General features: G+C 45.1%; 1 long non-coding RNA gene across 1 annotated transcript; it reads right to left on the reverse strand.

Moving 5' to 3' along the window:
- Window positions 1-25,730: 25,730 nt before the first annotated feature.
- On the reverse strand, window positions 25,731-38,604 carry LOC130358088 (uncharacterized). The gene is made up of 3 exons (XR_008889410.1): window positions 38,535-38,604; window positions 33,449-33,503; window positions 25,731-25,748 (listed from the first exon to the last, which is right to left on the reverse strand). It is a non-coding gene; the product is annotated as an uncharacterized LOC130358088 (long non-coding RNA).
- Window positions 38,605-72,089: the final 33,485 nt, after the last annotated feature.

Genomic DNA, 72,089 nt, shown 5'->3' on the forward strand with positions numbered 1-72,089 from the left:
CAGGGGTATGCTGATTCACCAGTTGTGTTCAGCATTGTCCTCCAAGCCTTTTTACAATCATGGCACACCCCCCAGGGTTCTGTTCTCCTCCAAAATGTTGATGATTTGTTAATGTGTAGTTTCTCTGAGGAGGCCTGCCTTAAGGATGGTGTTGTGAACAGGTTGAATATCTGGGTTTTGTTCTGCCAAAAGGGAAAAGGGAGTTGAGCACGTCTAGAGTCCAGTCTGTAGCGGGCCTGGTCACCCCGCACGCCCAGAAGGAAATGCAATCTTTCTTGGGTATGATAAACTACTGCAGACAGTGGATTCCCGACTGCTCATAGAGATGCAACCCTATCAGGCAAACCAGATCTAATCAAATGGTCCTCATAAATGTACAAATCTTTTAATAACGAGTCCAGGGCTAGGTCTCCCAGATTACAATTTGCCTTTCCACATGTATGCACGAGACAATTGTAAAACCATGGCGGGTGTGCTGACACAATTTCACGGAGGCAAACTGCATCCTTGTGCTTTTTTCTCAAAGGTGATGCCCGTCTCCGTACAGGGGATGCCGGCATGTCTGCGAGCTCTTTCTGCCTGTGCTATGATTGTTGAACAAGCTACCACCCTTACTTTAGGACATGACACTACCTTGTACACTTCTCATGATGTTATCTCTCTCCTTAAAGGCCTACATACACAACACATGTAAACACAACGGCTCTCTGGATATGAGGCAATTCTCCTCAGTAATCCATCCTTGAAAATGGTGTATGCCTCCCCTACATCTGGCCCTGCGCACTAGTTGGCCTGAAAATTCATGATGATGTGATGCCGGACATACATGACTGCTTGCAAGTCATCCACACTGACGCCTCACACAGACCCGACCTCTCTTCAGTGCCCATACCTGATGCTCCAGAAGTCTTTGTAGATGGGTCATGTACACGCCCCAATGACAATGTTTACCATGCCAGTTATGCTATTGTCCAATTACCTGACATTGTCCTCAAGGCCCAGTCCATCCCCTATAAGTCCGCACAAGCTACAGAACTCATCGCCCTCACAAGAGCCTGTACACTTTTTGCTAAGAAACCTGTCACCATTTACATGCACTTACCCTACCATCACAATCAGTCATCATTCACTGCAGGACACACACACGTGGGACTGATCACATTTCAAAGGGCAATGCTCTAGCAGACCACACCGCCAAACTGGCTGCTACACAACAACCTGTCTCACTGATGTTACCAGTTCTTACACCTCCTTCACTCGTAGACACACAACTTCTTCTCTCTCTTCAGTCCTCTGTTCCCAAACAAGAGGAATATGATTGGTGTTATCCAGTATTGCAGAAAAATCCTGTAACAGGATTGATCTACAAAGAGGGGAAACCATGCATACCCCAACACAGTGCCACAGTTTTATTGCTCATTTCCACGGAGTAGGCCACAGGGAGCACCTTTGAGAAGTGGAAACAAGTCCTTCCCATCATACTCTCAGAAATTAGAATGACCCCCCCATAAGACTTTAAAACTCTCCCCTTTTTTAGATTCTCATGGGTAGGCCTTTCCCGACTCCATGGGCCCAACGACCACTTATAACAGAAGAAGGGGACCTCGACCAGATAAGGGAACAATATGTCACAGACCTCATCCAAACCCTTGATAAAGTAGAACAAAATGTTGTCTGTAATTCTCCTTCTCTCCCACAGGAACCAACACACCAGTTCCAGGAAGGCGACACTGTCCTGGTTAAGACTCTGTCGAAAGGAAAGAAGCCCGGAGACTTCACCTTTGGACCCCCAACCACAGTTGTTGCCGTGACAAGGACGGCGGTTCTCACGGAAGACAGCCCTTCTTGGATCCACGCCTCTCGGATCAAACTCGTTCAACATCACCCAAAGGAGGTAATAACGGGGGCAGACAGCCCTGACCTTGAAAGCCTACCGAAAGATGTACCCGCTGATGCCCTGGCCTTGTTATGGCAGATGGTTGAAGAAACTAAATCTCCTGATGTTTGCATTAATGACTTTATTGACTTTGATTCACCCCACGGTGACTCTACAGAATGAATTAGAGAGACACCCAAACGATAAGTTCCTGAAACACCATATAATGTTAGCACAAAACCTCACTGCGAAGGATTGTTGGATATGCACCCATGCCCCTGTGTCTGCCCAAAGCATGCCCTACTTTGCTATCCCTGTGCCCTCATATGTATTATTTCAGGGAGACTGTTTTGACATGCTTGCTGACAAGGAGACACCATATGCAAAGAACTGAAACACCTCAGTGGGTATTCCTATAGTAGGATGGGTGGGGCAGCCATGGTGGCAGGGAAACTTAAGCAGCCCAGGCCCAGGACCACACCAAATGTTGGTCTTCAAAGGGGGTTCCTGGGTAACTCGAGTAGTCACACATATATTAGACCTAGGAGAGATCCCCACGGAAGGGATAAAAGTTAGTTTTCACAGGACATCCGCAAGTACTGATCTTCTTAAGCCCAGCCAGATAGAAAGGTACTTACATGACCCAAAATGGCCAAATAACACCCTCTTTACTCAGGCTACTCAAGACGTAGACTGCTATAATATAACAGGACACCAACCATGCAATGACACGTCAGAATACCAACTTACTGATCCAATATGTAATAACCCAGATGTGGGCTACTGCGGTAGATTAGGGCAGATACCTTCCTGGTGTTACTTAACAAATGCCTCTAGACTCATTGACATAGTTAATAAACTTATCAATCAACATTCCTCTTTCTGGGAGCTCCCACGAGACATCTATTGGGTATGTGGTAGGGAAGCCTACAAGTGGTTGCCGGTAGGGGTCAAAGGCACATGCACCCTAGCTAGACTTACCCCCTCCACCTTTGTCATATCCAACGACGACATTGACATGAGAGCAGCTCCTAAACATATGTTATACCGAAGAGCAGCAGATAACAAAGAAAGGGAAAACGGTAGGCCACATGTTGTACAAATGGGAATAACCAACAAGCTTTTTAGCACCATTTTTATATATCCAATGGTGATGCAAATATGGGATAAGTTAGTCGAAGCCACTAACTACCTCGACGACCAAATATATGACATTTTAGAAATTACTAATACCTCTGTGTCCGTGCAAAATCAACTGATGATAGTGACTAACCAACACGCAATAGTCTTGGACTATCTCACAGCAGCTCAAGGAGGGATGTGTCAAATCATAGGTCCTACTTGTTGCCATTACATAGACACTTCAGGAACAATTCAGATGCACCACCAGCTTGAGAACATACAAAAATTGAGGGACAAATATGCCAAAGACAATGAAATCAACAGGGATAAGTGGTGGGGGGATACCTTTTCAATATTGAATCCCGCTACCTGGCTCAAGGGCGTAGGAGGATGGATAGGGGGCGTTCTGCAGCTCATAATACACATTACTGTCATTGCCCTTATAGTATATGTATCAATAAAACTTATTTTCTTATGTATGAAACGCTGCAAGCCAAGACCTGCTGCAGATACTAAAATCCTCCTCTCCACCTCATCAGACACCCAAGTCCCTCTACTTCACCGTCACTCAGCAGAAGGCTATACTGCCTACATAAAGACTTTTCAAAAGAAAATAGAAAACAAGAAAAACCAAGTTGTCTAAAGTGACAACTGGTTTTAAGAGGGGATTGAAGGGTACAAGAGTCTTGATAGAATAATACAGATCTGTAATGTTGTATGATGTATATCTTAATTCTGTAATCTTGTATGATATATCTTGATTCTGCCGTTTGTAACCGCAAGGCTCGTATCGTACTTCTCGTTTTCTCAACTGCTGATTCCTAATTGTTGTGCACGTACATCCTGTTCTTGTGTTCTGCTGACTTGTAACTATTAAGCAACATGGTATATATATATGAACGTTGGCAAATAGTAAAACAGAGCGTACTTAGACGGTATCCTGTGTGCATGTATTTTGTTCCACACCTGACAAGACGCTCTCCTGGCCAGTACAAGCCTTAAGCCAAATTGGACCTAGTACCAGGGGTACAGAAAAGACAGAGAACCAGTACCAGGGGTACTGAGTAGATTATTCAGCAATACCTTTCAACCCCCATTATGGAACAGGGTCTGTTCCATGTTGAGGGTAGTAGTACAGGAGCTGAGGGATTGATCGCACCGGGTCTCACTTCTGATCATCAGATGTTATTAAGCAGGGGAGCGGGCGGCATGTTCGGATCCCCTGCAATGTACTGTAAACTTTCATTTTTAAATTCCCCACCAGAAGCCCTGAATGGCCGGGGCCGAGGAGCCAATCAGGGCTCCTGGCAGGGTTTTAATATAGAAGCGCTGTAGTGGGCAAAGATGTATAGAATCGCTGGGGGGGGTATATATCTGGCCCCTCCAGCGTTTCTATATATATTTCCCCCTGCTCCGCTTTATTAAACTTAGTGGCCGCTGCGCTTGAATAAATGTACTGCCCCACCAGCGCTATTATATATATTATACTGACCCCCGCTGCGCATATACTGACCCCCGCTGCGCATATATATATATATATATATATATACTGCCCCCCCAAGCTGCGCATATTAATCTTCATCTTCTCCCTCCCCTGGCTGCCAATGAATGAAAACTCTATTAACGGGGGAGCGGAGGGCTGCTGCCCGCTCTCCCTGCTAAGAGTTTTTCATTCATAGCGGGTAGCAGCTGCATATCATGCTGTGGGGGTCAGACATATGGATATATGTCTGACCCTCACAGCATACATATACAAATGCCGGCTCAACGCTATGAATGACAAGTAAGCTATTGGCAGCAGCAGCGCGAGCCTCCGCTCCCTGCACTGCTTTACTTGTCATTCATAGCGGTGAGCCGGCATTTGTATATGTATGATGTACTGTGCAGGGATTTCCGACCTGGAAGCTGCGATCCGACGGGTGCGAGAGGAGCTCCGGCGGCGAGGCCCGGGATGGCTGGACCAGCAGTTGCGAGGTGATGCAGCTGGGACTTCGGCAGCTGCCCCGGCGCCTCCGAGGACGAGCAGGAGGAGGTCCAGGGCACCGTCGAGGTTGAGCCCCGAAGCGATACCACGCTCCCGGCGCCGGCATGAGAGCCCCGCCAGGGACCCTCCGGTTAGGCCTACTGCTGCTTTCTCCTCTGCCAGCGGTGGGTCTGCCGGGAGGAATCTCGGGCTGGGGGAGAGAGCGGTGGAGCCGGCACGTGCAGAGCAGGGACGCTCTGCAGGAAGACGAAGCAGGAGGAGAGAGGCGGAGCTGTTGACGGCCGATCCTAGTGCTGAGGTTCCGAGCACTGGGAGGGCCCGGCAGTCGGGAAGAGACAGAAGCCTGTCACCAGCGGCCCGGCGGGGTGCGCCTATGGAGTCTGCTGCGGCCGGGAAATCCAGCGGCCAGAACTCTGCATACACTGCGGCTGCTGCGGAGGAGCGGCGCCGGCAGCCTCCGTCACCCAGGAGAACTGCTGCTTCAGGCCGGGATACACGGGGGGAGCTGGAGGATAGCCCGCCCCCGGGGAGCTATCTGAGGATGAGAGGAATGGAGGAGGCGCCTCTCCTGTCTCGCCTGATGAGGAGGTCGCCGGTGATGAACGTGATGACCTGCGGCCTGCGGTGGCCAGTGTGGTGGTGCCGCCAGCGGCCGCTCGGGCGGGTGGTGCGTCGGGTCAAGAGGTGTCCGTTGAGAGATCTGGAGGAGAAGCGTCACGTCGTGGTCAGAGAGGAGCTGCAACCGCTGGGCAGTCCGCCCCAGAGAGGTTGGGTGAGTGGACCACCGCTTCTGGGTCAAGGGGTGGGGAGGGTTTGTGGGAGGGTCTATCTTCTTTGCTGCGGGATGTGCGGGTTCTTTTGCAGGATAGGGCTGCTCCTATGGCGGGGTCTCCAGCGGCGGTCTGGGCGAGTGGCAGTTCGGGGGGTTCTGTGGGGGGGGGGCTGGTCCGGTTGCGGTAGTGAGTGGGGACAGTGGGCTGTCGGCCCCTGTGGTAGCGGCTGGGAAGGCGGGGGAGAAGGTAGTTGATGAAGTGCGTTTGGCGGATTCGGCGAAAGGGGAGGTGTACGTATGTTTTGAAGGTCCCTTAGGTGCGCATTTGAAGGCGAAGGTTAGGGAGCGCATCTGGAAGGGGGAGTACGTAGAGATTTTTTCTTTGCTGCCGCTGGAGAAGTTCAATTTAGACAGAGTGAAACCCACCGAGTCCAAGAAGGAGGAGGAAGAACGTCGGCGGTATCGGCTGATACCGCGGACGTTTAATAATTGGTTACAGGCGTTTGCCATCTTGGCGAGCGTTATTGGGGAAAAAGCTACGGACCACTGTTCTGGGCTTTTTTGTTATCTTGATTCGGTAGGGGAAGCTTACAGGACATATGGGGGCACTGCTTGGTTGCGGTACGACGAGCAGTTCCAGCAGCGCAAGGCGGTGCGTCCCTCGCTGCGGTGGGACCACAAGGACATCAGCTTGTGGATGAAGCTCATGGCAGTCCTTTCGGGATGGCGCCGGCGGGTCAGGGGCCGGGTCCGGACGACCGGCCGGCGCAGCAAAGGGTTGTTGCTGGCAATATAATGAGGGCCAGTGTAAGTTCGGGGAGGCATGCAGATTCCGTCATGAGTGCTCCAGTTGCGGAGGCACCCATAGTTTGGTGCGATGCTTTAGAAAGGGGAAGGGCTGAGATGCTGAGTCAAAAGGGGGTCACGTTGGTGAAGGTGGAAAGGATGCTTCCTTTCCTAGAGGGGTACCCAAATAGGCGGGTCGCGGAGTTGTTGAGGGAGGGGTTCTCGGCTGGGTTTCGTAATCCGTGTTCGTCGGTTAGGGACTGGGGGGTAGTGCGCAACTTGACGTCGGCATTGGCTCACCCTGATGTGGTGACGGCCAAGTTGTTTAAGGAAGTCGAGCTGGGCAGGATGGCGGGGCCATTTGCGGCCCCGCCGCTGCCGAATTTAAGGATTTCTCCGCTTGGGGTAGTTCCTAAGAAGGAGCCGAACAAGTTTAGGCTCATTCACCACCTCTCCTATCCTGAAGGGGAGTCGGTGAATGACGGTATCGACCCGGCACTGTGTGCAGTGTCGTATACGTCGTTTGATGCGGCAGTGGAGGGGGTGAGGCGGTACGGCGACGGTGCGCTGTTAGCAAATACGGATATAGAGACTGCGTTTCTGCATCTTCCGGTCCTTCCGGACAGTTTTGAGTTGTTGGGAGGGTCAGTTTTTTTGTGGATCGTTGCCTGCCTATGGGCTGTTCCATTTCCTGTTCGTTTTTCAAGTTTTTCAGCACATTTTTGGAGTGGGTAGTGCGGTCGGAGGCTCAGGTGCCTTCGATCTTGCATTACCTCGATGATTTTTTGTTTTTGGGTCAGGCAGGGAAGGCGACATGTGCAATTTTACTGCAGAAGACGGAGGGGGTCGTCAACGGCGCTCAAATTCCTGGGCATTGTCATTGACACGGTAGCCTTCGAGTGTAGGTTGCCGGAGGACAAGCTTCGGGAATTGAGGGGGGCGATAGAGGGGGCATTGCGGGCTAGGAAGATTAAGTTGAGGGATTTGCAGTTGCTGTTAGGCCACCTCAACTTTGCGTGCCGTATCATGCCCATGGGTAGGGTTTTCTGTAGGCGTTTGGCGGGTGCTACGGCAGGAGTGCGGCGGCCGAATCCCTTCGTGCAGTTGTCTGCTGAGTTGCGCACGGACTTGGGAATTTGGCTGGAATTTTTGGACAGGTATAACGGGCGATTGATCATCATGGAACGGCAGGTGTCCAACTGGGACATGGAGCTGTTCATGGATGCGTCGGCAGCCTGGGTTTTGGTGCTTACTTCCAAGGGCAGTGGTGCGCTGGGGAGTGGCCGGTAGCATGGAGGGCGGAAGGCTTGGTGCGCAACTTGGCGCTCCTGGAACTTTTTCCCATCGTGGTGGCGGTGGAGATTTGGGGGGAGCGGTTGCGCAATCGGAAGATCTGTTTTCGGTGTGACAACCTGGGAGTGGTGCAGGCTGTGAACGCGCAGACGGCGAAATCACCTCCGGTGGTGAGGCTGTTGCGACGTTTAGTTTTAAGTTGCTTATTATTGAACGCGCAGTTTGTGGCTTTGCATGTCCCGGGAATCCGTAATGAGATTGCTGACTCTCTCGTTTTCAGTGGGACAGGTTCTCGGGGGAAGGACAATCTCGGTGGAAGGACGGCCAGGGCCTTGATGAGGGACATAAAGTTGGACATGCTTCGCATTTGGTCATCCTTCCCCGGGATCATGGTTGTCTGGTCTGATATTGTGGTGCAGTTCAAATGGAGGCGAGGTCAGTCGTGCGCCTGAATAAAGCTAGGGCCAAGGTCAACCGGGTAGTGAGTCGTTTCATGGCACGGAACGGGGGCCTGGTAGTGCGCCACCAGGAGTTAGAGACTCCTTCATGGGATTTTATGGACGCTGACGGAATCCATCTGAACCCCCTGGGAATTGATTTGTGGGCGCTTGAGATTAAAGAGGCGGTGGTGAGAGCAGTCGGGCTGTGAGTGGCCGGCCGTGTGTGAGAAGTCACACAAGGCCGTCGTGGCAGGTAGTGGGGGGGACCTGGAGGCACTTGATGGAGAATTAGAGTGGAGGTGTGAACAGAATGGTGTGGTAAGGCTGGTGGCGGTGCCCCAGTCACTGGTGATACCTCAGCGGTTGAGGTGGAAAATGGGGGCTCTGAAGGGGGTGTCCTTGGGTTAGGTGATTTACGACCAAGGGCAAAGTAGGAGCCCGGGGAATAACTCAGGTTGCCTTCAGGTCCCCTTACCTTTGGGTTAGGATAAGGAAACTGTTTGCACTGTTATGCACTATGGTATTTAAAATGTTATAATGTTAATGGGTAATGTTTACCCAACTGTGTTGTGATATTGTAAAGTTAAAGGATATTTATTTTATTATGGTTATTTAATAAATGTGGCCGGTGTGGCCTTTTCCACCAAAAAATTGTAATGTGGTTATTAAATGGGGTGGCAGGGTGGTACGGGTCTCAGCGCAGGTAGCAGATCCCCTAGTCATGAAAGTTAACAGTACATTGCAGGGGATTGGAACATGCCGCCCGCTCCCCTGCTTAATAACTTTTGATCGGATCTGGTCTCGGAAGTGAGACACGGTGCTATCCGTCCCTCAGCCCCTGTACTACTACCCCCAACATGGAGCAGACCCTGTTCCATGCTGGGGGTAGCAGGATTCACTCAGTTTTGAGGAATTTCCCAACAGCTCTGAGCTGTCGGGTTTCTGTGAAGCAAAACTCACAGGTTTTCCTGTGAGTTTTCTTCACACTCGGAGGGTTTTTTCTCTTTTTGTCGAGAACACGCCCCTTTTTTGTCGGGAAAAAGCCCCTTTTGTAGTTTTTTTTTTCACTCTGAGTGATTTTGATTTTGTCGGGTTGTGCGCCAGATTCTGGCGCAAATTCTGGCACAGACAGAATTCTGGCGCAAAACCCGACAAAAAGTGTCGGGATCCTGTTAGTAAATGAGGGCCATGATGTACCAGATGTGCAACGTGGCGTTGGTGGATGGAGCAAGACATGATGTCCCAGATGTGCTCAATCGGATTCAGGTTTGGGGAATGGGCGGGCCAGTCCATAGCATCAATGCCTTCCTCTTGCAGGAACTGCTGACACACTCCAGCCACATTAGGTCTAGCATTGTCTTGCATTAGGAGGAACCCAGGGCCAACTGCACCAGCATATGGTCTCACAAGGGGTCTGAGGATCTCATCTCGGTACCTAATGGCAGTCAGGCTACCTCTGGCAAGCGCATGGGGGGCTGTGCGGCCCCCCTAAGAAATGCCACCCCACACCATTACTGACCCACTGCCAAACCAGTCATGCTGGAGGATGTTGCAGGCAGCAGAACGTTTTCCACGGTGTCTTCAGACTCTGTCACGTCTGTCACATGTGCTCAGTGTGAACCTGCTTTCATCTGTGAAGAGCACAGGGCGCCAGTGGCGAATTTGCCAATCTTCGTATTCTCTGGCAAATGCCAAACTTCCTGCATGGTGTTGGGCTGTAAGCACAACCCCCACCTGTGGACGTTGGGCCCTCATACCACCCTCATGGAGTCTGTTTCTGACCGTTTGAGTGGACACATGCACATTTGTGGCCTGCTGGAGGTAATTTTTTGTCATTTTTATTGGGGAGGGGGGCTGTGTAGGGGTATGTGTATATGTAGTGCTTTTTACTTTTTATTTTGTGTTAGTGTAGTGTAGTGTAGTGTTTTTAGGGTACAGTCACACGGGCGGGGGTTCACAGTAGTTTCTCGCTGGCAGTTTGAGCTGCAGCAGAAAATTTGCCGCAGCTCAAACTTGCAGCCGGATACTTACTGTAAACCTCCGCCCATGTGAGTGTACCCTGTACGTTCACATTGGGGGGGGGGGGGGGGGGGAACATCCAGCTGTTGCAAAACTACAACTCCCAGCATGCGCTGACAGACTGTACATGCTGAGAGTTTTAGTTTTGCAACAGCTGTAGGCACACTGGTTATGTATATGTATCACTGAGTTTGTGACCTAACTCAGTGTTTCACAACCAGTGTGCCTCCAGCTGTTGCAAAACTACAACTCCCAGAATATATGGTGCATGCTGGGAGTTGTAGTTTGCAACAGCTGGAGGCACACCGGTCTTGAAACACTGAGTTAGGTAAAAAAAACTCTGAGTTTCACAACCAGTGTGCCTTCAGCTGTTGCAAAACTACAACTCTCAGCAGTCACCGACAGCCAACGGGCATGCTGGGAGTTGTAGTTATGCAACCAGCAGATGCACCACTACAACTCCCAGCATGCACTTTAGCTGTTTGTGCAAGCTGGGAATTGTAGTTAAACAACAGCTGAAGGTACACTTTTCCATAGAAAAAATGTGCCTCCAGCTGTTGCAAAACTATAAGTCCCAGCATGCCCATAAGGGAATGCTGGGAGTTGTGGTGGTCTGCCTCCTGCTTTTGCATAACTACAGCTCCCAGCATGCCCTTTTTGCATGCTGGGAGCTGTTGCTAAGCAACAGCAGGAGGCTGTCAATCACCTCCAACTGCTGCTCCCCAGGTCTGTCCCTCGCCGCCGCCGCTGCTCCTGGGGCCCCGATCCCAACAGGGACGCCGGGGATCGGGGTCCCCAGCTCCCGGGGTCTTCTTCCCGCTCACGTCCTCCGGAAGAGGGGCGGAGCGGGTTGCGGGAGTGACACCCGCAGCAGGTGCCCTGATTGGTCGGCCGGTAAACCGGCCGATGAATCAGGGCGATCGTGAGGTGGCACCAGTGCCACCTCACCCCTGCTGGCTATGGCTGTTCTGGGCCATCAGAGACGGCCCCGATCAGTCAGTAATTCCGGGTCACCGGGTCACTGGAGACCCGATTGACCCGGAATCCGCCGCAGATCGCTGGACTGAATTGTACAGCGATCTGCGGCCATCGCCGACATGGGGGGCGATATGCCGCGATGCCTACTGAACGATTTCAGCAGGCATCCGGCTCCGGTCCCCAACCGGCTAGCGGTGGTGACCTGAATTCCCAATGGCCTATGGGTACGCCCTGCTTCCTTAAGGACTCGGAATGCAGGGCGTATCCATACGCCCTGCATCCTGAAGAGGTTAAAATCAGTACTTGCTTTACTGAAGTGTCAATAGTGCCGGACATCTTTCTTCATACGCCTGTGTAGAGAAGCCGTGGGTGGTAGCGGCGGGTCCGTGGCACAGGTCAATTGGCGATTAGCAGCAGGAGGCGAGCGGATACAATTATTGCAAATATAATTATAGATTTGTTTTTGGGATTAACTAGTTCTATAGTGTTGGAGGCTGGTAAAGGACAAATAGGTATTTATACATATGCCTTAAAGGGGTACTCCGCTGCTCAGCGTTTGGAACAAACTGTTCCGAACGCTGGAGCCGGAGCCAGGAGCTTGTGACATCATAGCCCTGCCCCCTCATGATCTCATGCCCCGCCCCCTCAATGCAAGTCTATGGGAGGGGGCGTGACAGCAGTCACGCCCCCTCCCATAGACTTGCATTGAGGGGGTGGGTGTGACGTCATGAGGGGGCGGGGCTATGACGTCATAAGCTCCTGGCGCCGGCTCCAGCGTTCAGAACAGTTTGTTCCAAACGCTGAGCAGCGGAGTACCCCTTTAAGGGTATTTTCACACTGAGGAATTCAAGAGGAATAATTTCAGTCAGGAAATTGTTGCCTTCTGTCATTTTATCCATCAAGCGGAATTTCCAAGCAGGAAATGAAGAGGAATGAAGGAGGAGGCTATTTAACCCCTTAAGGACGCAGCCCTTTTTCACCTTAAAGGGGTACTCCACCCCTAGACATCTTATCCCCTATCCAAAGGATAGGGTATAAGATGTCAGATCGCCACAGTCCCGCTGCTGGGGAACCCCGCTATCATGACGGGCAGTACAGGGGCCGGAGCATTGTTACGTCACAGCTCCGCCCCTCGTGACATCATGGCCCACCCCCTTCAATACAAGTCTATGGGAGGGGGCATGGCGGTCGTCACGCCCCTGCCATAGTATTAAGGGGGCGGCCCGTGATGTCACGAGGGGCGGAGCCATGACGTCACGCTGCTCCGTCCCCTGTATCGCCCATCATTATGCACAGAGCGAACTTGCTCTGTGCAGTAATGACAGCAGGGTGCCGCAGCGGCAATCCTGGGGGTCCCCAGCAGCGGGACCGCGGCGATCTGACATCTTATCCCCTATCCTTTTGATAGGGGATAAGATGTCTAGGGGCGGAGTACCCCTTTAAGGACTGAGCCCTTTTTCACAATTCTGACCACCATCACTTTACGCATTAATAACTCTAAAACACTTTTACCGAATATTCTGATTCTGAGATTGTTTTTTCGTGACATATTCTACTTTATATCAGTGGTAAATTTTCGTCGTTATTTGCATCCTTTTTTGGTGAAAAATCCCAAAATTTCATGAAAATTTTGAAAATTTTGCATTTTTCTAACTTTGAAGCTCTCTGCTTGTAAGGATGGATAAGTATGGATATTCCAATTAAATTTTATTTTTATTCACAAATACAATATGTCCACTTTATGTTGGCATCATAAAATGGACATATTTTTACTTTTTCAAAAAATTAGAGGAGCAATTTTCAAAAATGTCATGAAAATTGCCAAATCTGAAGGGACAGATGTTACAGAACTACAACTCCCAGCATGCCTGGGCAGTCTAGGCATGCTGAGAGTTGTAGTTTGGCAACAATGGGAAGGCTACCGTTTGGGCACCACTGCAACAGTGGTCTCCAAATTGTGACCCTCCAGATGTTGCAAAACTACAAATCCCAGCATGCCCAGACAGCCTTTGGTTGTCTGGGCATGCTGGGAGTTGCAGTTTGGCACCCACTAGGAAGGGCAGCAGTAAATATCGCTTACTGCCCCCTTCCTTCCCCCCCCACCGTCGCTTCCCTACCTCTCCAGCGACGATCGGCGGTCCCCACGCATCTTCTCCTCCAGGTACCTACCTCCATCTTCTCCCATGGCAACCCACTGTCCTGCGCTGCCATTGGTCAGAATCAGTTCTGACCAATGGCAGGGAATAGGAGGAGATCGCAGCACTGCGAGCTTGCTCCTATCCCTCAGGATGATCAGGGCTGTCACTGACAGCTCCGATCATCCCTATTTTCTGGGTGATCGGGTCACCAGAGACCCGATCAGCCCGGAATAGCAGAAAATCGCATGTCTGAATTGACATGCGATTTTCTGCGATCGCCGACATGGGGGGGTCTCAGGACCCCCCTCAGCGATGTGCCGGGATGCCAGCTAAATGATTCCAGCAGGCATCCCGGTCCGGTCCCCAACTGGCTAGCGGCGGGGATCGTAATTCCCACCGGCACATGCATACGCCCTACGTCCTTAAGGACTCGGGATGTAGGGCGTATGCATATGCTCCACATCCTGAAGAGGTTAAAAGGGTATTGCAGGAAAAAAATTATGTTTATATATCAACTGGCTCCAGAAAGTTAAACAGATTTGTAAATTACTTCTATTAAAAAATCTTAATCCTTTCAATAATTATCAGCTGCTGAAGTTGAGCTGTTGTTTTCTGTCTGGCAACAGTGCTCTCTGCTGACATCTCTGCTTGTCTCGGGAACTGCACAGAATAGAAGAGGTTTGCTATGGGGATTTGCTTCTAAACTGGGCGGTTCCCGAGACACGTGTCATCAGAGAGCACTTAAGACAGAAAAGAACAACCTCAACTTCAGCAGCTCATAAGTACTGAAAGGATTAAGAGTTTTTTTTCTAGAAGTATTTAACAAATCTGTTTAACTTTCTGGAGCCAGTAGATATATATATATATATATATATATATATATATATAAAAAGTTTTTTCCTGGATAACCCCTTTAATTCTACTTTTCTGAATTCTGCTTGAATTCCGCTCGAAAACGATGTTGGGTGGAAACATTTTGTTACCATTGACTTCTATTGGATTCTGCTCGCTGATTACGCTTGAAGAATGAACATGGTCTTTCTTCAAGGGGAAAGGAATTCAGCGTCGGAATTCCGCTAGCGGAATTTCCGCAGTGTGAACAGGACAGCAGAAATAACATTAAAGTCAATGGGCAGAGGAGATGAGCATTAATTTGGAGAGGAGAATTCAAGAGGAATTACTGGAGTAAATTCTTCTTGAATTACTCAGCGTGAACGCGCCCTTATACAGAACACGAGGAACGCAGCCTCACCTACCACCAAGACAACACTCGTCTAGGCTGAAAAGTCATTTTAATCTGTTCTGCATATTACAACATTCCCGAAAAATATAAAGTATGTCAGACTCATGTGATTGTGTTTATGTTATCTTTGTATTTATTTTTTTTTGTTTATTTATTTTTTTATTATATTAATGACAGTACAAAAAAAAACTCAATCAACACTATCATCAACATACAAAATGATCCCCTCTTAATATCCCACCCCCACGCATATGCGCCTGCGTGAAGAAAAAAACAACAAAAAAAAAAACAACAACCACATACAACAGTTTCCTACCACAATCCCCAAGTGGTCTCGAACTCTTTCCTTCTTTTCTTAGAACCTTCGATTCTCCCCTTTTCAAACTTTTTAATATTTTTATTAAAGGGGTACTCCGGTGCTAAGACATCTAATCCCCTATCCAAAGGATAGGAGATAAGATGCCTGATCACGGGGGGGGTCCCGCCGCTGGGGACCCCCGTGATCTTGCACGCAGCACATCGTTACAATCAGTCCCCGGAGCGTGTTCGCTTCAGGTCTGATGACTGGCGATCACCCCGTGTGACGTCACGGCCCCGCCCCCGTGTGACGTCAAGCTCCGCCTCCTCAATGCAAGCCTATGGGAAGGGGCATGACAGCTGTCACGCCCCCTCCCATAGGCTTGCATCGAGGAGGCAGAGCGTGATGTCACACGGGGGCGGGGCCGTGACGTCACAATGCTACGGCCCCGTGATCGCCAGTCATCAGAGCCGGAGCGAACACGCTCCGGGGACTGATTGTAACGGGGTGCTGCGTGCAAGATCACGGGGGTCCCCCGCGATCAAGCGTCTTATCCCCTATCCTTTAGATAGGGGATAAGATATCTAAGCGCCGGAGTACCCCTTTAACTAACTCTATCCACTCGCTGATGTAAGTTGCCCTCAACGCAAACCCTGTACAAGTAATAAGGTATTTAGCCAAGATAGTCAGTTTTGGTATCATTTTTTTCAGAATGCCCATCTCTAAGTCACACCCGAGCACCACAGAATTTATGTCCCATGCACCCTAATAATTACATTTACTGTATTTTTCGCCTTATAGGACGCACCGGCGTATAAGATGCACCCAATTTATAGGTGCAAAATCTAAAAAAATAAAGATTTTGAACCCAATAGTGGTCTTCAACCTGCGGACCTCCAGATGTTGCAAAACTACAACTCCCAGCATGCCCGGACAGCCGTTGGCTGTCCGGGCATGCTGGGAGTTGTAGTTTTGCAACATCTGGAGCTCCGCAGATTGAAGACCACTGCATAGGAGGTAATACTCACGTGTCCCCGCCGCTCCGGACCCGTCACCGCTGCCCTGGATGTCGCTCCATCACTGTCGCCGTGTCCCCGTCGCTCCGGAACGTCTCTGCTGCCGGCCGGGTATCCTCGCTCTCCGTCGCCGCCATCACGTCGTTACGCACGCCGACGCACGTACGCGACGACGTGATGACGAGGAAGGAGAGCGCCGGCCATACAGGGGATCCCCGAACGGAGAAGACACCGAGGAGGTAGGTAAGGTCCCTCCCGGTGTCCTGTAATCACTAACCCGGCTATTCAGTCGGGCTGTTCGCGGTGAAATCGCGGCGGTCCCGAACAGCCCGACTGAACAGCCGCGTTAGTGTCACTTTCCCTTCAGACGCGGTGGTCAGCTTTGATCGCCGCATCTGAAGGGTTAATACAGGGCATCACTGCGATCGGCGATGTCCTGTATTAGCCGCGGGTCCCAGCCGTTGATGGCCGCAGGGACCGCCGCGATAGGGGTGTATTCGCCGTATAAGACGCACCAACTTTTCCCCCCCAGTTTTGGGGAAGAAAAAGTGCGTCTTATACGGCGAAAAATACGGTACTTTCAAGGAGTTCCCTGATGTGCCCCCCAAAAATCCCCCACCTTCGGACATGTCCATACAAGATGGACAAAGTCGGCTCTACTTTTCCCACATTTTGACAATTACGATCACTTCTACATTTCATCTTCCACAAAGACACCGGGGAATAATACAATTGGTGTATGATTTTTAGTTGTAAACATTTTTTATTTAGTTGTAGAAATTTTTATTTGAGGAGCATTTCTATTTTTCCCAGTGTCTTTGTGAAATTCATTGGTAAGCATTTCAAACGTGATTAACTCCCCATTTCTACTAATTTGCCCAATATATTTAACCGTTTGCCGACTAAGGACGAGCCGGCTAAATGACGGTGAATGACGCAGGCTCCCGACTCCCGAGCCCGCGTCATACCGGCCAGCCCCAGCTGATTCCTGTATCAGGGGGCCGGCATTAATAGCCGACATGCGATGATAGCTGTTGCCGGCTATTAACCCTTTAGATCGCCGCTGTCAAGGGTCGGGGGCGATCCACTTCTGAGGTAGCCTGAGGACTTAAAGGGATACTCCGCCCCTAGACATCTTATCCCCTATCCAAAGGATAGGGGATAAGATGTCAGATCGCCGCGGTACCGCTGCTGGGGAGCCCCGGAATCTCCGCTGCGGCACCCCGCTATCATTACTGCACAGAGCGAGTTCGCTCTGTGCGTAATGACGGGCGATACAGGGGACGGAGCCGCGTGACGTCATGGCTCCGCCCCTCGTGACATCACGGCCCGTCCCCTTAATGCAAGTCTATGGCAGGGGGCGTGACGACCGCCGCGCCCCCTCCCATAGACTTGTATTGAAAGGGGCGGGCCGTGATGTCACGAGGGGTGGAGCCGTGACGTAACGATGCTCCGGCCCCTGTATTGCGGCCCCTGTCATTACGTGCAGAGCGAACTCGCTATGTGCTGTAATGATAGTGCAGTGCCGCAACAGGGATCCCGGGGCTCTCCAGCAGCGGCACCGCGGCGATCTGACATCTTATCCCCTATCCTTTGGATAGGGGATAAGAGGTCTAGGGGCGGAGTACCCCTTTAACTCTCCTTCACTGCCAACTCCTGTTCTGAGAAGGATAAAGCTTGGCAGGACCAGGCTTTATCAATCGAGCGCAGAGCACACAGAACAATGTGGTTCTATGAAATCACATTGATCTCTATGAGGAATTTAATGATTCCTCCTAAATGTCCCCTAATGGGCTGAAAGTGTAAAAAACAAAAGTTTAATAAAAAGTTTAAAAAAACACGCATTAACCCCTTCCTTATTAAAAGTTTAAATCATCCCCCTTTTCCAACATTCCATATAAAAAATATGTAAGTGAGGGAGAAATGGAAAAGCCGGCACTGCACTGCGGATTCAAAGAAGCATGGGTGCACTAGATGACGACCAATGTTGCTATGGACAACGACGCTGATATACCGGGGGGGGCTCAGTCCAAAATAGCACAAAAGCAATGTAGAATATGTAGAAGGAACCAGACGGCACTCACCAGAGATGGAACAGCGACACTTTAATTTCTCATGCACGGAGCCGCAGGCGGGTAGGACTCAGCGGTCAGCAGGGGGCGTGTCATGACACGCCCCCTGCCGACCGCTGAGTCCTACCCGCCTGTGGCTCCGTGCATGAGAAATTAAAGTGTCGCTGTTCCATCTCTGGTGAGTGCCGTCTGGTCCCTTCTACATATTCTACATATAAAAAATATGTTACCATAATAAAAATAAACATATGTGATATCGTCACGTGTGTAAATGTCCAAATTATAGAAATGCATAGTTAATTAAACCACACAGTCAATGGAGTACGCGCCAAAAAAATCCAAAGTCCAAAATAGCGTATTTTTGGTCTTTTTTTATATCACGAAAAAATGTATAAAAAGCGATCAAAAAGTCCGATCGACACAAAAATGGTACCGATAAAAACTTCAGATCACGGCGCCAAAAATGAGCCCCTTACCGCCTCGTACGCAGAAAAATAAAAAGTTATCAGAAGATGACAATTTTAAATACATACATACATTTTCGTGCATGTTGTTTTTTTTTTTTTTCAGAAGTACGACAAAATCAAACCTATATAAGTAGGGTATCATTTTAATCGTTGTCAGGATTCGGCAGGCTGGTGGTGGATCCTCTGTGTCAGTGAGGGATTAGCGTGGACCGGAACGGAGGATCGGTTCTAAGTTGCTACTGGTTTTCACAAAGCGGGATGGTCTTGCTGCGGCGGTAGCAACCAGGTCGTATCCTCCGGTAGCGGCTCAACCTCACTGACTGCTGAGACAGGCGAAGTACAAAGGAGAAGGCAAAAGCGTGGTCGGACGTAGCAGAGGTCAGGGCAGGCGGCAAAGGTTCACAGGCGAGAGGACAATAGCAATGGGTACGGCAACGGGCAAGGCAATACACAACTGTAGGGAACGCTTTCAAAATGGCACTAGGCACAAAGATCCAGCAAGGGCAGGAAGGGGAAGAGCTCTTAAATAGGCAGGGACACAGTGGGGGAATCAGGAACCAGCGCATCAATTATTGGTGCGCTGGCCCTTTAAATTTACCATAGACGGCGCGCGCGCGCCCTGGGGAGCGGGGCCTCGCGATCCGGAATGCCGAGGAATGCCGCAGCGCACAGGAGCGCAGGTGAGAAGGAGGGGGACGCGGCGCGTGAGCGTTGGCCAGCCGCCACGCGGGCCGCGTCCCTGGGACAGTAGGACCCGCGCTCCCGGTTGGTGTCTCTGACCGGGAGACGCCGGAGACCGGGGGCAACGGAGGTAGGCAGCGGGCGCTCCGATCCGGAGGCGGGGATCGGAGCGCTCGCTGTAACAATCGTTTGGACCTACAGAATAAAGATAAGGTGTCATTTTTACCAAAAAATGTACAGCGTAAAAATGGTAGCCCCCAAAATTTACAAAATGGGTTTTTTTCTTAAATTTTGACGCACAATGATTTTTTGGGGGGTTTTGCGGTAGATTTTTGGGTAAAATGACTGATGTCATTACAAAGCAGAAATGATGGCGCACAAAAAAAAGTCATCATTCATGGATTTTTAGTTGCAAAATTGAAAGGGTTATGATTTTTAAAAGGTAAAGAGGAAAAAACAAAAGTGCAAAAATGGAACAATCCTGCATTCTTAAGGGGAGCTGGCGCTGGGAGCTTGTGACGTCATAACCCCACCCTCACATGATGTCACACCCCGCCCCCTCAATGCAAGACTTTGGGGGGGGGGAGTGGTGGCTGTCACGCCACCTCCCATAAACTTGCACTCGGGGGGGTGGGGGTGACATCATGAGGGGGCGGGGCTATGACATCACGAGCTCTCAGCGCCAGCTCCAGTGTTCGGAACAGTTTGTTCCAAACGCTGAGCAGCGGAGTACCCCTTTAAGTTTGTCTTTACAAATGAGTGAAGCTCCATTTATCTCCTCAATAACTCTGGCAGGGGCTCTATATATAAGACAAACAAAATAGGGTATAGGGGGCACCCTTGACTCGTGCCTCTAGAGAGGGGAAAAGGGTCAGTTAGCCTACCATTCATGATGATACTGGCCTTTGGATCTCTATAAAGGAGTTGAATCCATTTTATCATTCCTCCACCAATATTATATTCCTCCAATAGTTTCCAGAGGAACCTCCATTCCACCCCGTCAAAGGCCTTCATTTCGTCCAATGACAGGATGGAACGGAGGGGCCCACCAACTACTTCCCGATTGATTCGGGTAAATCAAGTCCGGTACGACTTTTATTTGCCGACCTGCTAACATTTTCCCTAATAATTTGACATCAACATTTAAGAGGCATATGGGCCTAAACGCTGCTGAATCCCCTACATTTGTTATCTTTGTATTCTAAACTGGTGCATATCCAGCTTCAGTGCCTCGGGCAGCATGAGCAAGAAATACGGCTCTGATTCCATTCTGTACATTTTTGACACGCTCCGTGGGTCCCTGTGTAGTCTTCTGAGAAAAATCATATCCATAACTTGTCATTCTATTCTACGACATTGCAGTGATCAGTCTGGAGACATGGAGATGCAGCACGTTCACCCATTAAAGGGGTACTCCAGTGGAAAACATATTTTTTTTTAGGGTCTTTATAAGTCAACTGGTACAAGAAAGTTAAACAGATTTGTAAATTAGCACAATAGACGAATGAAGCCAGCACATAAAATCCGGAAGTTTATTGATATTGGTTTAAAAGTTCCATAGAAAGACAGATAGGGGAGTGCATCAGGTAATTTCACATACAGTAGACAGCTTGGAAGCGGGTCCATTCACACCAACGCGTTTCAAATCAAGGACCCTTAGTCATGGCATACATCTTCATCTGCCAAGTAACATTCTTATACTGATCTGGAAGGTACAACTCCAACCGAAGGAGGGGGGAGGAACTTTGGTAAGAGTCCAAAAAACTTTATCACCTGTGTGCATGTTAAAAGCAAAAACGAAAACACAAAAAGACACAAAAACAACAACAAAAAAAGAGGCATATTGGTGTTCAGATCTTCTTATTGCAAAATAAGATCAGTTTTGCTATTTATTCCATATCCAACCATATGGAATGAATAGCAAAACTGATCATATTTTGCACTAATAAGCTCTGAACACCAATATGTCTCTTTTTTTTGGGGGGGGGGGGGGGTTCTGTACGGGGCCAGATAGTGTGTGTTGACCACCACATAAAGCGGAGGCCGACGTGCCCCCTCAATACAACTCTATGGCAGAGCCGGAGATTGCCGAAGGCAGCGCTCCCACTGCTATAGAGTTATATTGAGGGGGCGTGTCGGCCGCCGCTTCGTGCAGGTGGTCAACACACCCCCTTCCCGCAGGCTGTCGGGGCCCCGTAAAGGAGATCGCGGGGGCCCCCAGCGGTCGGACCCCCCATGATCTGAAACTTATCCCCTATCCTTAGGATAGGGGATACGTTTTTCACCACTGGACTACTTTAAAATAAATGATTACTTGTATAGTGGTATTGTTTGTTCCACATGGAAATCTGCATGGAAATTCTGCACGTGTTTCAAGCCTATTTATCAAAAACTGTGCAGATGGCTTCTTTCATTTTTAAAGAGACCTGTGAAAAATGAAAGAAGCGATCTGATTGGTTGCTATGGGCAACTCAGCAACTTTTCCTCTGGACAGGTTTTGATAAATTTCCCCCTATATGTGTGAGTGGATATGCATAAATGGTGCATTTTTGTTGACACACAAAGCATTTTTTGTGAAAAACTCCAAAATAATGTGAAAAACTGGAACATTTCTGGTGTTTTTTTTTATTTTTTTTATGGTGTTCACTGTGCTATAAAAGTGATTTTATATTTATTCTGTGGGTCAGTACAATTATGGAGATACCTATTTTAAGTAGCTTTATACACTGCTCAAAAAAATAAAGGGAACACTTAAACAACACAATGTAACTCCAAGTCAATGACACTTCTGTGAAATCACACTGTCCACTCAGGAAGAAACACTGATTGACTATCAATTTCACATGCTGTTGTGCAAAGGGAACAGATAACAGGTGGAAATTATAGGCAATTAGCAAGACACCCCCAATAAAGGAGTGGTTCTGCAGGTGGTGACCACAGACCACTTCTCAGTTCCTATGCTTCCTGGCTGATGTTTTGGTTACTTTTGAATGCTGGCGGTGCTTTCACTCTTCCAGGATGGCACATCAATGCGAGCTGTTTCAAGAAGGTTTGCTGTGTCTGTCAGCATAGTGTCCAGAGCATGGAGGCGCTACCAGGAGACAGGCCAGTACATCAGGAGACATGGAGGAGGCCATAGGAGGGCAACAACCCAGCAGCAGGACCGCTACCTCCTCCTTTGTGCAAGGAGGAGCAGGGGAGCACTGCCAGAGCCCTGCAAAATGACCTTCAGCAGGCCACAAATGTGCATGTGCCCACTCAAACGGTCAGAAACTGACTCCATGAGTGTGGTATGAGGGCCCGACATCCACAGGTGGGGACTGTGCTGACAGCTGCTTACTGAGCACATATGACAGACGTTACAGAGTCTGGAGACGCCGTGGAGAACATTCTGCTGCCTGCAACATCCCTCAGCATGACCGGTTTGGCGGTGGTTCAGTAATGGTGTGGGGTGGCATTTCTTTGGGGGGCTGCAAAGCTTGCCAGAGGTAGCCTGACTGCCATTAGGTACCGAGAAGAGATCCTCAGATCCCTTGTGAGACCATATGCTGGTGCGGTTGGCCCTGGGTTCCTCTTAATGCAAGACAATGCTAGACCTCTTGTGGCTGGAGTGTGTCAGCAGTTCCTGCAAGAGGAAGGCATTGATGCTATGGACTGTCCCGCCCGTTCCCCAGACCTGAATCCGATTGAGCACATTTGGGACATCATGTCTTGCTCCATCCACCAACGCCACGTTGCACCACAGACTGTCCAGGAGTTGGCAGATGCTTTAGTCCAGGTCTGGCAGGACGTCCCTCAGGAGATCATCCGCCACCTCATCAGGAGCATGCCCAGGCATTGTAGGGAGGTCATACGGGCACGTGGAGGCCACACACACTACTGAGCATCATTGTGACTTGTTTTGTTGGATCAGCCTGTAGTGTGGTTTTCCACTGTGATTTTGAGTGTGACTCCATATCTAGACCTCCAGGGGTTGATAAATTTGATTTCCATTGATAGTTTTTGTGTTATTTTGTTGTCAGCACATTCAACTATGTAAAGACGAAAGTATTTCATACGATTAGTTCATTCCTTCAGATTTAGGGTGTGTTATCTTAGTGTTCCCTTTATTTTTTGAGCAGTATGTATACATAACCAGTCATTGAGCCCAATAGATGCTATTCTACAGAATTTTTCTCAGGAATTTTAGCTTCCATCATAACTCTATGCAAAGATCACCTGTTGTTCTGATCCCTGCACTTTTACCTTTGTCGTAAATGAGTGATCTGAACTATAGGGCCTAGGGCCATCTTCTGCTTCTATCATCAGATGCTTGAAGCAAAATACTTAGCATAGGAAGGAATCTGTGAACAAAAACAATTTTGAGATATATATATCCTACCGTTTATTGTCTACAGCTCCTCTGCAGAATATATATATATATATATATATATATATATATATATATATATATATATCTCCATGGTCCTGACTATAAAACCTGTGATATTTACACACATGAGAAAAAAAAATGCAATAACAAGTAGAATTATTTATTGGTATAAAAACAGTCATAAACGGGAATTGTTAACATGGTGCAATCATTTCATAAATGGTGACAAAGCAATCCTTCAGTTTTCCAATACTAAAGTATTTCCTGTAAAAAATAAAAAATTTCATAAAAGAGTGAAAACAATAAAAATCTTCCTTGTTTGGAGGTCATACGATCTTCAGGGTGGCTGTAGGGGGCAGTATTATAATAGTTATTGAGAACCACATTTTTGAAATAGAAGAGTCCTCCTAACGTTGTCCTTACCCTTACCCCACTTCACGCTTGTAGCTTATTCAAAGTTCTTTACTACGTAGGATACTTCTCCCATATATATGCATCTGGTGCTGGGCAGTAGTCCTTCTTCTGGGCAGTGAGGGGCGCTATTTTTTAAAATTAAGTGTAGTTGGCCAAGGATTATACTTTATACGCCCCTCTCCATAGGAACTGCGCTGTTAGCAAACAAGGCGATTGGGTATTGGTCCAAGGGTCATGGAAATGGGATGGAGGAGCAGATACACACTAGACCCTAATGTCCTGATTCCAAAACCCAGGGCCCTTTTTTTTATCTCTGCTATAAGGTCCCCATGCTTCTACGTGCCCCACAGCCCCAATGTTCTATTTGTCTGGCCATCGCCATGTTGAACTCAACAGTACGATACATCCCGTCGTTTACACCATCTTAAAATATATTATCCTAAAAAACCTCCATACAAAGTTTGCTTAGAAGTCCCTCATATATTTTTGAGAACCATCCCATGGGGTCAAGGCCTTGAACTGGATGAAGAACCATTTCTCACATCGGCAGGGAATACAATAGGAAAGTTTCTCAGTCGTCCTATTAAAATTCATGGCTTAAGAGGGATAATAATATTTGCCATGTACACACTGAATTATCAGATCTATAGCTTCTACGTCAACACCACTGTCCACCAATAGTCATCGGAGGGGAAGCTATAGGGGTTACAAATCGGAGGTGAAGCTATAGGGGGCTTAAGAGGGGCCGAAGGGTTCTTCTGCTCTAAATGAGGAAACCACTAATTCACTGGTCCCTGTTAGAGATTTTGCATTGGCCATCAAGGAATCCGAGCTGCTTGTTTAAAGGGGTATTCCGGGCAAAAACATTTTATCCCCTATCCAAAGGATAGGGGATAAGATATCTGATCGCGTGGGGCCCGCGTTTGGGACCCCAGCGATCTCCCTGCAGCACCTGCATTCTATGCGGGGAATGCGTCTCTAGTTTCGGAAACCTCCGGGTTTCCAGGACTGGGGACGTGACGTCACGCCCCCTCCATTCATGTCCCGGAGGTTTCCAAAACTAGAGACGCAGTCCCCGCATAGAATTCAGGTGCTGCAGGGAGATCGAGGGGGGTCCCGGCAGCGGGTCCCCTGCGATCAGTCATCTTATCCCCTATCCTTTGGATAGGGGATAAAATGTTTGTGCCCAGAATACCCCTTTAAGTCAAAGGAACATCTGAAAGTGTCTCCTTGAAATCTGTTTATTCTTTTTTTGGCAATACATAGTAATTCCATGTTTCTGGTATGTTTTATGCATATTCCAGTGTCGTCTTTCGGCCCCATCCTCAGGTGCCCTGTCGTAGACTCTTTCTGTTTGGGATAGGCCAATGGGATGAACATCTGGGATCAGTTTGCGCTGGTGGAGGGTATAAGACTGTTAGGCTGCTCCACTGCATATCTATTCTCCACGAAGAAGCACGTTGAAGCACGTTGAGGCAATGTAAGTCGTTCGGGAATAATAGGCGTTTTCTTCCATTCCTTGGCGATGTATGTGTGATACGGATCACTGGAATGCTCCCTCTTTTTGGAACGGATATAGCTGAGCATAATTCCAAATGTAAAAAATCCAAAAAATCCCAACAGCAGAAGGATGTATACAATCTCCATTTGGTCTTGTGTCTTTCTATAGGTCATTGTAGCGTTGACCGGATCCATTACATAGTTATGTGTGAAGACTAAAGTGTTCAGGTCTGTGGTATTTTCATTTGTTATAGATGCCATTTTGGGGATCCACAATCTGAAAAATAAATATACTGTATTATTGTCTATACTTTTTCTCCTGTATTACAAACAATCTGACATTGAAATACTTAAAGGAACATTCAAGAAAACTTAATACATAGTGTTATGCCTAGTGGAGAATCTGCAGGGGCGGGGCATGACCTAGGGATTCTTTTATTGGTGCTCTTTGAATAGCTTTGTCAGGCTCCGCCCCTCAGGAGGTTCCACTGGGCATAACACAGTGGTTTGTTTTTTTCCTGGATTGTTTTTTAAACCTGTTGTTTAATGACAATATATCTTTCCCGGCGTGATTGACTGTCTGATAGAAGCTAAGCCCTGTTCCAGCTGTCAATCAGCAGGAACAGGGGTGGGAGGGGTAGCAAGGAGGTGTTCCAGTCCTCAGCATTTCAGGGTCTTGGGAACGCCTCTTTGACACTTGGCAGACAGATCTCTTTTAACCCCTAGAGGCCGCAGGGCGTAAATGTATGCCCTGTCAACCCAGTACATTTACATCCTGGAGAGTTCCCAATTTATGAAGCAAGCAGAAGAGCTTTGCTTGTTTCATAAACGGGGAGTAGGTTGATGCCCACCATGAACCCCTTGATCACCACATCTAAAACCACTGTGAGGTTTTGAGGACACTCATTGGACCCCCCACATCATGACTGCAGGGGTCCGATGAGTAAAGCTAGAGGTCTCTTACCCTCCTCCATGGGGATCTTCTTGTACAGTGTGTCGGCAGGCAGGCTGTACAAGTAGATTACCGATATTACTTATCAGTGCTAGGCTATTGCATGGCACTGAACAGTAATAGCAACATATATAGTAGTAAATATAGAAGTAAAATAAAAAAACATATATAAAAATATAAATAAACCATTCCTCTAATAAATCTGTAATCACCTCCTTTTCTCATTTTCCAAAAAAATTAAAAAATTAAAAAATAAAAAATAAATTATATATATAAATATAAATATTTTTCACAAAATGCATCAAAAACCTATGCAAAATAAGATATGGAAGTATGGAAGTGTATGGGGGCCCTATTAAAGTCTATAGCAGGCATAGGCAACCTTCGTCACTGCAGATGTTTTGGACTACAACTCCCATGATGCTTTGTCAGCATTTTGGCTGTAAGAGCATCATGGGAGATGTAGTCCAGAATATCTATGACTGGTCTATAGTAATGTTTCCCGACCAAGGTGCCTTCAGCTGTTGCAAAACTACAACTCCCAGCATGCCCGGACAGCCAAAGGCTGTCCGGGCATGCTGAGAGTTGTAGTTTTGCAACTGCTGTAGGCACCCTGGTTGGAAAACACTGGTCTATAGGTTAAATATTTGATAGGAAATGAATTGTGGGATGTTCCCTGAGATACTATATTACAGTATACTACCCCTAAAGCATTGCTGTATGGAAGCCCCTATATACAGGCTCCATCTAGTCAGTTCTGCTACGTACAAGAAGACTTTATTGACTCAAGGTCAATGTCACATTAGGCCCTTTTATTGGACTCAAGTTAAATGAGTTGTGAAATGTGTCTGGAATGACGAAAGTCTTAAAGGACCCATTATACCCACCCGTTCCCCCTCCCTCCATAAATATAAGGACATAATGTGACTGTAATGCCAGTGTAGCCAATGATCAGGAGGAAGCAGAACACTCCACCTGCTTTGTTCTTGCCAACAGCACCCAATACTATAGGTGGCGAGAGCTTCCGGGCTGTTCTGTCTATGGCACTCACAACAAGTCACCCTTTCAGTAGACGTTTAGCAATTATTCCCTCACATAATGAAGGGTATTGAGTCTCCCTGGCCTCGTTACTCCTCTCGGGTAACACCAGGCTATTGAGGAGAAGGGAAGGTCATTGTGTTTCCTTGGCAGTCCCACCTGTAATATGGACAGGAACCAAAGTAGGAACACTGAGCTATTAACACCTCGATGTGTAACGGTGGCACACGACTGGTGCCAGAAGAGTGAGTGCGAGGCTTTCTACACATCCTATACAAACATGTCTGAATGTCCTTCACCCAGTTTGCTGTCGTAGCCCTGAATCATAACTAGTGATGAGCGGCATTGGCCATATTCAAATTCGTGATATTTCGCGAATATATGGACAAATATTCATCCTATAGTCGTGAAATTTGCATATTCGATATATACACGTATGCGCATGTGGATAACTATCTACCAATCGATCTATATTATCTATCTATCTATCTATCCCATATCTATATCTATCTATCCATCCATCCATCCATCTATCTCATATCTATCTATCTCTCATATCCATCTATCTCTCATAACTATCTATTCATCCATCTATCTATCCTTCTCATATCTATCTATCTCATATATATCTAACTATCTCATATATATCTATCTATCCATCCATCCATCCATCTATTCATCCATCTATCTATCCATCCATCTATCTCATATCTATCTATCTATCTATCTCATATCTATCTATCCATCCATCCATCTATCTCATATCTATCTATCTATCTATCTATCCATCCATCCATTCATCCATCTATTCATCCATCTATCTATCTATCTATCTCATATATATCTACCCATCCATCCATCTATCTATCTTTCTCATATCTATCTATATATCTCATATCTATTTATCTATCTATCTCATATATATATATATATATATATATATATATATATCCATCCATTCATCCATCTATTCATCCATCTATCTATCTATCTATCTATCTATCTATCTATCTCATATCTATCTATCTCCTATCTATCTATCTATATCTATCTATCTCATATCTATCTATCTCCTATCTATCTATCTATATCTATCTATTTATCTATCTATCTCATATCTATCTCCTAATTCTTGGTCTATACAGAAGTGACAATGGGTCTATGACATTTTTCATTTTGAATATTGTAATGTCATATTCTATCTCATATCTATCTACCCATCCATCCAATATCATCACTATCTATCTTCCTTTCTAATTTTAGTGACGATATTCGCGAATATTCGCTCTCCAGTCTAATACAGTGAACAGTATAGGAGTCTTCTTTAGACCACAAGCTGGACGCAGGGAGGGATGAGATCACTGTGATGTGTTCTGTGTGAGAAAAAAAATTACGAATATTCGTAATTGCAAATATATAGCGCTATATTCGCCTCATTCGCGAATATGTGAAATTTGCAATAAATATTCTAAATGCGAATATTCGTGCTCAACACTAATCATAACACCCTTGTAAAGATGGAGTGGCTTATTGGCACCCTTCTGCCACCCAGCACCCAGAGACCATGCCCTACCCAGTCCTTCAAGATAGTCACACTGCCCCCCATATAAGGTCCCCTCTATGCTCCACCCATATAGTAGTAAGCCCCTTTACAGTAAGTAGGCCCCTCACACTGCCCCCCATATAAGGTCCCCTCTATGCCCCACCCATATAGTAGTTAGCCCCTTTACAGTAAGTAGGCCCCCTCACACTGCCCCCCATATAAGGTCCCCTCTATGCCCCGCCCATATAGTAGTTAGCCCCTTTACAGTAAGTAGGCCCCCTCACACTGCCCCCCATATAAGGTCCCCTCTATGCCCCGCCCATATAGTAGTTAGCCCCTTTACAGTAAGTAGGCCCCCTCACACTGCCCCCCATATAAGGTCCCCTCTATGCCCCACCCATATAGTAGTTAGCCCCTTTACAGTAAGTAGGCCCCCTCACACTGCCCCCCATATAAGGTCCCCTCTATGCCCCGCCCATATAGTAGTTAGCCCCTTTACAGTAAGTAGGCCCCCTCACACTGCCCCCCATATAAGGTCCCCTCTATGCCCCGCCCATATAGTAGTTAGCCCCTTTACAGTAAGTAGGCCCCCTCACACTGCCCCCCATATAAGGTCCCCTCTATGCCCCGCCCATATAGTTGTTAGGTCCCCATACACTTTCCTTGTATAGTTATTAGGACCTTCATACTGCCCCCATATAGTAGTTAGGCCCCTTTACACTGCCCCCATATAGTAATTGGGTCCGCTCTATGCCCCCAATATTGTAGTTAGGTCCCCTCAAAATGCCCCTGTATAATTGTTAGGACCCTCACACTACCCCTAAATAGTACTTAGGTCCCCTCTGTGCTCCTCATATTAGGCCTACTCACGCCGCCCCCTTCCCCTGCGACAGAGATTGTTACGCCCCCGGTGGGTGTGCATTCACATTACACTTGCAGATGGAAAGCTGGCTCAATTAGGGCTCACAAAGGCAAAGGGTATTTTACCAGTATCCACTTATATCAGAAGCTTGGGAAAGTTGGGTGGTCTCACATAAAAAATAGCACTTGAGCTGGTGCTGGTCTAGATTTCCTATGTGGATATATGTCCCCAGAGACTACAGAGAAATGACAGGGCGACCATATTATATTTATTCATTACTGTAGACAGAATATGTTAAATATCTGGATGTTTACACAAGTCCCTTTCCTATATACTCTAATCTCTGAGGACATACTGTGTATTCATATAAGGCAGTGGTCTCCAAACTGTGAACCTCCCGCTGTATCAAAACTACAACTCCCAGCATGCCTGCACAATATAGCAGCTTGTTTAATATGTCTTTTACATGTGTCACATCAGGGAGGGAACAGTGCACACTGTACATACATACATGAACCCCCAACTAGGCAACAGTCCCTACACTCACTAAGTGCACAGGGCAACAGGGCGGTCAGCAACACACGGACAAGGAAATAACAAAATCAGCAAATATGTGGTAAACCAAGGACAAGCCAGAAAGCCAGAAACTTGAAGAGAGCATACAAAAAAATCAGACGCAGGACAAGCCAGGGTCAAATCAGGAGGGCAGCACATTACAAAACCAGTAGGCAACTGAATAGTCAAACAACAGGCAAAAAGTCAGGTAACCGCAGCTAGGAGGCGTGATCACCAACACTGCAGCTGATTGGTCTGGTGCTCACACGTCTTTATTGGCTGGGACAGCCACGTGACACAATGACATTGACAATCATCATCGTGACAATAGGAGACACTGCGAGCCAGGGACCTAAAGGACTGGACCTACGACTAGACAAGTTCATGAAAACCTGTCTCAATGATCATTGGATAGTTTGTGCTGCCCTTCTCTTACACAAATGTCACCCCACATACACTTGTTTACTCAAGGAGATGTGTGGCCGATAAAAAACAATGATTTACAGTGGTCCCTCAACATACGATGGTAATCCGTTCCAAATGGACCATCGTTTGTTGAAACCATTGTATGTTGAAACCATCGTATGTTGAGGGATCCGTGCAATGTAAAGTATAGGACAGTGGTCTACAACCTGCGGACCTCCAGATGTTGCAAAACTACAACACCCAGCATGCCCGGACAGCCGTTGGCTGTCCGGGCATGCTGGGATTTGTAGTTTTGCAACATCTGGAGGTCCGCAGGTTGAAGACCACTGGTATTGGAGGTTATACTCACCTGTCCCCGCCGCTCCGGACCGTCACCGCTCATCACCGCTGCCCTGGATATCGCTCCCTCCATCGCTGTTGCCGCGTCCCCGGGGTGTCCCTGACGCTCCGGAAAGGCCTCTGCCTCCCCGGCATCCTCGCTCTCCGTTGCCGCCATCACATCGCTACGCACGCCGCTCCAATTGGATGACAGGACGGCGTGCGCAGCAACGTGATGACGACCATGGAGAGTGCCGACGATGCAGGGGATCCTGAAGAGGACGCGCCGGAGCCCCGAGGACAGGTAAGTGATCGTCAGCGGACCACACGGGGCACCGTAAACGGCTATCCATTGGCAGCTGAAGCGGTCTGCGCTGCCGGATAGCCGTTTATGCGATGGCCCCGACATACAAAAGCATCGTATGTTGATGCTGCCTGAGAGGCCATCGTATGTTGAAATGATCGTATGTCGGGGCCATCGTAGGTCAGGGGGTCACTGTATAGGGTTGCCCAATCCTAGCAATTGTTGGTTCGTCAGCTGATCACTGGGTCTTTTGCACAGGGGCAATAATCAGGATTTCTGGCCATTATTTGCCCCCTGTAAAGAGCCCCTTGGACTCTGGGTTAGGACCACACAAATGGCTACCTCCGCAGTTATTTACATCTATCTAGCATATCCTTACTGTTGCTCTGCACTGGATGTTCCTTTTGGGCTTGGCCGGCCTCCAGTCTCTGGTACTGACCTGATTTACAGAATGTTATGGTTTTACCTGAACTGTGAAATTGTTTTTTTATACACCGATTTATAGAAGACAAAAGGAAAAACCTTCGCTCTGTTTGGATTACAGGAGTTTTATGTAAACGGTGTTGAGTTACAGTGAAGACAGTGAGTCTGTGAGATGGGAATTTTATTATTTATATCTTTTTTCACACATAGTGCAGCATAGGCTATTGTTAGAGAATAATGTAGAGGTTCTTGTGTATGCCTTGTGCTTACCTATTTTAGCTGATGTGGCAGGCATGAGTAAGGCTACATATTGGATGCATATTACATTGCTGAAATTACTTAATAATCCTGCTGACATTTCCCATTAATCCACTAACTGAGGGTGTGGAGTTTGATCACTGCACCTGGTCATCTAATCAAGCTGCTGGATTTAGATTATGTGTCGTATTGATCCTTTTTCTTACTTTTTTTTTAAAAGAAATATTGGAATAAGCAGAAAGTTGGAATAAGCCGAAAGTTATTTGACCTATTATTACAACAGAGGTGTTTTATAAAGATTTCAAATCTCAAGACTGTTTACCCAGGGCTAACCCAAGGCATTGTGCTGCATGGGTCTGTAAACAGAGTACCTTGCGGGGCTATGTTGTTTGCGCAACTCCCATTAAAATCTATGGGAGTTAAGCAAATTGTGCTACTTTGGGTTTTCCAGACCACCTCTGGCCTCTACAAAAAGGTTGGAGGAACCGGAAGTTGGGACAACCCCTTTACGTGGACTGACAACACTAAGGAACCCCAGACTAAATCAAGCAAAGGCTCCCTGTGAGTCTCCACCCCATATTCCACATCTACCCCACTCCTATTTCACCCAAACTCTCCCCAAATAAATATATATTATATCTGTGTACAAGATACAGCACTCTCCGACTTGCACAGTGCTCAAGTATGGTCCCATTCCTTAAATGGGCACTGTCAGATACAAAAACTTTTGATGTGTTGTAAAGCCTGTATAACCAATAGGTTTTGCAATTGCTATTATTAGAAAATTTTCAGTATTTCATACTGAAAAAGCCAAATAAATGCCCCCCCCCCCCCCCCTGCCTGCTTGGACACATACTAGTCCTGCTGTGTCCATGCATCATCATCATGTCATGGACACACTTCCTTGATTGACAGCTGTGAGTACAGGGCTCACAACTGGAGGAAAAATCCTCCCACTGTCAGCTTGTGTCCCACTACTGTCAGTGAGGACAAGCTGGGAGTTGTAGTTTTGCTGATGCTAGGGGAGATCTGAGCAGACAACATACTGAGGGAGGGGGCGGAGACCTGCACAGTGAGGCCACACCCCCTCCCTTTGAGAGGAATTCAGACTAGTGAGCTAAATTAAAAGTGTATTAAACAAAATAAAGGTTCTAGACCCATAAAAATTTGATGTATATGGTCAGGATTAGGTACTGAGTAATATATAAGGTGTTTTTTTTGTAGGATCTGACGGGTACGCTTAAAATATCAAGAAAAACTTGTCACTCGTAATTTAAGGTTAAGGTGATTTTATTTACCTACAATCGTTATGTAAATGTCTAATGCTTCAGTCTCATATGACCTTCATCAGATCTATAAGGAGTACATGGAAATAACAAAATTAAATTACATCAAGTGGTCAAGTGAATAAGAAATAAAGAAAATAGGAATATCACATCAACAAAATCTGTATAAAAGTATGCTGTAAAGTATATCGTATGTGACTTCACAAATATCGTATCAAAATGAGTATATTACATTAGTCACATTAGTTATTAAATTAGTATATTATATATCTACATAGGTAAGATCATTTTCTGGCACTAATAATACCAGTACACAAGTAACCAATATCACCTTACCTATTATCATTATACTGTGACTGAGCAAATCCTGTATACTGAGACCAATATTACCAATAATACCAGAATACAAGGAGCAATGTTATCACTATACATACAGGTGAAACTCGAAAAAATTTGAATATCATGCAAAAGTTCATTGTATTTCATTAATGCAACTTAAAAGGAAAGGAAGCATGAAGTGCCCTAAAATCTCTTGGAGGACGGATGCATTGACCCTGGACTTAAAGTGTACCTGTAATCAACTAAAACTTTTTACATAATGTAGATACAGTAAAATAATACACTATGCCCTCACATATAAAATAATATACTGTGCCCTCATATATAAAATAATACATAGTGCCACCATATATAAAATAATACAACGTGCTCTCCTATATAAAATAATACACTATTACCTCATATATTAACCCCTTCCCGCAGAATGTCATATATAAACGCCGGGTTGTGCAGTGCGTTCGCGCATCCCGGCGTTTATAAATGACATTCAGTTAACCCGGCGATGCGCAGCATCGCACGGGTTAACTGGCAGAAGTCCCGCTGTTTCCAGCAGGGGACAACTTCTGATTCACCCCCAGGACCATCCATTGATGGTCCTGGTCAGCGATCACTGTGATTGGTCCCTGTGGACCAATCACAGTGATCTGGGGTGAAAGTTCAGATCGCGGGGACCTGTGGCATAGGGGGGGGGGGGGAACATCAGGGGAACATCAGGGGACCGGCGGCCTTACCTGGCGGGACCGAGGAGCAGCGGCAGGACCGGCCACGTGGACGAGCAGCGACGGGACCGGCAGGTAAGTATATGGTCCTCAGAAGCAGCAGTGAAGATCTTCACTGCTGCTTCTAGGAGTCTGAAAACTACAACTCCCAGCATGCCTAGACAGCCTTTGGCTGTCTGGGCATGCTGGGAGTTGTAGTTTTGTAACATCTGGAGGGCCCCAGTTTGGAGACCATTGTATAATGGTCTCCAATCTGTGCTCTTCCAGCTGTTGCAAAACTACAACTCCCAGCATGCACTGACTGTCCAGGCATGCTGGGAGTTTTAGTTCAGCAACATCTGGCCCTTCAGATGTTGCCGAACTACAACTCCCAGCATGCCCTTCAGCTGTCTGGGCATGCTGGGAGTTGTAGTTTTGCAACAACTTGAGACACACTGGTTGGGAAACATTGTTTCTAACTCAGTGTTTCCTAACCTGTGTGCCTCCAGCTGTTGCAAAACTATAACTCCCAGCATGCACTAACAGACCATGCATGCTGGGAGTTGTAGTTTTGCAACATCTGGAGGGCCCCAGTTTGGAGACCATTGTATAATGGTCTCCAATCTGTGCTCTTCCAGCTGTTGCAAAACTACAACTCCCAGCATGCACTGACTGTCCAGGCATGCTGGGAGCTTTAGTTCAGCAACATCTGGCCCTTCAGATGTTGCCGAACTACAACTCCCAGCATGCCATTCAGCTGTCTGGGCATGCTGGGAGTTGTAGTTTTGCAACAACTGGAGAGACACTGGTTGGGAAACATTGTCTGTTTCTAACTCAGTGTTTCCTAACCTGTGTGCCTCCAGCTGTTGCAAAACTATAACTCCCAGCATGCACTAACAGACCATGCATGCTGGGAGTTGTGGTTTTGCAACAGCTGGTGCACCCCCCCTGTGAATGTACAGGGTACATTCACATGGGCGAGGCTTTTACAGTGGGTTTCTCGCATCTTGAGATGCAGCAAATTTTGCGCCGGGAAACTCGCTGTAATCCCCCGCCCATGTGACTGTACCCTAAAAACACTACACTACACCTACACAAAATAAAATAAAAAGCCAAATATGACTCCTTCTCTTCTAAGCATTGTAGTTCGCCCATAGTGCACTTCAGGTCAACTTATGGGGTACCTCCATACTCAGAAGAGAAGGGGTTACAAATATTGGGGGGTATTTCCTACTATTAACCCTTGCAAAAATGTGAAATTTGGGGGGAAACACACATTTTAGTGGAAATTTTTTTTATTTTTTTTTACATATGCAAAAGTCGTGAAACACCTGTGGGGTAATAAGGCTCACTTTATTCCTTATTACATTCCTCAAGGGGTCTAGTTTCCAAAATGGTATGCCATGTGTTTTTTTTTTTCTGTTCTGGCACCATAGGGGCTTCCTAAATGCGACATGCCCCCCGAGCAAAATTTGCTCTCAAAAAGCCAAATATGACTCCTTCTCTTCTGAGCATTGTAGTTCGCCCATAGTGCACTTCAGGTCAACTTATGGGATACCTCCATACTCAGAAGAGAAGGGGTTACAAATATTGGGGGGTACTTCCTGCTATTAACCCTTGCAAAAATGTGAAATTTGGGGGGAAACACACATTTTAGTGAAAAAAAATAATTTTTTTTTTACATATGCAAAAGTCGTGAAACACCTGTGGGGTATTAAGGCTCACTTTATTCCTTGTTATGTTCCTCAAGGGGTCTAGTTTCCAAAATGGTATGCCATGTGAGGGTTTTTTGCTGTTCTGGCACCATAGGGGCTTCCTAAATGCAACATGCCCCCCAAAAACCATTTCAGAAAAACGTACTCTCCAAAATTCCCTTATCGCTCTTTCCCTTCTGAGCCCTCTACTGCGCCCGCCGAACACTTTACATAGACATATGAGGTATGTGCTTACTCGAGAGAAATCGGGCTACAAATATAAGTATACATTTTCTCCTTTTACCCCTTGTAAAAATTCAAAAATTGGGTCTACAAGAACATGCAAGTGTAAAAAATGAAGATTGTGAATTTTCTCCTTCACTTTGCTTCTATTCCTGTGAAACACCTAAAGGATTAAAATGATGACTGAATGTCATTTTGAATACTTTGGGGGGTGCAGTTTTTATAATGGGGTCTTTTGTGGGGTATTTCTAATATGAAGACCCTTCAAATCCACTTCAAACCTGAACTGGTCCCTGAAAAATAGTGAGTTTGAAAATTTTGTGAAAAATTGGAAAATTGCTGCTGAACTTTGAAGCCCTCTGGTGTCTTCCAAAAGTAAAAACTCGTCACTTTTATGATGCAGACATAAAGTAGACATATTGTATATGTGAATAAAAATTTTTTTTATTTGTAATATACATTTTCCTTACAAGCAGAGAGCTTCAAAGTTAGAAAAATGCAAAATTTTCAAATTTTCACAAGGAAAGGATGCAAGTTACCACAAAAATTTACCACCATGTTAAAGTAGAATATGTCACGAAAAAACAATCTCGGAATCAGAATGATAACTAAAAGCATTCCAGAGTTATTAATGTTTAAAGTGACAGTGGTCAGATGTGCAAAAAACGCTCTGGTCCTTAAGGCCAAAATGGGCTTGGTCCTGAAGGGGTTAAAGAATATACTGTGCCAGCATATACAAAATTATATACTGTGCCCATATATAAAATAATACAACGTGCCCTCATATATAAAATAATACACAGTGCCACCATATATAAAATAATACACTGTGACCTCATATATTACATAATATACTGTGCCCTCATATATTAAAAAAATACACTATGCCCTCATATATAAAATAATATACTGTGCCCTCATATATAAAATAATACACAGTGCCACTATATATAAAATAATACAATGTGCCCTCATATATAAAATAATACACTATTACCTCATATATAAAAAATATGCTATGCCCTCATATATTAAAGAATATACTGTGCCAGCATATATAAAATTATATACTGTGCCCATTTATAAAATAATACAACATGCCCTCATATATAAAATAATACACAGTGCCACCATATATAAAATAATACACTATGCCCTCATATATAAAATAATATACTGTGCCCTCATATATAAAATAATACACAGTGCCACATATATAAAATAATATACTGTGCCCACATATAATAAAACATACACTGTGCCCTCATATATAAAATAATACAACATGCCCTCATATATAAAATAATGTACTGTGCCCTCATATATAAAATAAATTACTGTGCACTCATATATAAAATAATACACAGTGCCACCGTATATAAAATAATACACTGTGACCTCATATATTACATAATATACTGTGCCCTCACATATTAAAAAATACACTGTGCCCTCATATATAAAATAATACACTATTCCCTCACATATAAAATAATATACTGTGCCCTCATGTATAAAATAATACACAGTGCCACCATATATGAAATAATACACTGTGCCCTCATATATAAAATAATATACTGTGCCCTCATATATAAAATAATACAACGTTCCTTCAAATATAAAATAATATACTGTGCCCTCATATATAAAATAATACACTGTACCCTCATATATAAAATAATACACAGTGCCCTCAAATATAAAATAATACAATATACCCTCATATATAAAATAATATACTGTGCCCTCATATATAAAATAATACACTGTGCCCTCATATATAAAATAATACACTGTACCCTCATATATAAAATAATACACAGTGCCCTCAAATATAAAATAATACACTATACCCTCATATATAAAATAATATACTGTGCCCTCATATATAAAATAATATACTGTGCCCTCATATATAAAATAATACACTGTTCCCTCATATATAAAATAATAAACTGTGTCCTCTAATAAAAAAACACACTATACCCTCATATATAAAAAAAATTATACTCTGCCCTCATATATAAAATTAATGAACTGTGCACTCATATTTAAAATAATATATTGAGCCCTCATATATAAAACAATATACTGTGCCCCCACTGTCCATAAGATACTTACCTGTCCCGTGTATGCCCTTGCATGTTCTTACTAGGTGTCGACTTAGCGTCAGCTACCCATGCCTGGAACCTAGATACAGATGCAGAGTAATTACACAATAACAATACCTATGTCATGGAGGAAGTGCTGGGTGTGATGCCTGGAGCCTGTGGCTCCTGTACACTGCTGGTTACAAACAATTTACTGGTAAGCAACACGTCCTAAGGTTGTGCTTACAGCTAAATACAGGCAGATTGTTTTAGTGGTCAAGAAACGGGATATGTGGGGGCAGTTAAAGGGGTACTCCACTTCCCCAGCATCCAGAATGTTTAGTTCAGAACTCTGGGTGCGGGGGTCATGACATCACGGCCACGCCCCCTGTGACATCCCACCCCCTCAATGCAAGTCTATGGGAGGGGGCGTGACGTACGTCATGCCCCCTCCCATAGACTTGCATTGAAGGGGCGTGGTGTGACGTCACGACCCCTGCAGCCTGTACCCAGCATTCGGAACTAAATGTTCCAGACCCTGGGGCAGTGGAGTAACCCTTTAAAGGGGAACTGCAGCATAAAGTACCTTATTCCCTATCCACAGGGTAGGGGATTAGTGTCTAATCGCGGGGGGGCCCGCAATCTCCTGAACAGACCCTGGCTCTCTGAAAGTTCTGTCTCTTTGGGGCTCGGATAGAAGTAAATAGAGCGCATGCTGTCCCCAGCACTCACTCCTTCCATCCCTCCATTGTGTGAATAGGGAATGAGTTTCTTTTTGCTGCAGTACCCCTAATAATAAATAATTAAATTGGTTGTCAGGCACTCCACTTATTGGAGGTTGCAACCCTGTAAGTCAATGTTAGACTTCTTAAAGAGTCTTAGAACATGACTGGGGACTTAATGCACACCTCCCAACCATCCCGGACTCAGTAGAACATTCTCAATTTTGGTCCAGAACCAAAACGGTTGGGAGGTGTGTATTATATCCCCAGTCATGTTCTAAGACTCGTTAAGAAGTCAAACATTAACCTCTTAAGGACCCAGCCATTTTACACCTTAGGACCCGGCCATTTTTTGAACATCTGACCACTGTCACTTTAAACATTAATAACTCTGGAATGCTTTTAGTTATCATTCTGATTCCGAGAATGTTTTTTCGTGACATATTCTACTTTAACATAGTGGTAAAGAAAATTTGTAACTTGCATCCTTTCTTGGTGAAAAATGTGAAAATTGTATGAAAAATTTGAAAATTTTGCATGTTTTTAACTTTGAAGCTCTCTGCTTGTAAGGAAAATGGATATTCAAAATACATATTTTTTTTCACATATACAATATGTCTACTTTATGTTTGCATCATAAAATTGACAAGTTTTTACTTTTGGAAGACACCAGAGGGCTTCAAAGTTCAGCAGCAATTTTCCAATTTTTCACAAAATTTCCAAACTCACTATTTTTCAGGGACCAGTTCAGGTTTGAAGTGGATTTGAAGGGTCTTAATCTTAGAAATACCCCACAAATGACCCCATTATAAAAACTGCACCCCCCAAAGTATTCAAAATGATATTCGGTCAGCCTTTTAACCCTTTAGGTGTTTCACAGGAATAGCTGGAAAGTGAAGGAGAAAATTCACAATCTTCATTTTTTACACTCGCATGTTCTTGTCGACCCAATTTTTGAATTTTTACGAGGGGTAAAAGGAGAAAATGTATACTTATATTTGTAGCCCAATTTCTCTCGAGTAAGCACATACCTCATATGTCTATGTAAAGTGTTCGGCGGGCGTAGTAGAGGGCTCAGAACTGAAGGAGCGACAAGGGGATTTTGAAGAGTACATTTTTCTGAAATGGTTTTTGGGGGGCATGTTGCATTTAGGAAGCCCCTATGGTGCCAGAACAGCAAAAACAAAGCACATGCCATACCATTTTAGAAACAAGACCCCTTGAGGAACTTAACAAGGAATTAAGTGAGCCTTAATACCCCACATGTGTTTCACGACTTTTGCATATGTAAAAAAATAAAATAAAATTTCACTAAAATGTGTGTTTCCCCCCAAATTTCAAATTTTTGCAAGGGTTAATAGCAGAAAATACCCCCCAAAATTTGTAACCCCATCTCTTCTGAGTATGAAGGTACCCCATAAGTTGGCCTGTAGTGCACTATGGGCGAACTACAATGCTCAGAAGAGAAGGAGTCATATTTGGCTCTTTGAGAGCAAATTTTGCTCGGGGGCATGTCGCATTTAGGAAGCCCCTATGGTGCCAGGAGAGCAAAAAAAAAAAAAAACACATGGCATACCATTTTGGAAACTAGACCCTATGAGGAACGTAGCAAGGAATAAAGTGAGCCTTAATACCCCACAGGGGTTTCACGACTTTTGCATACGTAAAAAAGAAAAAAAAATTTCACTAAAATGGGTGTTTCCCACCAAATTTCACATCTTTGCAAGGGTTAATAGCAAAAAATACCCCCCAAATTTGAAACCCCATCTCTTCTGAGTATGGAGGTACCCCATAAGTTGACCTGAAGTGCACTACGGGCGAACTACAATGCTCAGAAGAGAAGAAGTCATATTTGGCTTTTTGAGAGCAAATTTTGCTCGGGGGGCATGTCGCATTTAGGAAGCCCCTATGGGGCCAGAACAGCAAAAAAAAAAACACATGGCATACCATTTTGGAAACTAGACCCCTTGAGGAATGTAACAAGGGGTACAGTGAGCATTTACCCCCACTGGTGTCTGTCAGATCTTTGGAACAGTGAGCTGTACGAAATTTTTAATTTGCACAGCCCACTGTTCCAAAGATCTGTCAGACACCTGTGGGGTGTAAATTCTCACTGCACTCCTCATTACATTCCGTGAGGGGTGTAGTTTCCGAAATGGGGTCACATGTGTTTTTTTTTTTTTTTTTGCGTTTGTCAAAACCGCTGTAACAATCAGCCACCCCTGTGCAAATCACCTCAAATGTACATGGCGCACTCTCCCTTCTGGGCCTTGTTGTGCGCCCCCAGAGAACTTTGCGCCCACATATGGGGTATCTCCGTAGTCGGGAGAAATTGCATTACAAATTTTGGGGGGCTTTTTTCCCTTTTACCTCTTGTCAAAATGAAAAGTATAGGGCAACACCAGCATGTTAGTGTAAACAATTTATTTTTTTACACTAACATGCTGGTGTAGACCCCAACTTCACATTTTCATAAGGGGTGAAAGGAGAAAAAGCCCCCCAAAATTTGTTAGGCAATTTCTCCCGAGTACGGCGATACCCCATATGTGACCCTAAACTGTTGCCTTGAAATACGACAGGGCTCCGAATTGAGAGCGCCATGTGCATTTGAGGCCTGAATTAGGGATTTGCATAGGTGTGGACATAGGGGTATTCTATGCCAGTGATTCCCAAACAGGGTGCCTCCAGCTGTTGCGAAACTCCCAGCATGCTTGGACAGTCAACGGCTGTCCAGCAATACTGGGAGTTGTTGTTTTGCAACAGCTGGAGGCTCCATTTTGGAAACAGTGGCGTACCAGACGTTTTTCATTTTTATTGGGGAGGGGGGCTGTGTAGGGGTATGTGTATATGTAGTGTTTTTTTACTTTTTATTTTATTTTGTGTTAGTGTAGTGTAGTGTAGTGTTTTTAGGGTACAGTCACATGGGCGGGGGGTTACAGCGAGTTTCCCACTGCGAGTTTGAGCTGCCACGCAAAATTTGCTGCATCACAAACTTGCAGCCTGATACTCACTGTAAGCCCCTGCCCATGTGAATGTACCCTGTACGTTCACAGGGGGGGGGGGACCTCCAGCTGTTGCAAAACTACAACTCCCAGCATGCACAGTCTATCAGTGCATGCTGGTAGTTATAGTTTTGCAACAGCTGGAGGCACACGGGTTGGGAAACACTGAGTTAGGAAACAGACAATGTTTCCCAACCAGTGTGCCTCCAGTTGTTGCAAAACCCCTACTCCCAAACATTCTCAGGCATGCTGGAAGTAGTAGTTCTGCAACATCTTTAGAGCCAGATGTTGCCGAACTACAACTCCCAGCATGCTTGGAGTTGTAGTTTTGCAACACCTGGAGGACTACAGTTTGCAGACCACTAATACAGTGGTTCCCAATCTGTGCCCTTCCAGATGTTGCAAAACTGAAGGGCCAGATGTTACAGAACTACAACTCCCAGCATGCCTGGACAGTAAGGGCATGCTGAGGATGTGTAGTTTTGCAACATCTGGAAGGGCACAGTGGTCCCAAAACTGCGGACCTCCAGATGTTGCAAAACTGCAACTCCCAGCATGCCCAGATGCCAAGGGCTGTCTGGGCATGCTGGGAGTTGTAGTTTACAGGGTCCCATTACAGCAATGCATGTCGCTTTACGGCGACTTGCATTGCTGTAAAGGGCCCGACCGCGGCTGAAGATCTACTCACCTGTCGCCGCCGCATTCATCGCCGGGATCCGGGTCTTCAGGGACGAGGTAAGTACCGGGGCCCAGTGGCGTTGCTAGGGTTGGTGTCACCCGGTGCGTTAGAAAATGGTGTCACCCCCATACCTACCCCCTCCCCCCAGTAAGTTTTTAGCCTGTTGTGACAGACACCCCTGTTGTAGCGCATTGTGAGAAATTCCAGTATAATAATCAGATATACCAGTTGCCACAGAATAGGAAAGTGTTAAAGAAGTTTTCACCATTGAAATATACAGCTCCCAGAATTACTTAAAGGGGTACTCCACTGGAAAACATTTACTTTTATATCAACTGGTGCCAGAAAGTTAAACAGCTTTTTAAATTACTTCTATTTAAAATCTTAATACTTACAGTACTTATAAGCTGGTGTATGCTCCACAGGAAGTTGTGTAGTTCTTTCCAGTCTGTCCACAGTGCTATTTGCTGACACCTCTGTCCATGTCAGGAACTGTCCAGAGCAGGATAGGTTTGCTATGGGGATTTGCTCCTACTATGAACAGTTCTTGACATAGACAGAGGTGTCAGCACAGAGCACTGTGGTCAGACAGAAAAGAGATTAAAAAAGAAAATAACTTCCTGTGAATCGCTTATACAGCAGCTAATAAGTACTGGAAGGATTAAGATTTTTAAATAGAAGTAATTTACAAATCTGTTTAACTTTGTAGCACCAGCTGATAATTTTTTTTTTCCAGTAGAGTACCCCTTTGAGCAGTGGTGAGGTTATGCTGGGAGTTGTAGTTTCACTGACCTAACTGTAGAACTGACAAGTGACTACAGCTCTGATGTAGAGAGGAGAATACACAATGATATCATTGACTACAGGTGACATCTTCTCTATAGTCTTCCCTTATCTAATTCAGATGGTACATACCGCCTGGTCCAGCTAAAACTTCTCTCTGCAGAATGTGATGCCCAGACGTCTCCTCACTATGTCAGCGCATTAACATCCTTTATATGAAAACAAGTATTATTATAAACCTGACAGACACTGTATCCTCTAAATATAATACTACTATACACTATACTCTTTGATTATAAACCTTCCATACACCATACCCACTGAATATAATACTACCACACACTGTACATCCTGAATATAATACCGCCACACACTGTACCCTCTGAATATAATACTACCACAAACTGCGCCCTCTGAATATAATACTACCACAAACTGCGCCCTCTGAATATAATACTACCACAAACTGCGCCCTCTGAATATAATACTACCACAAACTGCGCCCTCTGAATATAACGTTGCCATACAGTGCACCCTCTGAATATAATACCACAACCGCAGTAACACCCCTCAACATCCGTTAGCTGATGCTATTACCACGGGAGTTTTTTTTTGGTGGTGTTGCTAGTGGATGATGGGGGTGCTACTACTGGGGGGGGGGTGTTGCTGGAGGATGATGAGGGTGCTACTAGCCATCCCCCCTGGCAGTATCACCCCCATCATCCATCAGCAGGATCATCCTCCTGGCAGGAGCACCACCATCATCCACCATCAGGATCTGCTGATGGAGGTGCTGCTGGGGGGGGGGGGTGTGTTGCTGGTGGATGATGAGGGTGCTACTGCCAGGGGGGAGCATTAGGTAGGCAGCAGTTCCCCCACATTAGGTAGGTCGCAGTTTCCCCACATTAGGTAGCATCTGTTCCCCACATTAGGCAGCATAGATTCCCCACATTTGGTACCAGTTCCTCCACATTAGGTAGGTACCAGTTACCCAACATTAGGTAGCAATTTCCCCACATTCGGTAGCACAGATTCCCCACATTCGGTAGCACAGATTCCCCACATTTGGTAGCACAGATTCCCCACATTTGGTAGCACAGATTCCCCACATTTGGTAGCACAGATTCCCCACATTAGGTAGCACAGATTCCCCACATTAGGTAGCATAGACTCCCCACATTTGGTAGTAGTTTCCCCACATTAGGCCGCAGGTTCCCTTGCAGGTTCCCCACAATGGGTCAAAGTCTCCCCACAATAGATCGCTGGTTCAACCCCCCCCCCCCCCCCACACACACACACACACAAAAAAAAAACACATACAACACAGAGAGACACACACACAAACACACACAGTCAGAGAGACACACACTCAAAGACACACACACAGTCACACACACACACAGAGTCGCACAAACACACAGTCACACACACACTCAGAGAGTCACACACACAGTCAGAGAGTCACACACACACTCAGAAAGTCACACACACAGTCACACACAGTCACACACACACAGTCACACACACACACACACAAGCACAGAGACAGACACACACACTCACCCATCCAGCGCAGCGATCCTTCTCACCGGGCGCCGTGCGAGTGACGTAACTGACGTCCTCCTGCGCGGCCATGCGGTGTGACGTCAGGCCGGCGCAGACGTGGGAGCGGAGGCCGAGCACAGTACTGGTGAAGGTGAGGGGGGGTGTGATGACGGACAGGCGCACAGTGCAGTGAAAGGGGGGGTTGCTGACGGACGGGCGCACCGCACACACAGCGCAGGGGGGGGGGGTGTGCTGACGGATGGGAGGCCGGTCGGGCACAGGTGGGGGGGTGTCGGTGTAGCTGGGGAGGAGGGGGCTGCGGAACGTCTTGGTGTCACCCCATTAGGTTGGTGTCACCCGGTGCGGGCCGCACCCCCCGCACCCGGGTCGCAACGCCACTGCCGGGGCCGGTCCCCAGCACTCCCTCGTCCCCAGCCGCGTCCTCCGGTCTTCCTCCCGTCCTCTCCGGACTTCCAGGGGCCGGGCAGGAGGGAAGGAAGTAACCGCCCCCCCCCTCCTGCGATTGGTCGGTTAACTAACCGACAGATCGCAGGGGATCGGAGGAGGTGGCAGGCTTGCCACGTCGCTCCTATACTCCAGCATGGTCCTGGCTGTCTGTGACAGCCGGGATCATGCGAAATTACCGGGCGGTTGGGTCCCAGAGACCCGATCAGCCCGGTATCGCCGCAGATCGCAAGGGTGATTTCCCTTGAGATTTGCGGCGATCGCCGACATGGGGGGCCTACATGGCCCCCCTCGGCGTTTGCCCTGGATGCCTGCTGAAGCATTTCAGCAGGCATCCGGTTCCGATCTCTGTCCGGCGCGCGGCAGAGATCGGAAAACGCCAGGGCGTATGGAAACTGGTGCCAAAAAAAATTGTAAATCACTTCTATTAAAAAATCTTAATCCTTCCAGTACTTTTTAGGGGCTGTATACTAAAGAGAAATCTAAAAAAGAAATGCATTTCCTGTGATGTCCTGACCACAGTGCTCTCTGCTGACCTCTGCTGTCCATTTTAGGAACTGTCCAGAGAAGCATATGTTTGCTATGGGGATTTTCTCCAGTTCCTAAAATAGACAGCAGAGGTCAGCAGAGAGCACTGTGGTCAGGACATCACAGGAAATGCATTTCTTTTTTGGATTTCTCTTTAGTATACAGCCCCTAAAAAGTACTGGAAGGATTAAGATTTTTTAATAGAAGTAATTTACAAATCTGTTCAACTTTCTGGCACCAGTTGATTTAAAAAAAAAAAAAAAAAAGTTTTCCACGGTATTACCCCTTATCCAGGGGTTATCCAGGAAAAAACTTTATATATATATATATATATATATATATATATATATATATATATATATATATATATACTGGCTCAAGAAAGTTAATCAGATTTGTAAATTACTTCTATTAAAAAAAATCTTAATCCTTTCAGTACCTATGAGCTGCTGAAGTTGAGTTGTTCTTTTCTGTCTAAGTGCTCTCTGATGACACCTGTCTCGGGAACTGTCCAGAGTAGAAGCAAATCTCCATAGCAAACCTCTTCTTCTCTGTGCAGTTTCCGAGACAAGCAGAGATGTCAGCAGAGAGCACTGTTGCCAGACAGAAAACAACACCTCAACTTCAGCAGCTGATAATTATTGGAAGGATTAAGATTTTTTAATAGAAGCAATTTACAAATCTGTTTAACTTCCTAGAGCCAGTTGATATATATAAAAAAAGAGGTTTTTTTCCTGGAATACCCCTTTAACTTACAGAGTTGCTACCTCCAATACATGGAGTACTAGTAATGAAGGTCCTGCAGGTCAGATCTCTACCAATACCTTTCTGCTACTTTTACTATCTTTAAAGGAGTAGTCCAGTGGTGATTCAGTGGTGAGCAACTTATCCCCTATCCTAAGGATAGGGGATAAGTTGCAGATCGCGGGGGGTCCGACCCCTGGGGCCCCCCGCGATCTCCTGTACGGAGCCCCGACAGCCCGCTGGAAGGGGGCGTGTCGACCTCCGCACGAGGCGGCGGCCGACACGCCCCCTCAATACAACTCTATGGCAGAGCCGAAGCGCTGCCTTCGGCAATCTCCGGCTCTGCCATAGAGATGTATTGAGGGGGCGTGTCGGCCGCCGCCTCGTGCGGGGGTCGACACCCGCTATCTCGGCGGAGAGCCGGGGCCCCGTACAGAGAGATCGCAGGGGGCCCCAGCGGTCGGACCCCCGCGATCTCAAACTTATCCCCTATCCTTAGGATAGGGGATAAGTTTTTCACCACTGGACTACCCCTTTAAAGAAGTGGTTGTAGAGAGTCCAAAGTTCCTTTGAACCAATAGAATTTACAGAAAGATAATTGACTACCCATGATGACCCCCTTAGATTTGAAAGAAACAAGCACGCGCGGCCATGAAGTCCAAGCAGGGCTCATGTCCTGCCAGAACGCATGGAAATGGAGTTTCTGCATTTTTTCTACAGCAGGAACACCGTTCCCAATAGGAGGAGTCATGCAGGACCAGCCCTTGAGTTGGGTGAGTTCCCACACTTTTTTTTCCCAGGACTTGACCCCTGGGTCCAAGCATATATAGGATTCTTAGCTGCCGGGCATTCACTTCTATGACATTTCTTAGTGACAGGCAATAAGGCACTTTAATTGATCTATGATACATTGCATCCAAATTGTCCCCTGGGGCTGTAGGTCAGAGCACAGACTGTGCATGGAGCGGCAGTAGACACCATAGACATGCCCTTAGGCTCCGTCAATACTTAACAAGCTAATTCATTTCCATGGTCTTTATATTAGAAGCTGTCACTCACATAATAATACAGTCATTATTCACCGGAATGACAAATGTTTGGGAGTTGTAGTTTTGCAACAGCTGTAGGTTCACAGTTTGGAGACCACTGCTGTACAGGAAGGTGATGCTCGCTTCATCTGGTCAGAATCATGCAAGAGGAATATAACCCCTTAAAGGGGTACTCCGCCCCTAGACATCTTATCCCCTATCCAAAGGATAGGGGATAAGATGTCGGATCGCCGGGGTCCCGCTGCTGGGAACCCCGGGGATCGCTGCTGCAGCACCCCGCTATCATTACTGCGCAGAGCCAGATCGCTCTGCACGTAATGACGGGCAATACAGGGGCCGGAGCATCGTTACGTCACGGCTACGCCCCTCGTGACGTCACGGCCCGCCCCCGTCAATACAAGTCTATGGGAGGGGGCGTGGCGGTCGTCATGCCCCCTGCCATAGACTTGCATTAAAGGGGACGGGCCGTGATGTCATGAGGGGCGGAGCCATGACGCCACGCTGCTCCGTCCCCTGTATCGCCCATCATTACGCAACTCGCTCTGTGCAGTAATGATAGTGAGGTGCCGCAGCGGGATCGCGGCGATCTGACATCTTATCCCCTTTGGATAGGGGACAAGATGCCAGGGGCGGAGTACCCCTTTAAAGGGGAACTCCGGTGGAAACCTTTTTTTTTTTTTTTTTTTTTTATCAACTGGTGCCAGAAAGTGAAACAGATTTGTAAATTACTTCTATAAAAAATTTTTAATCCTTCCAGTACTTCTTAGCTGCTGAATACTACAGAGAAAATTATTTTCTTTTTGGAACACAGAGCTCTCTGCTGACATCACGAGCACAGTGCTCTCTGCTGACATCTCTGTCCATTTTAGGAACTGTCCAGAGCAGCGTATGTTTGCCATGGGGATTTTCTCCTACTCTGGATAGTTCTTAAAATGGACAGAGATGGCAGCAGAGAGCACTGTGCTCGTGATGTCAGCAGAGAGCTCCGTGTTCCAAAAAGAAAACCATTTCCTCTGTAGTATTCAGCAGCTAATAAGTACTGGAAGGATTAAGATTTTTTTTAATAGAAGTAATTTACAAATCTGTTTCACTTTCTGGCACCAGTTCATTTAAAAAAAAAAAAAGTTTTCCACGGGAGTACCCCTTTAAGGAACACAGGTTTTGCCGTTTTTGCACTCACCTTCTAAAAATCATAACGCTTTCAGTCATTTCACCACAAAATTTACGCAAACCCCAAAAAAAAATATTTGTGGAGCAAAATTGGGGAAAAAAAAGTAAATTTTTAACTTTGGGGTCTTCCAATTCTATGCAGTGCACTTTTTGGTAAAAATGACACCATATATTTATTCTTTAGGTCCATACGGTTACAATGATACCCAATTTATACAGGTTTTTCTTTATTTCACTACTTTAAAAAAAATAACTACGAAGTACAAAATTTGTATATTTAAAATTGTCCTTTTCTGACCCCTATAACTTTTTTATTTTTCCGTATACGGGGTGGAATGAGGGCTCATTTTTTGCGCTATGATTTTGTTTTGATGGGACTTTTTGATCGGTTTTTATACAAAGTGACCAAAAATACGCAATTTTGGACTTTGGTATTTTTTTTACGTATACACCATTGATCGTGCGTTTTAATTAACATTATATTTTTATAGTTCGGACATTTACACACGCGGCGATACCACATATGTTTATTTTTTATTATGTTTTAATATTTTTATATGGAATTTGGGAAAAGAGATGTGTTTTAAACTTTTAATAAGGAAGGGGTTAATGTGTGTTGTTTTTTTTAACTTTTATTAAACTTTTTTTTTTTACACTTTAGATTCCTCATAAAGGTCAATTGGGTTCATAGAACCACATTGATCTGTGTCATCTGTGCTCGATCGATAAAGCTTGCAGCAGGAGGAGAGGTAAGCCCTCCACAGTGGATCGCCCCCCCTCCCCCTACAGACCCATATAAGGGCTTGTTTTTTGCGCGACCAATTTTACTTTGTAATGATGTGGTGTCCCGGTCCCGTATTGCATACCGTACCTTGTATGGTGGTCCCCAAAGTCAGAGTTACTACGTTCAGGTAGGGTCCTCCAGGTGGGGCAGCCCCTAGTCGCCTCCTCCTTCTCTAATTTTATAGTGTTTATGTGTATATATGTAATAATGTATATTAATATAATTACCTTTATAGCATCGCAGGACCTTCGGTCATGTGACTATGTTAACTCCTTGGGGTTATGCTTTAGGACCTTTCAGAGGTCACATGTCAGATCATAATCCTTTGTACAGATAATTGACAGAAGTTTTGGACCAATTAGCTCTAGTCCAGCCCCTGCCCATATAAGGGAGCTGCAGCCAATGATCGCTCTCTTGGGTTCCGGATCATCGGAGAGTTGAGATCTGTGTAACTTGCAAAGGCAACCCTAGGCCTGAGTCCTGCTGGCCTCAGCCTGAATCAAACCGTGAGTCCTAAACTAAATCCCCGCTAAAGCTAGCGTGACTACTGGACCGAAACTAAATCCCCTAAATCCAGTGAAACAGCGCATATCAGTCTCCGGACTTTAAAACGCTCAAGGTCCCAACCACTATCAATATCTAAGAGACTTTGCTTGTAAAGAGACTGTTCCTGTTATAAAGCTTGCATAAAATCTTCAGTTTCAACAGTTTTCAGCAAACTCTCCAGTTGTGGACATTCACTTATTTAATACCTCCCTACCGCTCTTGGGACGGGTGGCGGTAGGACAAGCATTACAGAGGAGCCCTCACCCTGGCGTCACGAATAGAAAGGGTTAAACAGACACCCTTTAGTTACCGCACAGCTACACCCCATATACCCTACAATCTCAGGCTACCACAATGACATCAATCATTTCATCACAAAATCTACAATGAAACCAGAAAAAAAATTTGGGGGACAAAATTTTTTAACAAACCCACCATTTTGTATTTTTTGGCTTGGGGGCTCCCTATTCTACGCAGTGCAATTCACGGTAAAAATGACACCTTATCTTTATTTTGTAGGTCCATACGGTTACATATATAAGCCCTATAAATTTTTATTTTGCCATATACGGGGCGGTATGAGGGCTCATTTTTTGTGCCGTGATCTGAAGTTTTGTTCTGCTGGGACTTTTTGATTGCTTTTTATACATTTTTTTAGGGTATACAAAGTGACCAAAAATATGCAATGGACTTTGGTATATTTTTTTGTAAACGCCATTGACCGTGCGGTTTAATTAAGGTTATATTTTTATAGTTCGGACATTTGCGCACGCGGCGATATCACATATGTTTATATTACCAGCCAGACTCTATCAATAGAGGATCCGCATCCAGCACAGGAAGAGAGATAAGCCCTCCGGCTACCTCAGAAGTGGATTGCCCCCCCACGATCACGCTGCAGGGGGGGGGGGGGGGCGATTCACCCCACTGGACCACCAGGGACTGGTTAAAGGTCCCTTTAGACGCCACTGTCAGCTTTGACAGCGGTGATCTAAAGGGTTAATAGCCAGCCGCATGTCGCCTGTTAACGGCAGCCCCCAGCTACAAGAATTGGGAGCCCGCGCCATACACTGGTTGCCATCTTGGTAAAGAAGAAGAACTCCGATTTCTTTTCTCCCCCCCACCAACCCCTATTTTATACACACTCACCATCACTAGTCCTACAGCGTAATCTGTTTGATTCCAGCACAGCTGCTTCTATGCGTTTCGTAACTGTAGCTGGGTCATGTGATCACCAAACTGACCCACAGAATATCACAGTGCTTAATGTGTCAGAGGAAGTGGTCTGTCATGGGTCAGCTGACTTCCTATGATGAACTCTTTACTAGATCCCTCCAAGCAGTTCACACAACTCTTCACTCTATTGCATTAGGATATACAGTAGTTATATGCCTCCCCCCCAGCTCTATCTGTATACTGCTGCTGCTATGTGTTACGAGTAGCGCTGCAGCCAGACGCGCTGGCCACGAGCGCACTCCTGCCCCGTCCTCACATGCTGGCTCTGCTGCGGTTCGCATTGTGGGATGCACCCGCATGCGAACGCCGGGCCGTCACTCACCTCCCCGTGTCTCTGTCCCCTCTGCTGTCCCTGGCCACAAGCGCTTGCGTCCACGGCTTCTAGGGATCGCGCGCCGGCTTCCCGTGATTTAAAGGACCAGCGCACCATTGATTGGTGCTTGTCTGATCCTGGCCTTATTTTAATCCGCAGTTCCTCTTGACCCCTGCCGGAGCTTTGGGCCATTCAGCCTAAGAGAAAACGTTATGTTTGTGTCTTACCTTGCTGTGTATCTGACCCCATTGCTACGTATCCTGTCCTTGCTCCTGTGCCGCCTGCCCTCTGACCTCTTGCTATGTGACCGGACCATGCTACAGTGCTGCCAGTCCTGACCTCCTGCCTGTCCCTCACTACGATTCCGTCTCATTCCTTCTGTGCCACGTATCTCCTCAGCAGTGACCTTGGATAGCGACCTGGGAGCCGCCTGCCGCAGCAAGTCCATCCTGCTTTGCGGTGGGCTCTGCTGAAAACCAGTGGCTCCTTAGACTCCGTTCCCTGGTATAGCTCATGCCATCGTCCGCAACAGGTATAGTGGATTCACACCACCAGCTGTTACACTATCTCTATGGGATCAAGATATATTGTAGTTTTACACCACCCCTTCAGCTCTATCTGTATACTGCTACTGCTATGTCTATGGGATCAGGATATATAGTAGTTATACACCTCCTCTCCAGCTCTATCTGTATACTGCTACTGCTATGTCTATGGGATCAGGATAAATAGTAGTTATACGCCCTCCCCCCCCAGCTCTATCTGTATACTTCTGCTGCTATGTCTATAGGATAAGTATATATAGTAGTTATGCACCTCCCCTCCAGCTCTATCTGTATACTGCTGCTGCTATCTCTATGGGATCAGGACATATAGTAGTTATACACATCAGCTCCAGCTCTATCTGTATACTGCTGCTGCTATCCCTATGGAATCAGAAATACTGCTGCTATCTCTATAGCATCAGGATATATACAGTAGTAGTTATATATATATATATATATATATATATATATATATATATATATATATGTGTGTGTGTGTGTATCTCCCCTCCTTGCTCTCTCTGCATACTGCTGCTGATATCTTTATGGGATCACGATATATAGTAGTTATACACCTTCCCCCATGCTCTATCTGTATACTGCTTCTGCTATCTCTCTGGGATCAAGATATATAGTAGTTAAACACCTTCCCTCCCTGCTTTATCTGTATACTGCTGCTATCTCTATGCGATTAGGATATATAGTAGTTATACACCTCCCCCCATGCTCTATCTGTGTACTGCTTCTGCTATCTCTATGGGATCAGAATAAATAGTAGTTATACGCCTCCCCTCCAGCTCTATCTGTATACTGCTGCTATCTCTGCGGGATCAAGCTATATGGTAGTTATACGCCTCCCCTCCAGCTCTATCTGTATACTGCTACTATCTCTATGGGATCAGGATATATATAGTAGTTATATGCCTCCCTCCAGCTCTATGGGTATACTACTGCTGTCTCTGTGGAATCAAGATGTATGGTAGTTATATGCCTCCCCTCTAGCTCTATCTGTATACTACTATCTCTGTTTTGATCAAGATATATGGTAGTTATATGCCTCCCCTCTAGCTCTATCTGTATACTGCTGCTATCTCTATGGGATCAGGATATATAGTAGTTATACACCTCCATCCATGCTCTATCTGTGTACTGCTTCTGCTCTCTCTCTCTGGGATCAAGATATATAGTAGTTAAACACCTTCCCTCCCTGCTTTATCTGTATACTGCTGCTATCTCTATGGGATCGGGATATATAGTAGTTATACACCTCCCCTAAGGCTGTGTTCACACTGCATTTTTCCAATGTTTTAGTGTGATTGCTCAACATGCAATAAAAAAAAATGTACGACATCTACTGCAATTGTGGAAAAAAAAATCACAGCAAAAAAATGGTTAAAGTGCGGTAAAAATTCAACATAGCATGTAAACATAGCTTTAAGACTTCAGATCTTCACCTCATGGCAACATTTCTTTAAAAATGTACTTTGAATATGAAAATGTATCAACACCGCACATGATGTAAACTGTCCTCAGTCAACCTACTTATGAGTCTCCGCTGCTGGAATCTAGCCAATAAAACTGATCAACAGTTGATCACCAGGATCCACCCCCTCTCTCTGCAAAGCCAGAGGAATCAGACACAGCATCAGAAAATAATTTCTGTGATTCTGTGTCCAAAGAGTATGGCTGAAATCTCATGCCTGCCATATGAGTCAAAACAGGTAAGCTTAAGGCACACACAAGAGCCTCCACATTATGCTCAAATAGCAGCCTATTCTGCACCATATAAGTAAAAAATAGCCCCTTAGCTATAAAAATCCAATCTTACTGTGATTTGTTTTGGGGGATTTGTTTATACAGGAGAAGGGACATCTGTTAAAGGGGCACTCCACTGTCCAGCGGTCGGAAGTAAATGTTCCCAATGCTGCTTTCGAGCTGCGGGGATCGGCCACACTCCTCGCATCATCATGACCACACCCCCTCAATGCAAGTCTATGGGAGGGGGCGTGATGGCCGTCACGCCCCCTCCCATAGACTTGCATTGAGGGGGTGTGGCCATGGTGACGTGAGGAGCGTGGCCGATCCCCGCAGCTCGAAAACAGCATTGGGAACATTTACTTCCGACCGCTGGACAGTGGAGTGCCCCTTTAAAGGGGTACTCCGCTGCTCAGCATTTGGGAGCTCTTGATGTCATAGCCCCGCCCCCGTATGATATCACTCCCCGGCCCCTCAATGCAAGTCTATAAAAGGGGGCGTGACAGCCGCCACGCCCCCTCCCATAGACTTGCATTGAGGGGGTGGGGCATGATGTCATGAGGAGGCGGGACTATGAAGCCACTAGCTCCTGGCGCCGGCTCCAGTGTTCGGAACAGTTTGTTCCAAACGTTCAGCAGCGGAGTACCCCTTTAAGGGTGGGAGCAAACCCAACTAACATGTTGTGCTTTATATAAGCTCTGGTTGTATGGGATTATAGGTCCCTCATATCATACATACTTTGCGTATACACAAGGTTGAGTGGCCAAGGAGTTCTCTAGGTCTGATTGGTTGGGGTCACTGATGGTGTCCCCCCCCCTGTTCTATTGACTTTGACTATTTCCCTTTCTGAGCATAAACCAAGGGCTGTTATTTGGGTAATAGGAGTTTATTGGAGACTGACTGTATATGGAATAGACAAGCGAAGGTTCATAACAGGTTAAATTGAAGTCTAGGTAAGACCATCATGCAGCACAAACTCAGGGGATCATGCCAAGCTGGTGATGGTTTCTTAGGTGACCATTACTGTCTCCAACTATTACAGATCTACAGAGGTAACTCAATCTAGGAATATACAAAATGTTTTGGTCTGAGGCTGGATGACGAGTAATGAAGCATGGCTTCTGAGGTTATGGTTGTTACCTGATAACTGCCCAGCAATAAAGAGTACACTATATCATATAAGGAACAATGCATAAAGTAACACAATACCTGAGTTACACCCTGTAATTTACTTCAGAGCTGCACTCACTATTCTGCTGGTGAGGTTACTGTGTACATACATTACATTACTTATCCTGTACTGATCCTGAGTTATATCCTGTATTATACTCTAGAGCTGTACTCACTATTCTGCTGGTGAGATCACTGTGTACATACATTACATTACTTATCCTGTACTGATCCTGAGTTATATCCTGTATTATTCTCCAGAGCTGTACTCACTATTCTGCTGGTGAGGTCACTGTGTATATATATTACATTACTTATCCTGTACTGATCCTGAGTTGTATCCTGTATTATACTCCAGAGCTGTACTCACTATTCTGCTGGTGAGGTCACTGTGTATATACATTACATTACTTATCCTGTACTAATCCTGAGTTGTATCCTGTATTATACTCCAGAGCTGTACTCACTATTCTGCTGGTGAGGTCACTGTGTATATACATTACATTACTTATCCTGTACTGATCCTGAGTTATATCCTGTATTATACTCCAGAGCTGTACTCACTTTTCTGCTGGTGAGGTCACTGTGTACATACATTACATTACTTATCCTGTACTGATCCTGAGTTATATCCTGTATTATACTCCAGAGCTGTACTCACTATTCTGCTGGTGAGGTCACTGTGTACATACATTACATTACTTATCCTGTACTGATCCTGAGTTATATCCTGTATTATACCCCAGAGCTGTACTCACTATTCTGCTGGTGAGGTCACTGTGTACATACATTACATTACTTATCCTGTACTGATCCTGAGTTATATCCTGTATTATACTCTAGAGCTGTACTCACTATTCTGCTGGTGAGGTCACTGTGTACATACATTACATTACTTATCCTGTACTGATCCTGTATTATACTGCAGAGCTGTACTCACTATTCTGCTGGTAAGGTCACTGTGTTCATACATTACATTACTTATCCTGTACTTATCCTGTACTGATCCTGAGTTATATCCTGTATTATACCCCAGAGCTGTACTCACTATTCTGCTGGTGAGGTCACTGTGTACATACATTACATTACTTATCCTGTACTGATCCTGAGTTATATCCTGTATTATACTCCAGAGCTGTACTCACTATTCTGCTGGTGGGGTCACTGTGTACATACATTACATTACTTATCCTGTACTGATCCTGAGTTATATCCTGTATTATAGTCCAGAGCTGTACTCACTATTCTGCTGGTGAGGTCACTGTGTACATGCATTACATTACTTATCCTGTACTGATCCTAAGTTATATCCTGTATTATACTCCAGAGCTGTACTCACTATTCTGCTGGTGAGGTCACTGTATACATACATTGCATTACTTATCCTGTACTGATCCTGAGTTATATCCTGTATTATACTCCAGAGTTGTACTCACTATTCTGCTGGTGGGGTCACTGTGTACATACATTACATTACTTATCCTGTACTGATCCTGAGTTATATCCTGTATTATACTCCAGAACTGTACTCACTATTCTGCTGGTGGGGTCTCTGTGTACATACATTACATTACTTATCCTGTACTGATCCTGAGTTATATCCTGTATTATACTCCATAGCTGTACTCACTATTCTGCTGGTGAGGTCACTGTGTACATACATTACATTACTTATCCTGTACTGATCCTGAGTTATATCCTGTAGTATACTCCAGAGCTGTACTCACTATTCTGCTGGGGGGGGGGGGTCACTCTGTACATACATTACATTACTTATCCTGTACTGATCCTGAGTTATATCCTGTATTATACTCCAGAGCTGTACTCACTATTCTGCTGGTAAGGTCACTGTGTTCATACATTACATTACTTATCCTGTACTTATCCTGTACTGATCCTGAGTTATATCCTGTATTATACCCCAGAGCTGTACTCACTATTCTGCTGGTGAGGTCACTGTGTACATACATTACATTACTTATCCTGTACTGATCCTGAGTTATATCCTGTATTATACTCCAGAACTGTACTCACTATTCTGCTGGTGGGGTCTCTGTGTACATACATTACATTACTTATCCTGTACTGATCCTGAGTTATATCCTGTATTATACTCCAGAGCTGTACTCACTATTCTGCTGGTGAGGTCACTGTGTACATACATTGCATCACTTATCCTGTACTGATCCTGAGTTATATCCTGTAGTATACTCCAGAGCTGTACTCACTATTCTGCTGGGGGGGGGGGGGTCACTCTGTACATACATTACATTACTTATCCTGTACTGATCCTGAGTTATATCCTGTATTATACTCCAGAGCTGTACTCACTATTCTGCTGGTGAGGTCACTGTGTACATACATTACATTACTTATCCTGTACTGATCCTGAGTTATATCCTGTATTATATTCCAGAGCTGTACTCACTATTCTGCTGGTGAGGTCACTGTGTACATACATTACATTACTTATCCTGTACTGATCCTGAGTTATATCCTGTATTATACCCCAGAGCTGTACTCACTATTCTGCTGGTGAGGTCACTGTGTACATACATTACATTACTTATCCTGTACTGATCCTGAGTTATATCCTGTATTATACTCTAGAGCTGTACTCACTATTCTGCTGGTGAGGTCACTGTGTACATACATTACATTACTTATCCTGTACTGATCCTGTATTATACTCCAGAGCTGTACTCACTATTCTGCTGGTAAGGTCACTGTGTTCATACATTACATTACTTATCCTGTACTTATCCTGTACTGATCCTGAGTTATATCCTGTATTATACCCCAGAGCTGTACTCACTATTCTGCTGGTGAGGTCACTGTGTACATACATTACATTACTTATCCTGTACTGATCCTGAGTTATATCCTGTATTATACTCTAGAGCTGTACTCACTATTCTGCTGGTGAGGTCACTGTGTACATACATTACATTACTTATCCTGTACTGATCCTGTATTATACTCCAGAGCTGTACTCACTATCCTGCACGTAAGGTCACTGTGTTCATACATTACATTACTTATCCTGTACTTATCCTGTACTGATCCTGAGTTATATCCTGTATTATACCCCAGAGCTGTACTCACTATTCTGCTGGTGAGGTCACTGTGTACATACATTACATTACTTATCCTGTACTGATCCTGAGTATTATCCTGTATTATACTCCATAGCTGTACTCACTATTTTGCTGGTGAGGTCACTGTGTACATACATTACATTACTTATCCTGAGTTATATCCTGCATTATACTCCAGAGCTGTACTCACTATTCTGCTGGTGAGGTCACTGTGTACATACATTACATTACTTATCCTGTACTGATCCTGAGTTATATCCCGTATTATATTCCAGAGCTGTACTCACTATTCTGCTGGTGGGGTCACTGTGTATATACATTACATTACTTATCCTGTACTGATCCTGAGTTATATCCTGTATTATACTCCAGAGCTGTACTCACTATTCTGCTGGTGAGGTCACTGTGTACATACATTACATTACTTATCCTGAGTTATATCCTGCATTATACTCCAGAGCTGTACTCACTATTCTGCTGGTGAGGTCACTGTGTACATACATTACATTACTTATCCTGTACTGATCCTGAGTTATATCCTGTATTATATTCCAGAGCTGTACTCACTATTCTGCTGGTGGGGTCACTGTGTACATACATTACATTACTTGTCCTGTACTGATCCTGAGTTATATGCTGTATTATACTCCAGAGCTGTACTCACTATTCTGCTGGTGAGGTCACTGTGTACATACATTACATTACTTATCCTGTACTGATCCTGAGTTGTATCCTGTATTATACTCCAGAGCTGTACTCACTATCCTGCACGTAAGGTCACTGTGTTCATACATTACATTACTTATCCTGTACTTATCCTGTACTGATCCTGAGTTATATCCTGTATTATACCCCAGAGCTGTACTCACTATTCTGCTGGTGAGGTCACTGTGTACATACATTACATTACTTATCCTGTACTGATCCTGAGTATTATCCTGTATTATACTCCATAGCTGTACTCACTATTTTGCTGGTGAGGTCACTGTGTACATACATTACATTACTTATCCTGAGTTATATCCTGCATTATACTCCAGAGCTGTACTCACTATTCTGCTGGTGAGGTCACTGTGTACATACATTACATTACTTATCCTGTACTGATCCTGAGTTATATCCCGTATTATATTCCAGAGCTGTACTCACTATTCTGCTGGTGGGGTCACTGTGTATATACATTACATTACTTATCCTGTACTGATCCTGAGTTATATCCTGTATTATACTCCAGAGCTGTACTCACTATTCTGCTGGTGAGGTCACTGTGTACATACATTACATTACTTATCCTGAGTTATATCCTGCATTATACTCCAGAGCTGTACTCACTATTCTGCTGGTGAGGTCACTGTGTACATACATTACATTACTTATCCTGTACTGATCCTGAGTTATATCCTGTATTATATTCCAGAGCTGTACTCACTATTCTGCTGGTGGGGTCACTGTGTACATACATTACATTACTTGTCCTGTACTGATCCTGAGTTATATGCTGTATTATACTCCAGAGCTGTACTCACTATTCTGCTGGTGAGGTCACTGTGTACATACATTACATTACTTATCCTGTACTGATCCTGAGTTGTATCCTGTATTATACTCCAGAGCTGTACTCACTATCCTGCACGTAAGGTCACTGTGTTCATACATTACATTACTTATCCTGTACTTATCCTGTACTGATCCTGAGTTATATCCTGTATTATACCCCAGAGCTGTACTCACTATTCTGCTGGTGAGGTCACTGTGTACATACATTACATTACTTATCCTGTACTGATCCTGAGTATTATCCTGTATTATACTCCATAGCTGTACTCACTATTTTGCTGGTGAGGTCACTGTGTACATACATTACATTACTTATCCTGAGTTATATCCTGCATTATACTCCAGAGCTGTACTCACTATTCTGCTGGTGAGGTCACTGTGTACATACATTACATTACTTATCCTGTACTGATCCTGAGTTATATCCCGTATTATATTCCAGAGCTGTACTCACTATTCTGCTGGTGGGGTCACTGTGTATATACATTACATTACTTATCCTGTACTGATCCTGAGTTATATCCTGTATTATACTCCAGAGCTGTACTCACTATTCTGCTGGTGAGGTCACTGTGTACATACATTACATTACTTATCCTGAGTTATATCCTGCATTATACTCCAGAGCTGTACTCACTATTCTGCTGGTGAGGTCACTGTGTACATACATTACATTACTTATCCTGTACTGATCCTGAGTTATATCCCGTATTATATTCCAGAGCTGTACTCACTATTCTGCTGGTGGGGTCACTGTGTACATACATTACATTACTTATCCTGTACTGATCCTGAGTTATATCCTGTATTATACTCCAGAGCTGTACTCACTATTCTGCTGGTGGGGTCACTGTGTACATACATTACATTACTTATCCTGTACTGATCCTGAGTTGTATCCTGTATTATACTCCAGAGCTGTACTCACTATTCTGCTGGTGAGGTCACTGTATACATACATTACATTACAATGATACCCTCATAGTCTACATTTTTCTTTAGTTAAACCTAGTAACCTGTTTTTTTAACTAAACCAATTCATTATCATTTTGCTAAATTGATAATATTATAATTTAGAATTAGAGTTTAGATATTATAATTTAGAATTAGAATCTCTTTTGTTTAGAAGGCGCATGCTATACTTTTTTACTGTACTTGAACAATTATACCGGTATGGACAAAAAAAAAAAAAAAAAAGGAAAAAGTTCTGGCTAAAATACAAAAATACTTCATAAAAAAGAATTCCTTCAGCAAATGTTGTTGTTGTTTTTTTTATGTTATTGTACTATGAAAAGTTCTACAACATTCTGCAATTCTCCATAGTTTTTTTTTTTAGTTTTTTTTTTATAACTGTTTATTTATTGGTTTTTCAAGGTGTTTTCTTACAGCTGAGGGTTTGCAACAGTTGCATCAAGTCCGAGCCATCCTGGGACAGACTGCAGACTGATACTTTGTAGCAGGAGAAAGACTCGTGTTACTGATGTATACAATCTTATAAATGTAGCAAACTTTTAGCAGTCAGCCTCTAAATGAGTGGTCTTCAAACGGTGGACCTCCAGCTGTTGCAAAACTACAACCCCCAGCATGCCCGGACAGCCAACGGCTGTCCGGGCATGCTGGGAGTTGTAGTTTTGCAACAGCTGGAGGTCCACCGTTTGAAGACCACTGATCTAGATGTAAAGATGTTTTCATTTACAGACAGGAAACATTTTATGTAATTAGAAATGCAATATATTATTTTATTTTTATTATTATATTTAATTTAATTGTATAAATTTATCAATTTAATTGCATAATATTTGAGTTTTAATATAATAAAATATAAACTTCCACCTAAGAATTACATTAGTGGAGACTCATGGGCTCAGCCACCTTTCTCCATACACTGTACTTGTTATAAATTGATTATATAGTATTATTTCTCCTTTTTATATATATATATACAGTATAGGTAGATAAGTATCACTCACCCGATCACCACCAACAATCCTTAAATTTTCTTTTCCCCTCCAGTAATCCCCAGCAGCTTGTCGCAGTTCGAAGTTACGGATTCCTAGTGATAGAGTTTAGAGCACTAAAGGTGGTATATACCGCCTTTTCTGTGTCACACACGATTGCACTGAGCTGTTAGGGCATCCTTCCATAGTGACAGGTCCTTGCAGTCCTTCTCCTGCCTGCCTTTTGGGATCTGTTCTTTTAAATCACCGCAGCTGACAAACTTTGGGGAGTGAACATGCAAATGTACAGTGTCTCCTTGTGTGTGCACACCCAGAAGGTTGAGACACAGTGCAGGCTAAGACTTTCCTGGACCATTGTAACATAAAACCAGACTCACCATACAATGTACAGACAGTCCAGATCTGCGAAACGTGTCAATGGCTGGAAGATCTGACCAATCAGAATGGACATTTCACTTGTAAAACCTCTGTATTACTGAAGTACATGCACTGACTGGCTGTTTGGTAGCGCCCCCTACAGTACAGGGAGGTATTACTTGTTCTGTACTACAGTACAGGGAGGTATTACATGTTCTGTACTACAGTACAGGGAGGCATTACATGTTCTGTAGTACAGTACAGGGAGGTATTACATGTTCTGTACTACAGTACAGGGAGGTATTACATGTTCTGTACTACAGTACAGGGAGGCATTACATGTTCTGTACTACAGTACAGGGAGGCATTACATGTTCTGTACTACAGTACCGGGAGGTATTACATGTTCTGTACTACAGTACAGGGAGGCATTACATGTTCTGTACTACAGTACAGGGAGGTATTACATGTTCTGTACTACAGTACAGGGAGGCATTACATGTTATGTACTACAGTACAGGGAGGTATTACATGTTCTGTACTACAGTACAGGGAGGCATTACATGTTCTGTACTACAGTACAGGGAGGCATTACATGTTCTGTACTACAGTACAGGGAGGCATTACATGTTCTGTACTACAGTACAGGGAGGCATTACATGTTCTGTACTACAGTACAGGGAGGTATTACATGTTCTGTACTACAGTACAGGGAGGCATTACATGTTCTGTACTACAGTACAGGGAGATATTACATGTTCTGTACTACAGTACAGGGAGGTATTACATGTTCTGTACTACAGTACAGGGAGGCATTACATGTTCTGTACTACAGTACAGGGAGGCATTACATGTTCTGTACTACAGTACAGGGAGGTATTACATGTTCTGTACTACAGTACAGGTAGGTATTACATGTTCTGTGCTACAGTACAGGGAGGCATTACATGTTCTGTACTACAGTACAGGGAGGCATTACATGTTCTGTACTACAGTACAGGGAGGCATTACATGTTCTGTACTACAGTACAGGGAGGTATTACATGTTCTGTACTACAGTACAGGGAGGCATTACATGTTCTGTACCACAGTACAGGGAGGTATTACATGTTCTGTACAACAATACAGGGAGGTATTACATGTTCTGTACTACAGTACAGGGAGGTATTACATGTTCTGTACTACTCTATACCTGTGCCAGGGTTAGCTGCTCCTTTGGACACCAGGTGGACACAGCTCCATGTTACTTTTTTAGGACACTGTGTGTACTGTACAGGACCCTGAAGAAGCTCCTGTCCTCTACATAGACAGTGATTTACATTTCCCAGCAGATCTTTATTACTTTCATATGTAAGGACTTACTTTATCTGTATTAGTTGACATTAGTTGACATTTTGGTGCTTCAGAACTAATTACCAGGTTTTCATAGGGTTATAGTATAAACATACAATGGTTTCTACCAGGGGTGTTGCTAGGGGGGTGTTGCTAGGTCTTCAAAAGACCCAAAAGACCCAGGGCTAGAGCCCAAAGCCCAGTCATGTCCCTAACCACACCCTAAGACACACCCCTAGCCCACCCTCAGACATGCCCCCAACAGACTGACAACCACCATAATTGCCACTAGTGTTGAGCACGAATATTCACAATTTACAATTATACAGTTTCTCTTGAGGTAACCGGGATGCAGGTTCCTCACAGGCTTTGCGGGGACTTGTAGTTTTTAGCTTTAAGCAGGCCACTGTGCTGCTAACTATAAGATTTGAGTGGAATAGTAGTAGTCACACAGGATTTGTAGGTTGAGCTTTATAACCCACGGTTTTAGTGGCTGCTGGTCCTTTAGGCTTTGGCCTAGTTGAGATGAATGAAGATATGCTGATTGCGCTTGCTTGATAGTCCAGAACTAAGAGAGAATTTACAGACTACATCCCCTTATATACTAGGGGGGCTGGACTAATCCCATTGGCTGCAAAGCCTGGAAGTCCTGAACCCATGGGTACATCACATGACATTACCACATGACCCAGGAAGGTCCTAAATGTCTGTACAACCATTATAACATATCACATGACCTAGGAAGGTCCTTTACATTTAGATTACCTCTATATACATTAAATAATATACAGTAACATATTTATGTGAGGCAAACAAAGGGGTAAGCCCTGCAGGAGAGCCCTGTGGAAATGAAGTGACTCTAGCTGAGGGGACTATGAATATGATGAATATGTGAATTTCCCAAATATAGGACGAATATTCATCCATATATTCGCAAAATATTGCGAATTCGAATATGGCCTATGCTGCTCATCCCTAATTACTACCACAGACCATATATACACTGCTCAAAAAAATAATAAAGGGAACACTAAGATAACACATCCTAGATCTGAATGAATGAACTAATCGTATGAAATACTTTCGCCTTTACATAGTTGAATGCGCTGACAACAAAATCATACAAAAATTATCAATGGAAATCAAATTTATCAACCCATGGAGGTCTGGATATGGAGTCACCCTCAAAATCAAAGTGGAAAACCCCACTACAGGCTGATCCAACTTTATGTAATGTCCTTCACCCCTTCATTAACGTCCATCTGCGGCTCCCGAGATATGACACGCGCTCAGCAGGTGAGCGCGCATCATACCCGGTGGGTCACGGTTGCTATAGGCAACCAGGACCCACGGCTAAAGCTGGACATCGCCGATCGGGCTGATGTCCGGCATTAACCCTTTAGACGCGGCAATCAAACTTGATTGCTGCATCTAAAACGAAAGTAAGCATTGCCGTTAGCTCAGTGGTGCTGATCGGGACCGCCGGGTTGAAATCGCAAGACTGATCTATATAGCACTCACCAGTCATAGTGCGGCATAAATAGCTGTACTTTATTCAAGCTTCAGTAGCCACAGAAGAACGATACACCTGGTGCATGGAGGGAGAGAAAGCAGCCAAAGCCGCAAGCAGGAGCGCAGCAAAGGAACGAAGACTGTTTCGCGTGAGTGATGCTTCATCCGGTTCATTTTTACATGCTTGGAAATTCTGCCGTATAAACATAGCCTGAGGGTTTGTTCACACAGCGGAATGTCTGTGCGGAATTCTGCAGGAGTATTCCAAACGTAAATTCTGTAAAATTATGTGAACATTATGGGCAATGGGATTCCGCTGTCCCATCCACACTGCGGAATTTACAGGACTCTGCTGCACTTTTCACACGGTAGAATTTCCACAGCAGATGTTTCTGCCGTGGAAATCCCAATACTGGCATCCACAAAAAGTATAGACATGGAATTCACCACCCCAAATGCATTGCCATCTATGAGACAGCGTATTTCCGAGCGGTTGTAGATCCCACCATATTCTGAAATGTGCAGAATGTCCACATGTGTTTTACATTCCGCACATTTTACGCCATGTGAACATGGCCTAAGTCTTGGGATAGACCTCAGAAGGACCCAATGCTGGAGAGACTTTGTATATGGTACCGCCAGAAGGAACGTCAACTTCCACTGAGAGTATCCCATTAAGAATGATAGGCTTCCATCTTTCAGCACCTTAGCACTCCAGGTTCAGGATATTTATCACCTATCCTAAGGATAGGGGATAAGTATCTTATCGTGGGGGTCCGACCTCTGGGACCTTTCGCAATCTCCTGTATGGCTCCCCAGATCTCCATATGAATGGAGCCATATCGACCACCACACAAAGCAGTGGGCGACATGCCCCTCCATATATTTCTGTGTGAGAGCCATATATACATCATAGAGATGTATGGAGGAGGCATGTCGGCCACCGCTTTGTGCCGTGGTTGACACAGCTCTATTCATGAGTAGAGCCGGGATGCAGTATGGGAGATATCGGGGTGTCCCATTGGTCAGACCCCCCGCGATCAGACACTGATCCCCTATCCTTAACAGTACTTTAGTATTCTAGAAAAACATTTTTACTGGTAATAAGATCTTAAATAATTGCAAATTATGATTTAAAGGGATTCTCCACCATAAGGTGATTTTAGTACGTACCTGGCAGACAGTAATGGACATGTTTAGGAAGGATCTGCATTTGTCTTGCGGCTAAATGGCTATGTTGTGAGATTACCATAACACTGTGGCTAGCTGTTTGTGAACTTGTATTTCCTGTTTGACTTTTCTTTTTTTGACTACAAATCCCACAATTCCATTTTCATCCCTCCCACACATCAGCCACCCCACCCATTGAAACATAAATGAGCTGCAGACCTGTGGTTTTCAATCAGGGTGCCTACAGCTGTTGCATTAGTTGCAGATTGATCTCTCTCCCACCAAGCGATCGCTCCACCCATTGAAGCAGACAGGCTCCCTGTCATCAGCTGACTAGTGATGTCAGGTCTCGGCCGCATTGCAACCTGGGAAAAATCTGAGACAACAGTCATTTTGTATGCTGATAAAAAATAAATAGTGGGGCGAAAATCACAGAAGAATTGTGAGAAAACCGTCACACACAGGTACAGACACTATATTATGAACTACACAATCTGGCAATCTGATTGGTTGCTTTGGGCAACTGCTTCACTCTCCCTCTACACAGGTTTTGATAAATCTCCCCCAATATGTTTTGTGTTAACCACTTAATAATAGGGCTAACCGAGTGTGCCTCCAGCTGTAGCAAAACTACAATTTCCAGCATGCCCGGACAGCCTTCGGTTTTGCAACAGCTGAAGGCACCCTGGTTTTGCTTTTGCTTTGGGTGATTTTTGAGAAACAAAAATACCTTCTAGAAAAACTTTTCGCAGGAATCTCTGAAGTGAGAAATACCGCATTTACTGAAAGGGTTGTGGTCAACGTCCACTGCCAACAATAATGCCATAACTGTATTTAGGATTTATACCAGTTCAAGAAACAGACTCTTCCTTTACATAAAGCCTCAGAATAAAGACGAGTGAGTAAAACCTGGATCAGACAGCCCCAAAAATCAGCCCCAAAGCATGATATTTCCACCCCCATGCTTCACAGTAGGTATGGTGTTCTTTGGATGATACTCAGCATTCTTTCTCCTTCAAACATGACGAGTTGAGTTTTTACCAAAAAGTTCTACTTTGGTTTCATTGGACCATATGTAAGACTGTTGAGACCCAATTAGCTCCTGGCAGGCTATATCTACCCCTCCCCCTTACTACAATAAATAATTAAATAATAACTGACACAACAACAATTTAACTTTTCCGTGGGTGGGGATCGGCCACAGCTTTATTTATAAAATTACTTATATAAATAACAATTTAACTGTAACAAAGACACCGATTGGCTTCTTACCAACCCGAGAGGTGCTGCCACACTGTCCTGTGTGGAGGTCTACCCCAGGTTGACCCCGCTTTCACCGTCTTCTTACCGCCAAGCTGTGACTTACAATAAACAGAGATACAAAAAAGGGAGGGAGGGAGGGCAAAACTCCGGGTCCTGGGCAGATTGAGGGGGGGAAGGGAGGCACCACAGCTATAAATACCCAGGGGAGGGCCCCTGAAAGCCCCGGAAACTATTGAACCCCTGATTGGTGCACTCCTTACCCCCACCCATGGGACATACCACTATAGCCACTGGCAAGTTTTACAGGCGGGGGAGGGGGCTAAACCATTGCCTGTATATTTCTTAACCCCTTACTGCTCACCAGTCAGGGGGCAAGCTAGTTATGCACAGCTTGCCCCTCCATTCTCCCAATTTTCTTGTGGATCATCCAAATGCTCTCTAGCAAACTTCAGATGGGCCCGGACATGTACTGGCTTAAGCAGGGGGACACATCTGGCACTGCATGATTTGAGTCCCTGGTGGTGTAGTGTGTTACTGATGATAGCCTTTGTTACACTAGTCCCAGCTCTCTGCAGGTCATTTACTAGGTCCCCCCGTGTGGTTCTGGGATTTTTGCTCACCGTTCTTGTGATCATTTTGACACCACGGGGTGAGATCTTGCATGGAGCCCCAGATCAAGGGAGATTATCAGTGGTCTTCTATGTCTTCCATTTTCTAATAATTGCTCCCACTGTTGATTTCTTCACACCAAGTTGCTTGCCTATTGCACATTGTCTTCCCAGCCTGGTGCAGGTCTACAATTTTGTTTCTGGTGTCCTTCGACAGCTCTTTGGTCTTGGCCATAGTGGAGTTTGGAGTGTAATAAGTTCAAACAGGTTCCGGGATCATGCACGCGGCACCCCTTTGGAATCAGTCCCTGGAGTGTGTTCGCTCCAGGACTGATTACCGGCGACTACAGGGCGGGCGGCGTGTGACGTCACGCCGCCGCCCCGTGTGATGTCACGCTCCACCACTCACTGCAAGCCTACGGGAGGGGGCGTGGCAGCTATCACACCCCTCCCGTAGGCTTGCATTCAGGGGCAGAGCATGACGTCACACGGGGGCGGAGGCGTGACATCACACGCTGCCCGCCCTGTAGTCGCCTGTAATCAGTCCCGGAGCGAACGCGCTCCAGGGACTGATTACAAACGGGGTGCCGCATGCATGATCCCGAGGTCCCCAGCGGCGGGACTCCTGTGATCAGGCATCTTATCCCCTATCCTTTGGATAGGGGATAAGATGTCTAAGCACCGGAGTACCCCTTTAAAGGGTATTCCAAGATTTATGGTTCTTCTGAATGTTAGACAGGTGCAGTAAAGTTAGTCTAGTTACAAATGTACTTCCCTTACCTATTTTTGGTGCCTGGTATAAAATGTCTTTGTTTTTCTATTTTCTGGAAGTAAATTTTTTCCAGCTTACAAAATGAGTGTTGTCTCAGAACTTTCCCAGCTTGCTGTGTGGCCTGAGACAATACATCACTAGTCAGGTGCTAAAAGGGGGCTTGGCTGCTCCATCTGTTGTGTGTGAAGCCGGCCCCCTGATGATGTTACTAGTGCACATATGCATGCATTCATCATCACATAGATCCAAAGCTTGTGTGTCAAGTTGTGCTGTGCTAAAATGGGTGGGGCGACCGGTGTGAAGAAGGGAAATAAGTCACCTCCCACCTTGAAACAAAGGATCCTGGGGATCATAGTTTAAGGGAGGCCACAGAAACAGAAAGCAGCCAGTTCCCAAAAACAAGCCAACAGCGTGATGGGGACACAGGACACGGCCATTTACCACCAACACAAGCACAGATCAATGGTAAGCATGTCCAGTACTGTATGACACTTAATTACTAAAGTCACATTAAGTTGGAACTGATCTGCAGGATAGAAGAAATGGTCTCCTCTTATTGGAGTTACTCAAATTTGTTTTAGAAGACTTGGTTTGCCTGGAAATTATTCTTCTTATTTTCTGTGAAAGTTCTGGTGGTTCTTTCACTCTCTGGTTTGGTTACTTTTTGTTTTCCATTCCCTACCTACTTTTTTCTCTTTTTTCCTTTTTACTTTCTCTCCTCCTATTCTCTCATCTATTTTTTCCTTTACAGTAAAACTCTAGGTCATACTGACCCCCCAAGTTACCTTATAAATGAAAGTAATGGTAGCAATCAAGATAATATTGTTACAAGTCAGCGACTACCATCAGTCATTCTCTCCTGGCGGCTGTGGATTGCAATTCTGCACTACAAATGATACAGGTGCTGTACAAAAAATACAGGATGATAATAATAATAATGAAATCTATTATGGGTACATGTCCTACCTTCTAAGGTTAGTATAAATCATCTCCATAAAGAGGTTGTTATGTTAGGGGCAAAGTACATCCCCACTGCAGTTCCTGTTTAGTGCAATGTGGATTTTGTTTTCAAATATGGCATCATAATAAATCCCTGGATCAATGTTCTATCCCTATAAATCTAGTCTACATAATCAGCAATGTTATTACTCTCCAAAAATGCTTCCAGACCCTTTTAAATTATTCTACAGAGCTCCCCATGACCACCTCCTCAGGCAGAGAATTCTCACTGCTCTTACAGTAAAGAACCCCCGTCTGTGCTGGTGTAGAAACCTTCTTTCCTCTAGACGTAGAGGATGCCCCCTTGTTATAGATACAGTCCTGGGTATAAATAGATCATGGGAGAGATCTCTGTAATGTCCCCTGATATATGTATACATAGTTATTAGGTCGCCCCTAAGCCTTCTTTTTTCTAAACTAAATAACCCCAATTCTGATAATCTTTCTGGGTACTGTAGTCCTCCCATTCCCCGTATTACCCTGGTTGCCCGTCTTTGAACCCTCTCCAGCTCCACTATATCTTTCTTGTACACTGGTGCCCAGTACTGTACACAGTATTCTATGTGTGGTCTGACCAGTACTGTACACAGTATTCTATGTGTGGTCTGACCAGTACTGTACACAGTATTCTATGTGTGGTCTGACCAGTACTGTACACAGTATTCTATGTGTGGTCTGACCAGTACTGTACACAGTATTCTATGTGTGGTCTGACTAGTGATTTGTACAGTGGTAGAATTATTTCCTTGTCGTGGGCATCTATGCCCCTATTGATGCCCCCCATGATTTTATTTGCCTTGGCAGCAGCTGCCCGACACTGGTCACTACAGCTAAATTTACTATTAACTGAGACTCCCAAGTCATTTTCCATGTCAGTCGTCCCAAGTGTTCTCCCATTTAATACATAATCCCAGCCCGGATTTTTCTTCCCCATGTGCATTACCTTACATTTATCAGTGTTGAACCTCATCTGCCACTTCCCAGCCCAAACCTCCAACTTATCCAGATCCATTTGTAACAGTGCACTGTCCTCTATTGTGTTTACCGCTTTACAGACTTTAGTATCATCTGCAAAGATTGTTACTTTACTATTCAACCCCTCTACAAGGTCATTAATAAATATATTAAAAAGAACACGACCCAAGACTGACCCCTGTGGTCCCCACTAGTAACAGTCACCGAATCAGAATAAGAACCATTAATAACCATCCGTCTGTTTCCTATCATTGAGCCAGTTACTTACCCACTTACACACATTATCCCCCAGCCCAATGGTTTTTACCCAGTTGTTTTTACCCAGTGCACTATATGGTAAAACTGTCACGCTCTCTTTATTCTTTGAGTTAATACGATTAAAATAATACCCATGGATACATGCTTTTCTATTATTGTACAGCTTTTTAAAAAAGTCAATTTTTTTAAACAAAATAAGTACTTTTAAAGATTGCCCTATTCTGACCCCTATACTGTTCTAATTTTTCCATTTACAGGGCTGTATGAGAGCCATTTTTTGCATTGTGATCTGCTGTTTACATTCGTACCCCATTTGGATATATTTCACTTTTTTGGTCACTTTTATGTAATTTTTTCTGTGATGTGACCAATAATCTGCAAATTTTGCACTTTTTTTTTAAATGTTTTGTCACTGAACGGGATCATTAAAGGGGTACTCCCGTGGAAAACTTTTTTTTTTTAATCAACTGGTGCCAGAAAGTTAAACAGATTTGTAAATCACTTCTATTAAAAAAATCTTAATCCTTCCAGTACTTTTTAGGGGCTGTATACTACAGAGGAAATGCTTTTCTTTTTGGATTTCTCTTCTGTCATGACCACAGTGCTCTCTGCTGACCTCTGCTGTCCATTTTAGGAACTGTCCAGAGCAGCATATGTTTGCTATGGGGATTTTCTCCTGCTCTGGACAGTT

The sequence above is a fragment of the Hyla sarda genome, chromosome 2, assembly GCF_029499605.1.
Source record: "Hyla sarda isolate aHylSar1 chromosome 2, aHylSar1.hap1, whole genome shotgun sequence".
Classification (NCBI taxonomy): domain Eukaryota; kingdom Metazoa; phylum Chordata; class Amphibia; order Anura; family Hylidae; genus Hyla; species Hyla sarda.